The following is a 58,544-nucleotide window of genomic DNA, read 5'->3' as shown; positions in this document are numbered from 1 at the left end:
AAAGAAAGAGAAAAGAAAGAAAAGAGGAAAATGCATTTCTAGTCAAGTTTATGCTTGCTTTATATGATGCTTCTTACATATATATTGCAACAGTTTTCAAACTCATCTTTCTTGAAATAATTTTAGACTCAATTAGTACTTTGGAAGATTTAGGTCTGTCATGACCAAAAATGTTTAGTTTCTAAGTGAATTATACATTTCTTAAATAATAATTTTTGGATCCCAAATTCATATATCTGCAGAAAAGAATTTGAGTGGTCTCAGCAAAAGGCCGTGGGCTACAAGAGTTGGGGAAAAAAATCTCAGTTTAAGAAGCAAATGGGACATCACCAGTGTGGAGTGCCCTGCCCAAGCCAGAGAGACCATACCCTGATGTTATCAAGCATCTGCAGAAGACCTCCTGTTTTATCTCTCCTTTTGTGTTACCTGTTCCCCCCATGTAATTCCCCTAAGATAAAGTGGGTTTTCCCTTATGGTGTAAGTGTTAAGATCCCAAAATTTGTAAACTGGGTTTTCCCCTTTACCTCATCTCTGTAAAACCCCCAATTGTAATAGGCCGATCCCCTGATGAATATGTAACCCCCCCACGAATATGTAGTACCCGAGACTCGTAAAATATCGGTTTTTGTATGAATAAACCATTCCAGTTTCTGGGATCGACTTAGCTTTTATTGACCTCCACAAATAATAATTATGCGTACTTAGGTGTGAAATGTTCTTTGACACATCTCAAAACACCTTACAAAGGAGCACAGACTGCAATTCATCATTTTACCCCACCATGTCAGATGACTCAGGTTGTTATTAAGTCATCAACAGATATTTAAAACCAAATTCCACAGAATTTCAACTGTTCACTGTGCTATCTCTGAACATCATTTTTACCTACTAGTATGTCAGCCAATATTGTATTAAGTTTCTTGCCTAATTTGGCAAGGCAATTACCTCAAATAAGGAACTCTCATCTTTTTGTGTAGTTAGCTTTAAACGCAAAGATACCTTGTGCAGTCTGAATACAGTTTCTAAAATCCAAAAACCTCCACATGCATTTTTGCTTGTCTTTGAGCTGAGCAACAGTTGATCTATTGAATTTTATTAAACTGTCGAAATAAACTATTATTCTTGTACTGGTGGTGTTGTGTGCCAAATAGTAGCCTGAAGCAGAGCTGCTTGGCCCTGTTAAACCCCTGAACTAATAGGCTCATAATGCAAACAACAATTCAAACCAAACTGTGAGAAGCATGGAAGGGCCTATGCACCCCTCATAAGAATAAACATGTTGTTTCATTACTGTTCTGTGGTAACAGGGGCCATACTTTGACTCACTCTCAAAAGCATGCACAATATTTGCACACGCAACCTCTCTATGAGGAGATTCCTCAGTGCGTTTAGGAAGTGCTGCCCAACCTCTTCTTGCACGTAAAGGTGAGGGACAGGAAACAAGGAACAGGATGTAAATCAGTACTTGACTTAAGAGTGAAGAAAAGATAAAGATCTCACTTTAGTTCTGTCTTGAAGGCTTAAATGGAAGAAAATTGCACAGGCCACCCTCTGCACCAGGGCAGATGCTGTTCTAAAATGTAGCACAATTTAGCATGCCCAACAGGAAACAGCAGTATGCTGCTTAAAGAATCTGTTTCTTTGTAGGTCAGATACAGATACATGTCTTGACTCACTGATGACTAACAAGAACTTCAAATTCAGTTCTCTTTTTGTTTTTGGTTTGTTGTTTTTTTTTTTTTCAGTATCCTGTTCCAGATTAATTAAAGAATTTCTTTCCACCCTGCTTTTTTACCAAATCATCTTATTTCCGAGATCATGATTTTCTGAACTCATATATACACCGAGATCTTTCCATCTAAATGTTTCCAACCACTCATCTCCCTCAAATTCATTTTAACACATATTTTCATAATGCTTCTGTACGATCTACAGAATATTTGTCCTAAAATGGAAAATTGAAGTACAGTCGACTGTTCCCTGTTCTCCTTGACTTTTGATACGGGTCAGTCCTTGATTTTAGATGAATAATGCTATATCAGAAATGTCTCATTAGTAAAAACAATGAGGTACTTGATGATTTTGTCCTGTCAGTGTAACATCCATATATAAAATTTGATGTTACTGTAAGCCCAAGAAAATGCATCATCACTGGACAATAATTTTGCCAGATGAAGGCCGTGACTTTGCCCTCTGAGAGTTGTCTGTAAGCAGATAATACTGTCGAACTAGACAGAAGGATTTACAATGAAACTCTTTTTAATTATCATTCATAACTCCAGGGAGCTTTTGAAAATGGTCCCTCTTCGAGTAATTTTAATATGTTTCCAAAAGACTTAAAGTGATATAGGTTTAGCAACAGAATAATATGTATGGCTATTTTTAAATGCTAGTGTAGAATCTCATCTGCAAAGCTATGTCCGCATTCATATTTTATTAACCAGTCCATTTTAATGTCCTCACTTCTCTCTCTCTCTCTCTCTCTCATTACCTTCCTCTAAGTCCCTGTCCAGCTGCTTCCTAGAGACCACTTGAAAATTAATTCTAATGATTTTAGGCACTTTTAATATGACTATCATCACAAGACTGTTCTCTTAGTGAATCAAGTTGTTAGCTGACAGTAGTAGTATTTGGGGACCTTTTTCAGAGAGGGAGAAAACTCATTCCCTGCAACCAGAAAACCCTGCTACCGTGGGGCATTTTCTCTGGCCTGTTGGGCATCTGGGGCAATTATTCCCCTGTGACTAATGATCAGTATGACTAATACCTTCAGATACTTCACTGAGCCTGAAAGAATTCTTGGCAGACCACTGATTTTAAGTGGGATCTAATGTTTATTTGGGTTAAACAATCTGGATGGCAGCCTTTAGCGCCTTTCAACACAACAGAGGGCTAGTCAGGATTTGTGTACTTGACTAGTTAAATAAGAGCAGGAATGTCTGATCTTATTGACAACCAGAAGAAATGAGCAATTATGCTTCAAATATGTGCTTACTTGAACTTTTTTTTACCATTGTTCTTCCGGATCTCTGTGTTGTCTATCAAGAGTCAGTAACTTCAGTTTTGGCAATTTGCCTAAAATTGGTGCCCTGTAACAAAAAATCCCTTAGTTGGCTTCTTTGCAGAAAGTCATGCTTGTCCCACTTCCTAAAAAAACCAGAAAGACAGTGTTCAAGCTTGTCATTTGCTCCTGAGCTCTGGTTCTTTTACGGTGCTTCTCCATCCCAGTTGTACCGGCAAAACTTAATACAGTGGGAGGTGCACATTGGACTGTCTTCTGTGGAATTCTCAAAAAAGGAGACTAGTGAAAAGTAAAAGTAATTATAAGAATCACAAACTATGTTAAATCCCCATCAGCTTCTTTTCAGAGTTTAATTTATGCAGGGGGGGGAGGGCAGTGGGGGGAAGTGCACATCTTCTTAGGATTTCAGTCTTGATCCTCTCTGATGTTCCACAACAAAGAGTAACAAGGGATGTCTGATAGCTGAGAAGAAAATCTTCATACATAGAACATCTACATATATGTTGCTACAGATCATGTAATTTCCCCTGTAATACCTGTTATTACACCATAACATATTTTTCTATAACATAACGCACCTGTTGTTACACCATAATGTAATTGTCTTGCAAGACAATTTCAGGGAAGACAAAAATTGGTTTTTTTTCAACACGTTGGCTGAAGAAAAACAATAACGATCTTATAGTAATAACTGCTTTTATGTAGCACTTTTCATCTTGTGAGCAAGATTTACCTTGAAAGTAAATTGCATATAGCTTCCCGTTTTATCTAGGTGCCTAAGCATGAGGTATCATTTAACCTATATATTTTGTTCTCTCAGTGTGTCTGTAGGTATTGTTAAAAGTGTCACTCAACAAAAGACTTAGACACACAGTTTACTTTAAAACCTTTAAAAGGCTAAGTTGAAGTCAATGTCAGTACTCTTGGGGTATAATATTGAGTAGATATGTAAACATATGCAGGATTAGGATCTTAGGTTGGTAGTTTCTTTGGGGTACATCATACTTCTGTTTCTATTAATGAAAAATACCATGAGAATGTATGGGAAAATATGCACATTCAGTAAATACACACAATATCCCAGTGAATTTGGATAACAGTTTTCTACATAACAATAATAGACACAATTTAAAAAATTCAACCTGAAATCAATCAATCAAGCTGATTATTCTAAAAGACTCAAGATAGCAGATCCTTGGTACCATGGGAATTCTTCCAGAGCAATCAAGTTTTATAAGTTATCATGTTATTCTACATAAGGTAAGAAATATCTTCAATATCTTCTGAACAATGTCTCAAATGTGCATGTCTCAGATGGCTGAAATGAATACCCGTTATGTTATTGTTAGTTGATGCTGGACTACTTTTTAAAAATCTTTTTTTTCTGTTTTAGGAAGATAATAAATCCTCCAAAGTTTTTAATTTTCTTCCCAGACACCCTGAAAACTGATTCTGTGATAGTGCTGGTTGTTTCTTAAATGTCCCATCATAAACAATGATTGTTTATGGAAACTTCTTTTTTCCTTCTGGCTATTAAAAATGACAGCAAAGATTATGCAATAGAGGATTTGCTTGGAAAACATCATTTACAGTCTGTCCATATACTAAAAGACACAAGCCCATTTCTTAAATAAAACTGTAGTTTAAGAGAAACCTGTGATAAATCTGAGACAAATATCTTGATGAGCTGAGGCTATAATGTGTCCTTTTCTCCTACCCTGCAGCAATAAAAATTATCCACTTTCTGTGATGATAAGCATTAAATGAAGCTATATCTCCTGTGATTTTGTAGGCTTCCAGATGCAAATGTGTGCTTGGGATCTGTAATACCATGGTGGTTCTGTTTGTTTATGAATATTTTGCAGTGTCACACTATTCATCACACTTATTAGTGATTAATACAACACTTATTTTATAAGTATATTCTTCAGCAGCATTAAGCTGTAGAGATGTCTATACTGGTATGATACATGTACATGATACATGTACATGTGTTTTCTATCTTGTTTCACCAGTCTGAGTGAAATCCATAACTCTCTGTGTAAGAGGTTAATAATAAGTTATCACTAATTATGTCAGTCTACACAGAAAAACAGTTAATTTATATTTATTCCGTAATGGTTTTCCTGGATGGAGCCACTTGTACCTTGCAACTACACCGAAACACAATGGTGTGTTTATAAATGTTTTGCCAGAGAAGGTATTAAATATCCAAGTTCTCAAGCAGGCATACTGAGCACCCTCATCTGTCATGAAGATTGAACACCTCATAGGTTAGGACTGGAAGTCTGCAGAAACCTGCTTTGAATAGGGCTTTTCCATGACTAAGCTGTCTTTCTCTCTGGTAGTTCTGGCAGGAAGGGACTACTGATGGCAGAAGCTGGGAGGCTAGTTCTCTTCTACTAAAGGCAAGTACCTCTGAGAAGTTCTTCTGACGCATGCAAGACAAAGAACTGCAAGAAATTGGCAATATTTTGTGCAGGCATATTTTTAAATTTTGGTGGGAGATGCTTGGTTTTTGAATTCTCAGTGAGTTTGTCTCTCTCTGACCAGTGGTACTGGAGACTATTTGGTGCTCGTGACTCATGGTGTAACCATGTGCATTTCTGGGAGCCCTTGAAAAGTAGAGGCTGTTGTTATGTACAAGTTTTATATTTCCTCACAAATTTAAGGCCAAGAGAGATCATCAGAACATCTAGTCTGTTCTGCACATAGGTGGCTATTAAATTTTGTACGTGTACATCAAGGCTGAGACTCCTTTCATTAGCCCATAGTATTTTAGTCCTTAAAAAAACCAAACTGTTGTCTAAAGAAGTACCTGAGCACCTCCCATACTTAAGAGGTATGGCATACTTACCCATACTTACTAGGCATGACATGCACAGACAATCACAGAAAAAATCCATGCAAAATAATGGCATCCTTGCTAATCTGAGCTATTAAAATCTCTACTGTTCATGGCCTGGGCTTAATTTAAACTCAAGCATCAGATGTCTAAGATAATGTTTTGTGTTGCTTTGCTCTCTTCCTGGCTACAGCAAGATAAATAATAGGTTCAAGGGAAGAGAAAAAGTTCTGCTGCAGAATATATGAGGTCAAATATCTCTTAGGGGAGTGGAGAAGAGATTCTTCCTCTCTGCTGTAGGCAGCCAACTGGAGCTCTCAAGGATGGGATTTGATTATACTTATTACCCTAATGCCAACCTGAAAATGTCTGAGTGTACAAGGTGCAATTCAAACCATCCTGTTTCAGCCATAATGGAAGAAGTTGTACGGTCGCATTGTTCTAATGGATGCAGGGCTAGAGGGATCACCAGGGGATCTAGCCTGATGTGACCCTCCTTCTCTCCCTGAGTCTGCTCTGTACATTAGAAGTTCTCCCAGAAGCTGAAGTAAAGCTGTATCTAGGAAAGACAGCCATTTTTTAGGACAAGATAGAGCAATGGTAAGTGCACCATCTCCCTTCATAAGCTCTTCCAGAGTTTAATTACCTTTACTGCTAGGAAATTGCATATGATTTCAAGGTTGATTACATCTAACCTTAAACTTCCAGTCACTGGATTTAGTTATGCTTTTGTCAGCAAAAGTGGAAAAGCTCACCGCTGTTAACTATTCCGTGTGTCCAGCTATTTAAGCCTCCCATCTCAAGACTTGTACTTGTCATGCAAAATATTTGGATTTTCTCCAATATTTTCTCATCTTCTTTAAAGCGCAGGCACCAGAACTGTGCTTGATATTTTGGAAACACGCAAGGACTGTGCTGAATCCTTTCCATAGCAATGTACTGAGACCTCATGTTAGGGATGATTAGGGTAATGACTTTTTATCATTCCACAAGTCTCTGCTCTCTGACACAGTGTGCATTCCTACCATTTTGGACTGTAGTAAAATGGATTTAGTGTGCTGCTTATTGGACAGTGATCATTCAGGCAAATCAAATCACTGCAGAAGTAATATATCTTCTTTATTTACCATGCTAAAATTGCACCATATGTAAGCCTTTAAAGCAAAGATTTTATCTCATGGCCCGGATTGCTGAAAATAATATAAAACAGTATTAGGTGAAGACTGTTTCTGATTCTGCTGGAAAAACTCCCCATATTGAATGAAATCTCTCCATTAAAAGGCTACATTTTGAAATTTGTCAGTGAGACACTTCTTAATCCTCGCAATAGGCGACCTGTTAATTCCATGTAATGCAAGACTTGAAATCAAAATGTCATGTGGTATTAAGTTAACTGCTTTGTAGAAATCCAAGTACGTTCTATCAATGCATCTGCTTTTCTCATGCAGACCTGTAATCTTTTACATAAATCTTCGAAATAACCAAAAATTCCACAACAAGTATATCTTACAAGACCTAACTTCCACCAACCAGTTTTGACCAGGATTAAATATATTTATTCTCTGGTTCTTTTTCCAATAGTTAAGTATCCCAGAAATGCATGCTATTCTGTGAGAAGACTAAAACACCAGGACCTTCTGTTATTTAAAACAGAAATTCTCCTCTATAATTCAGTTCATCTCTTTGCTACGTAGAAAAGGGACTATGTGCAAGATCAGACAGAGCTTTCAAAGTGACAGAATCTGCCAAATACAGGAACACAGAAACTAGTGGCGCTTCTTGAAGAGAGTGTTTAATGTCCAGTCCTTAAAGCCTTGTGAGAGTAGCAGTGTTCATAAATCAAGATGGTCTGTGCATTGCCAGCACAGGGCTTAAGCAAGATTAGGAGACACAAAGGATTTGTACTGGCCCTCCCCAAAGATGACTCTTTTATTTATTATTAATCTTCTCAGGGCAAAATCTCATCACCTCTACATGCAGTAGCAGTACCTATGGGCTGAGAGGAGCATAAAGACTGCTGGCACCATCCAGGCTAGAGAGAGAGCAGAATCAGGTATCCAATTTAGGAATGTGGCTGTAGTGTGAACACTGTGGTTTGTGCTGCTTTTAGTATCCCCAGGATGAAAAATGTAGTGCTTTTGCTTTTCTTGTGGCTCAACACAGACTACTGCTCTGAGACCTGCATGTGTCCTTCCTTGGAGTATGGAGTAATCCCAAGAAGAATGCACTGCTGACATGCCTTTGCACTGTTCTCTACATAAAAATCACACTCTGGCCCGTGAATACAATATTCCCTCTAAACTCCTAAGCACGTGCCGCTAGAAGTAAGACCGTTGTGAGATTTAGTTTTTTAATGTACCTACATCTAGAATATTAATTTCATACCATTGTTGGCTATGAAGAGAATTGATCGTCTAGTAAAACGAATATTAGTCAATGGATAAAGAGGAGGTCACTCAGTTTATCTCAGCAGTGAAAGTGGCATTCTTTGCTGATTTTTGTACAAAGCTATTAATATCTGGGAAGACTAAAGGAATAGAGAGTACCAGATGATTCTTTAATCAATTGAAATATTTTGTTAATGTTTATAAATTTTAAGGATCTAAACCTGCAAAGTCTTATTAGTATGAATAATCCTTACTCACAAACTCACTGAATTATGTAGAGTTTTTTGCATTAGGAAAAAAATATTAGTGTAAAGGTTGGTACTACTGGGTCCTAAATATTTATAAACACTTATCAAAATTATTTTATGAGAGAAACTGAAGAACCATCTGGTATCCCCTGTTATTTTATGCTCCCTAATTTTAATAACTATGTGTAGAAGTCAGCAAGTATTAGCATTTTTTTTGTTATCTGGGGGCAATCAAATTACCTTCTCCTTATCCTTTAAACTCATACTCCTTCCTAATAGAGGACTAATCCTTTCACTTCTACTTATGTAAAAGGGACATGAGATGCCAGTAAGCTAGTCAGCGAATCTGCTAGTGGGTTTGTTCTAGGACCTAAGATTCTTCCACCTGGAATAATAATATAGTGTTTCTACTGCACACAACAATCATGACATCAGCAGTATTTCAATTCTTAAAAATCTGTGACATTTTTAACAGCAAGTAGCTGTGCATCCCTTTACAGTGATTTTCCTCCAGAAAAAGTACTTTCTGTCTGTTTCAGAGATATACTGAACACCCATTAATTTCAACTGAACCTGGAGACGTTTAGCTGCTCTCAGGAGCGAGTCTTTGAATACAAGCCTGCAAACCAGCTACTCGTGCAGCTGGTCTAAAAACACAAAATAAGGTGCAATTTCAACAACAAAAATAAGTATTTCTATCTTTTTGTGAGGTTCTTTTTCCCTTGACACAAACAATCACACTCAAATCAATACGATGAATAACATCATTGGCTAATGCAGTAAATTAAGTCATGCAAGCTAAGATCAGTTGTCTCTTATTGCTATAATAGTTAACTATGTTAACTGTGTTCACTCCACAAACTACAACTAGAGGTTCAATTTTAAAGGGAAATTACCACATTTTTATTTAATCTCTTTTTTGTTTGTTTGGTTGTTGTTATTGTTGTTCTGTTTGTTTGGTTGTTTGGGTTTTTTTACTGTTGAGTCAAATGAAAAGCAGATCTGCTAATTTTTTTTCATTAAAAAATACTTAAGTGTAGTAAGTTGTTCCAAGGAGGTTTGCAATGCTTGTCATATGGTATATTGCAGGGATGAGCAACCAAGTGCATCCATTCTGGGTGCTATACCCAGTTCTCAGATACCTATATACTGAACAGTACAAATATGAGCACAAACTGAATTTTAAGAAAGGGCTCCTGCACATTAGATTTTGGATTTGAGATTTCAGCAATGATTAATACTTTTCTTTGTATTAAAATGAATCTGAGTCAGTTTCAGCTAAAGGAGTAAAGCTCACAAAGTCTGAAAACTGTTTCCCATTGCAAATAATACAAGGCTGGTAGTTCAGTCATGGCTTCTTCTGTCTGTCTTCACTGGCTGTGTGACACAATCCAACACACTGCACGTAGAAATGCATGCTCATGTACTATGCTTTTGTTTTTTAACTGATTATGTCTTCAAAGCTGGGTTGAGTCAGTCAGTGAGAGAAACGTGTAAGGAACTGATGAAAGTGATTTTTATCAAGTTTCTTTGCATTTTTTATTTCCTCTTACACTAATAAGAATGTAAAACGACAGGCATAGATGAAAGTGTTCATAAATCAATTTGCAATAATTCTTAGGAGCAAAAAGAGCAGGTTTTGACATAACACAAAGGCCTGTTCCTACATTATCTTGCTAATATCATTCAGACATATTACTCAGGAAGGTAAATATTTACTTGTGTAGAGACTCACAGATGGAAAATGGTATTTAGCAATGTATTAGTTTCAAGTTTTCCTCCCCCCCCCTCCAAAGACCACCTGTATGTGGCCATAGTACAGGTCCTTCTGACTTAGGAGTTTCTTTTTAACAACAGCCTATATGGAGATAAACCACTTTGTATAGTTAGAGGCAAAAAAACCCCAAACAAACAACGCCCCCAAAAACCAAACCAAAAACCAACCAACCAAAAAAATAACAACAAAAAAGCCCAAACAGAGGAAATCCAAGCCAATTAATTTTCTATTCCATGCAGCACCTTAGGCAGCTTTAACCTTAAAGCAAACCAGCTACCAAGCAAAAATGGATCTTTCTAAAACCCATCTACCCGGTGATCTCACCTGGAGACAGGCAACAAAATTCTTTACTGCATGAGATGCATAGAAAGTTTACTTTGCAGAGCCAGAATAGAAAAATGCACAACGGAGAATGCACGTTTGAGTGAGAGAGGGAACCAGCTGGTGATGTTCCTTCAAATCTGTGTTTTGACAGTCCACGCAATTGCTGCAACACAGCACATTTCACAGAAGCACCTCTCAGAAAATTGAGTCGCTCCGGCAAGAACCGTGGTAAACCCAAAGCAGGGTCTGAATAACTGGATCAAAGCAAAAAGTTGGTGAGGTTCGGCGCAGAGTAAGTTCAGCTATTGTAGGTGAACTGTGCTACAATACACAAGTCTGCCGAATAAAGTATTATACATTGGCAATGACAGCTGTTCATTCAGATTGGCAAAACAATTAACCTTATTCGTATTTTGCTGGGGAACCTGGTGGGCACTTGGGGGAGCAGAAGCACCCTCTTAAGGCACCCCGCGCCCGCTGCGGTGCTCCCGGTAGGCAGGGCTCTCTGCCCCTCGGCACCCCGCGGGAGAGAGCGCTTGTGCCCGCGCACTGGCCTCCACCGGGCGGCCCTGACTCTGCCCGCGGAGCTGGAGGGTGAGAGCCCTCCGTCAGCCCCAGTGAAGGACGGGCAGCATCACCCGCCCCGGCCAGCACCTCCCCGCTGTGCCGTGGGAGCGAGAGGGAGGTCTCTTCCTTCGCTCCCTCCCCGCCCCGCTCTCTCCTCCCTCCCTGCCCGCCTGCCTCCGTACCCGCAGCCGCAGCGGAGGGGCAGGAGGGAGCGGCGGCGCGGCAGCACAGCCGCCCGGCGGAGGCAGCAGGGCAGGGCGGGCGGTGGCCGTGCCCGGGCCCCGCCGCCCCGGCCGCGCCGCCCGCAGGCTCCGCCCGTCGCTCCCATGGCGCGGCGGCCCCGCGCCAGGTGAGGCTGCGCTGCCTGTTGCGCCGAGCGGAGCGGAGCCGGGCGGAGCAGCCGGGGGCAACAGCCGGGAAGTTTTGCGGGAAGGCGCCGCGCCGCGATGTGAGTTGCGGGGCCCCGCGGCCGCGCTGGGGGGACGGCAGCGCCGGGAGGAAACTCCACGGGAAGGGAGCGAGGGGGAGGCGAGCAGCGGTGCTGCCGCCGAGGGGCTACTGCCGTGCCATGCCGTGCCGTGCCGTGCCGCCTTGCCTGGCACTGATCGGCGAGGGCCAGAGGAGATACTCTCTCCCCCTGCCCGTGCTGGCCAACCTCGGGTGCCTGTGAGTGCTGGGGGCTGACGGGGTCGGAGCTCCGCCGAGGCAGCGGGGGATGGGGAGGGAATCAAGAGGCGGAGGCTGCGGGAAGGGGGCTGACACCCCCTCGCTTGGGAGCAAACGAGGGATTTGAGACCCGTGGCCCCCGGTCCCGTACCGGAGCGGCATCAGAAAGGCGAGAGGAAAATAAAGCGCCCCCCATATATCTGCGCTCCCAGGGCGCCTGGCCGCTGCCCCCCGGCCGTGTGCGGGGCGCGCTGCCGGAGGTCGGTCGCGCCGATCAGTGTGCGGGCGGCGGCCGGAGCGCGAAGTGGAGCTGGCGGGGAAGGGGGCGGTGGAGGTGGGGAGGGGTGGGAAGACGCCGTGTGTGTTGCCGTAGGATTTTTCCACTTTGAGATCTACCAAGACCAGTTGCTACGGATCAGGCGGCTGTGGCTGCGATGGGGAGGAGGGGGCATCTCCCTCTGAACGCAAGCAACAAATGGCAGCAGCGGGGGCAGCCGCGCTGCGGGGGCAGCGGCTGTGCCTGCTGCGCCCAGGTGAGCTGCGTCGCCCCCGCTGCACGGCGAGGCACCGGGCGGGACCGTAGCGGGTGGCGCTGGGGCTTCCCCGGGGGTCAAATGCCGCCCTCCGGGGCGCAGCCGTGGCGGGGGATGTGTTGTCCCCCGGCCCCGCGCGGGGACCGGCGGTCGGGGGTCCCGCTGCCGTCCCGGCGCCCCGAGCGGTGCACGGCAGCGACCTTAAAGCCCGGACAGAAATGTCAGGATCGCTTGTAACAACCGGGTGCTGAGTACTCGGTGTCTGTGGGAACCGCGGACTCTTCTCTCGGCTTTCTGGCGAGCTACACATCCAGAATTTCCCTCGCCAAAAATTTGGAAAATGCCTCAGATGTGCCAATGAGAATTCTTCTTTCCTTTTTGGCTTCTGCCTTCAAAAATTAGAAGATTTTAGAGTGCCTGATAGAAAATGTCAAAGTGATTCGGGCTGCAGGTTATCACCCAGTCTTTCTGATTGTCCCTAGATAGTAGAAATGGTGTGATTACAGAATAAAAACAGCCAAATAACTTGAAAAGCATAAATAAACCTTCTACTTAAAGACTCAGAATGAAAACCAAGCAAACAACATTTAGTGCTCTTCTCAAAGAAGTAATCCCAGAGGTATTTACATGTATATGAAAATAACAAAATAAGGCAATGCTTATGAGATTATTGTAATTATTTAAAAAAAAATAATCACCATGAGAAAATGTTACAGATTTGGAAAGGAAAGGAAAATTACCTCTTTCCGAGCTGAAAACTCCGATGTGATAGCCTTTTCTGAATGCTGAAAATGAACGGGAAAAAATTTCTTCTTGTAGTAATCTGTCTAATAATTTGTACATTTAAATTGCAAGGTGTGCGTCATGCCCTACTGAATGTGGTAGCTTGAAGGCTTTGATATAGAACACCACAGTGTTCATATGGCTTACCCATTGATATTGTTCTTAGTAATTTAATTAAAAAGGACAGGCACACAGTGGGCTTCTAGTTTGATTTAGAGGGAAAGAAAGTAAGCTGTAGAATGAACTAATTTGCAAAACCTTTGTTATGTTCAGATTCTAATTTTCTAGTTTAGTTTCTAAATAGTAAAAATGCTTGGAATTAATTATAACAGTGTGATTGCTGCAGCCCTTACTTGTGCAAGTTGCTGTGGGTTTCTGTGGGATCACTTCTACAGGTAATACCATGACGACTCAAGATAGCAGGACCAAGCCCACTGTCAGAGAGTTCCAGCGTACGACACTATGTAGGAATGTGCTCATTGGTGCTAATGAGATGTCTTGGATTTTAGTAAGAGAAGAATGTGAGGTTAAGTCCAGATCTCTTACATTTATTCAGCTATTGCTGGTTGGGTCACTGAACCCTGATCTTGCCTTCCCTGAGGTCCGCTGTAAAATTTGCACTGACTTCAGTCCAACTAAAATGAGCTTCTGGGTGTGATTGTAGTTTTCAATTGCCTTAGGGAGAGTTGAAGCTGCTCAGTATCTTGGAGATCAGGGCCTGAGTGAATGAGGAGGAGGATTGTACCTGCAACTATCAAAAATGAATGTGGTTTGCCTCAAATGAGAGACTAATCAAAAAAGAAGTATAATTTAATAGGCATATAAGTCTGTGGTCTGGATCCAGTGCTGAGCTAATACAGTCCGTGAGAGCTCTGCCATATATAAACTGAATAGCAAGACTTAAGGATACATTTGTGATTTGTCTCTTCCATGTGCTTTATGGGCTCTATTTCAAATCTTTTAGGAGGTAGGAAACTCTTCCTCTTCACACTGAAACACAGAGTAAGTAGAGTAACAGAGCAAGTGCATGATATGTCAGCTCAAGAAATATCCTCTTGGCAGGAGAACTGAAATTTATAAAATTCCGCTGTATTCAGAAGTGCTAACTCAGGTGTCTAAAGCTAGAGAAAATGTACTGCTTCATTACAAAAGCACCTTTAGATGTTCAGTTAAATAATAAGGTACTTCTGGGTCTTGCTTTTAAGGATATTTCCTATCACTTCACTAGGAATATTTATGGAAGTAACACAAGGATACATGGCTCACTGGCAGGAAGGTTTTAAACTTTTTTATGAAGTGGATGATTTCAGCACGAAGGAATATGTGTAGAAATATTTGTTGTTGCCATTTCAGTTAATCAGAAGATGAACTAAGGAAGGTACTTATTCTCAGAGTGGAATATTGCTTCCTGATGATTTACAGGATTTGCACATAACTACTGTCCTTGTCATCTGCATGAATGGTCTTTGGATCAGCCCTCATTAGAGAATGTAGATTAAATTAGTGTTCTGTGGCTAGCAAAAATGTGTAAATTTGTTTGTAAGCTTAGAGAAAACTCTTATGGAACAATTTAGAAACTTACAATAATGTTAAACAGAATCTTTTTTTAAAATGACAGTATTTTGAGCCAGGAATAAATTATTTGAGTTCATGGAATATGTAGCATTTACTTTGGCTTGTTTGGCCAAGCATTTTAAATTATATTTTACTTATTAGTAAAACTAACCTCCAGAAAGTGCAATTTTAGTAGAGCACTTTGGTCTTGTATGAATCAAATGTCAGTATGTCTACAGAAAGTACAAGCAAAAAGGATATAGGAATTTCTCGGCACATTCAGTAAGTATTTTAATAGGGATTACAGTCTGCAAATACATGCATGAAAAAGGTGTACCTTCTGCTCTTAGATCCAATGTCCTGTGGGTGAAGTAGCATCAAATTTAGGGTTGTTCTGGTGAATTTAATCTCTGCTTCTAGTTTCAGTCCAGCTCTTTTCATAAGTAGTTTCTGTGCGTCCGTCTTTCTGGTGAGTTTGGTAGTCTGGATGTACAGCAGATTTGTGGGTGCATCCCAGAGGAAAAAAAGAGTATGATGTGGTACCAGTTTTACTTGGTGCTTCATCAAAGCTCATGGTTCAGATGTACAATTGCTGAACCCACTGTAGAGGAGGATCTCATTATTTCACAACAATTAAAGATGTATGATCGAGCTTCATGGGGATTTTTGTGGGTAACTGGTGGCTGTGTCTGTATTTGCCATTAATGACCTGCACTGTTTACCCATATAGACTTATCAGCATTTGTATCTAGCACTGGCTTGCTTTACGCACTTGGTTTGAACTTTGAAATATAAAAGCAATGCTTACCGTTACTGAACAAGAAAGTATCTTTTATCTCTCTCCACCTGGATATTTAAATGCTCCAATGAGTACCTTCAGCAAGCAGATCTTTTTCAAAAACTGGCTTATTTTTGACTGAATTTGGCAGTGGGCATGGGGAAAACCTTTTACCATAAGGATCAGCACAGCTCCTGGGTTCTGTTTTCCATCAGCAAGGAAAAGGCAATGGTTGCTGAATTAAAATGGTATTCTTTCTCTGGAGGGTATGAACTTTTGTAGGGATGAAAGAAAGAGAGGAACCAAATGAGAACAGATGAAAAAGGCCAGATGCTCTCAAAATAGGGGAGAAATAGAAGACAGCAAGGAGAAAGGTAGTGGCTGAACTATGTAGCTTGACTCTTGAAGGTTGGGGTGACTGGTGGGGTTGTACCATAGGCCTCTGGCTCAGCTCCATGATGTGCCATGGGTTTGCCATGGACCTTCAGAGAAGATGTTTTGGTCAATTTGAGTGAGACTAGAAGCCTTGTTGAGGAATTGAATTTGGCTTTTTCTATCTCAACTCCACAGACAGAAAGTAGATAAAAATGCCTCTCGAGGAAACAGGACTGGTAAAAGGCCTTTTCAGAGATATGTTGACCTGAATAATTGGTCTTTTTACTTAAACAGAGATGAATATTGGCACTGCAGATCTTGATGTACTTGATTAAGGCTTACCTTTGCTTTTCAGGGTCAATTCAGCTGCTTAGCATGTGTTTTAAAGAATTTGGCGCTTCATTAATGACAGTTTCATAAAGCTGGTAACTTACCCTTTGGGAAGAAGAAGAAAGTTAATCTGTGCTTGCCAAATAGCACTATAAAGATATGCTAACACGAGAAAATGAAAGGTGATAGAAGTGAGTGATAGCACATAAGTGGGATGCTACTCTGGCTTGGAAGCAGGAAAGCAAATGGAGTCTATTTAATTATTTAAGGAACAATAAATGAAAAGTCCAGTTATAAAGTGACAGTAAAAGGAGAGACAAACAGAATTTTAAAAAGTTAGAAAAGGGAAACAACGCATAAAGAAAGTAGAAGGTGGACAGGAAGGGATCAAAGGTCAGGGGATGGACTTAAATTTCCATGGAGTTTTCAATTGGAAAATATTATCTGTATGAATCTGTATATTGCGGCGCTTACATAACAACCAGTAGTTTACTCAAATTGTGGAAGTCTGACACAGAGTGTTCTCCTGGCGGGTCACTTCACGTTTCTGCTTCATCCTTCTGATGCACAACCTCAGTTAATAGGGCATGTGCTTTTAAAGATGGCATGTCTAAGGTGGCAGTCTGTCTTAAGAGGTATAATTTGTGGATGTTATTTTTAATGGTGTTATCATTTACCTCTGTTAAAATTGCTTTCTCCACCAAATCATGGCATTGCTTTTAAAGGGAGTATTTTTTTGCAGTTTACCAAAACTGGGTTGCATACTTTTGCAACTGTTCTAAGTAAAGTTACTTCATATGTAAAGATCATGAGTATTCAGCATTTCATTACAATGGTTGAATGACTGGGTGTTTAATATGCCTGCACTGGGAGTTAGTGGGGCTTGTGAACAGCGTGTGAGGGCTGTTTCCCTCACCTGGATTACAAATGTGTATTGCTTTAGCAGAATTTGCTTCATGCAAAGTTTTCTTGTAATACTTACAAAGTATACATTTTTAAGTGCATGTGAATAATTTGCAGCAAAAGGGTGAAGCCTTTGGACATTCAAATGAATCCATGGTGTTTGGCATTGTAAAAGCATTATAGTTAGAAGAGAAGAAAAGCACTGGGTGAATAGTGTTGAGTTCAGACAAGTACTCCCTCTCCTTTAAGAGCACAGGCCAATACTTCTTTCTCTTGAAAGAGGAACTGCAACAAAAATTGTATATGAAGTTGCTTGCTAGATCATATGTGGTTAAGCAAGAAAGGTTGGTTATATATCTTATTGATGAAACTTCAGCTTATCAACATTAAAACTAAAATAAATTTAAGCTATTGGCGTTTTAATTCTTGACTTTTTAACCCATTTTTATTCTGTGTTTGGCAATGAAAATTGTCACAATCTCTTTAGATTTCCATTTCAATTAATTTTATTTTTAATTCTTTTAGCGGTGTTTGGGTATTGTTTTCGATACAATTTTACCTTAAAAAAAAGAAAAAGGCAAAAACTCCAAAAAACCTTTTCTCACACTTTTAAAAACAGATTCTGTAGTGCTTTTTTTACTCCGAAGATTAATTTTGAAATGGCAAAAAATGGTATTTGCCAAGAACAAAAATCTTAAAATTAGTATGTGCAAATGTAGGAGCTTCAGAAGAGGGAAGATACTCAAAGGCAAAAGACTGTTCACAAGACTGGGAATCAGTAAATCCAGGGGTCATTCCTTATAGTAAGTTTAGCTAGAGTTGGGTTTGGTTTTGGGTTAGGGTTTTTTTCCTAGACATACTGCAAATGGTCTTTAAAATTTAGCTTGATTCCTATGTTTTATTAAACATAATTTATTGCTAGTAGTGTCAAAAGAGAGAATGACTCTTAGTTCTTTTCTTCTGAAATGAACTTAACAGAGTACAACTGCCATTGCAACCTTCAGATAGCGTGAGTGTTTCTAAATGTCCTTTTTGCAGTTGTTTTCACCTTTGTTGGCACCAAGTCATTGAGATAGGAATTGGTGACTTTTGAATGGTCTATTTTTAAGAAGGTTTGTAATAGAGTATCACTGTTTCAATATGTGTAAGTCCCAATCTGCATAAGCACTAAAAAAGAAGGCATGTGTCAGAGGTCTGCTTCTCATTTTGAGGTTTTGCTGTTCTCTGGGTGTGCCTGGTCCTGTTCTGTAGGTGGGAGTACCAATTTTCACTCTACTGCTGCAAGGATATCCCCTATCTTTTAAAGCTGAGAGATCCCAAACTGGAATATTTTTTGAAAGAAATTATCTACATCAAGTTATAAAATGAGATACAAGTGGGAAATTGTTGTTTTGTAGGATCTTCTAACTTAGAGTGAAACAACTCCCCACATTTCAGATCACAGTATTTCTCAGACCTTTACTTGTCACTTCTTGCATACTGCATGTAACCAAAGCACACCAATCCAAATAGAATAAGAACATCTCAGCTGACTGAAAAGCAGCACATGGATGACAGCATGCAGTAAATAGGCAATCCTTTCCCTGTGAGTATGTATTGAGGCTGCAAAGCTGACATGTCATGTCTCTACAGACCAGATTGCTGATCCCATTCTTAGTTATAAGCGAACTGTTGTCATTGAAAGGTTAATAATTTCTGTTGAGAAAATGTGTTGGTCATTCTCTCTTTCCAGGGTATTTCACAGTTTTTGGCCTTTGACAGAAAACATTGTATACGTATTCTGCTCATCGTTTTCATCATTTACTTGGTATGCTTATTGGCAGCCCTGATGCACAGTGGATGTTAGGAATAATTTCTTTACTGAGAGGGTTATCAAGCATTTTTAACAACTGTTTGAGTCACCATCCCTGGAGGTATTTAGAAGATGTGTAGATATGGCACTTAGGGACATGGGTTAGTGGTGGACTTGGCAGTGCTGATTTAATGGTTGGACTTCATGATCTTTTCCAACCTAAACAATTCTGTGATTCTATAAACAGGTATTTTGCTAGAGTAGGACTTGACAGGATTTAGATATGCAAGAAACCTAAATGTTTGGCTCAGAAAACAATCCTGATGGATACAAATGGTATTTCAATAACTTTCCATCTAAAAATTTTTCCTGCAAAGCAACATGACTGTTCTTCTTGCCAGTCATGGCAGGTGCTCCATCTGTACAAATAACACCTAATTTGAAGGAGACAAGCTTAACACTTGTTTTTTTTTCCACTATCTGCCACATTTTCAACAATTTTTTTCTCAGTTCTTTAAACAAGTGTGAGGCAGCAGTGTGGAACAAAATTGACAGAGGCCAAGCAAGTCCTTAATTATAGTAGACTTTTCTTAACAAATTGAAAAACAACAGTCAACTGTGCAGTGTCAATAGCATTGCAACTTCCTCTGGTTGTGAGCAAAAAAGAAAAAAAAAAGTATGAATCTGTTAAAAATTGAATGCATACTGTTGTGTTGTCTAATACCATCTCAGCCCTTCTCATTGTCATGCTGCATGAACAGCTATGAACATATCAGCTGTGTGCTGTTCTTTCAGTTTGGTTTGTGCAGCAATAATTGATGTACCCTCTCTTATTCAGGCTTTGTTGTCTGAGAATAGCCCTTTCTCACAAGCTTGCCATAGGAATATTTGCTATTACACCTTTGTCACTGATTTCAGCTCACAAATGTATATTTATTTTTTCCATGCGAAAAGCTGTCATGCTGGGGATCTTTCTTGAGATGAAATCTGACCACAGATCAGATCCAATAAAATATATTTTACATTACTTTCAGGTATAAAAATACCATTCCAATTTGGACTTTCTGTGTGGCTGTATCACCACAAACATACTTCTACAGACCTTGTCCATTCTCCAGAGAACTTAGTCTTCCCTCAGAGAAACACTCTCCATGCACTGTCATCTGAGTATATTTTGCATTGTGGCATGCATGACTTGGCAAGCAATGCTTTGACGATATGTCAATTGCTTTAAAAAGTTTATGGACATTTGAGTTAGCTGGGAAGTCCTTAGAAAAACATGAGGTGAATGAGGACAGAATCTTTATTTTCCTCTTGCTGTGGAGTTGCAGAGCAGGTAAACTCTGGTGTTCTGTGGGGTCCCAAAAGGAGTCTTGTTGCCTGGAGTTAATGTGTCTTGGTTCTTTTTTCACCGAAGCACTTTTTAATCTGCAGGCTGAGCCTGCTAGTTTTAAATTCTGATTCTAGATGCTATGGAGTGCAGCTTTGACTACTGAGTAAATGTTGGGCATCTGCAAAGGGAGACTAAAATATTATCAGGCTTGCAGAGCAGTACTTCATTAATGTAAAACATTGGGGAACTAAAGGCTGATTCTATGACCACGTGTTTTTCCATTCGTTTAGCTGCTCCAAGTAGCCTCCTCCATTTCCTACGCATCCATAGTTTCCTTAATTTATTTTTTTAAAGAGTATTATTGCCTTTCTTCTAAAACTATTTAAAGCAAAGGGTTAAAAAAGACTGCTGAATTTAATAAATAGCTGTATTGTAGTAAAACTGACATTTTTGTAAATTCAGATGCGTGTATGAGGAATTAATGTGACTCTAAAAACATTTGGTCTCAGCCCTTCTGACGTTGTTTCTTCATTTTGCACCGGTCAGTTGCAGGTAAAGGGCACTGATAGAGTAGTGTTTTAGAGACCTTAAATACCACAGCTGACAGAGATTGAATTTTTAAAGATCAGATATCAGGAACTACCTTTCATTATTGCCATCTAGGAAAAAAAAAGGGCATGTTTGTTTTTAATTACAGGTACTGAGCTTGTGGTCAGTTGATCTAGAGGTAGGCTGACTGCAGAGGTGGAAGGTTTGTGGTAGTGAAAATTGGAGATTGGAGAGAGGTGAACTTCTTGCTAACACTAACGCTACTCAGGTTCGCTGTTTTCACCCATATCCCTGACTGTTCTTGGAGTTACCCAGCAGCATCTTGGATAGAAGAGTTGCTCCTGGAAACAGTTTCAATCTGAGAAGTTAGCTATTAACTTTGACCCTTCTCCGGTATAACTTAGACTAGATGATTTTATTTGACAACTTAATAGTTGTACCTAAGATGCTCTCTAAAAATATTTTGCACTTGGATTTTATTAGTCTTAAATATATTACTTTTTCAGAAGAATTTTTATATTTATTACTAAATAAAGAATGAACCTGGAAAAAGGAAATTAAAAGCGAGTAACCTGTGTCTTCGCTTCCAAAACAAATGCAGTACAAATACTTGCAGTATCTTTTCAACATTTTCACATGAGAACAGGGGAAAAAAAAGCCCATCTTTTGAAACCTGTTTCCTGTGCCAAAGCCCATATTTTTTCAGATTAGAGAGAAACACTGTATTCCTCAGGTGCCGTAAGGAGAATATTATGGCTGTGCTAACAAGCAAAGAAAACACTGGGCTGAACATCAGGTGCCCCACTGCCTGACAGCAGCAGTGTGGCTGCTGTCTCATTGTTAGTGTTGTAGAAGGATGTAGGTGTTTGCAGGTTTCCTGTGAGCCTCCTCACCGCAAGGACATGTTGTACCTACAACCACATCAGACTGCAGCTTTGGGGCACACCTCTTTTCTTCAGGGGCTCTGTGGGACATGGTGAAGTTCACCTTGCCTCCTTACGCTGTGTTGTAGTTCCCTGTAATGGTGAAAGCCTTTAATTTTTCATTAGGGGTTTGACCCTTGGTTCATTTGAAGGGTGAACTTCATTTCCTTGCCCATACAGAAAAAACCCCAAACAAACAGACCAAGCAAAACACCAGCCTCTGTCAGCACTAATTCATCAGATGTGGCAGAGGTTCGGAGTTGCGTGTCAGGCTTGGAGGATGGCACGAGAGGGAAGTGCTGTCTATAAAGAGCTGGCAGGGATGTACCGGATAAAATACCTGTGTAAGAAGGCTCATCTGAAGAGATGAAGGGCAGAAAGATAGAACATGCTGAAACATTTCCTGTAAGATTTGTGCTTCTGGTGAGAGGTAAAAGATAAAACATGCTGCTAATACTAAAGCATGTCCTTGCTAAGCCCACATCTACTTTCTTGGCATCCCTGATGGAGGCATTTTGCTGGGCCCTGAGAAAATGGGTTTCCTGGGTGTGCACAGGACATGAGAATTTGTCAAGGCTGAGGCATGGACACTGGTTCAAAGGGCAAGTCATGGAACTCCTAATGCATCCAGAGAAGCATCTTGGACAGGAGCTCAGTCTCTGGCCATCTGTGTGACGGGCTCACAGCTCTTAGCAGTAATAGGCTTCCCTTAAAAGTCTGTTCAAGAGCTGGGCTTTTATACAAAAGAGGAGTTTCTTTATAGGATGGGTGTCTGGTCCAGGGTGTAAAAAGAATGATGGCAAGTTTTCTGTACCTGCTGCTGCCAAATTTAGTTATGCTTACTGCACTCTAAAATACCACTGTTTGATTTTTTTTTAATATTGTTAATGTGAGTTGAGGGTTTTAATTGCTGTGGTTTTCATAAAGCCTTCAAGGTAGTGATTCAGGACTACTGTACTGAGAAAAAAATGCTCAATTCTTCTTCCTTAGTGAGTGGCGTGGCTTAGGGGAGGGTGAGTAGGTGAGATTTCAATGTTCTCAGCAATGGGGGAGTCCCATGTGGCATTTTGCAATGTGGGTTTAAAATGTTTTACTTGCCAGACATTTCTCCCTTTTTTTTTTTTGTTTTTCTTCCCCAGTACTTTTAAAACCTTGTTCTAATTTTCCTCTGAACCAAAGTGATGTTCCAACAACAAAGTCCACTAGAGATGTTCGTACAACAAAGAAAAAAATCTTTGAAGAAGCTTAGGAGGTCTGAAATGGGAGCTGCATAGGTTTTTCCTTTCTCAGGGGAAAATGTCCATTCTAAATAAGAAGGTAAAGTGTTCTCAGGTGATAGAAAAGTCTTTAAAAGGCTTAAACAAGTACAGCATTTCCCAATCAAGAGTGGAGAGATGTTTTATTATAGCATAGCCCTGTAATGAGTTAATAAAAAGTAAACTTTATGTTATTTTCCTTGCAAATATTTGGATACTAATGAGAATGTTTACAGTCCCTAAACTTTTTACTGTTTTCTTTTTCTCTTACTGTCCTTCTTCCTTTGTCATTGCTGCTGCTTTCAGGAAAAGTTGTTTCCCCCTCTCAGAGCTGCCAGCTGCAGAGGACTCTTCCATTGCACCAGCTTAACACTTTGTGTGGGCTGAGGGTTACATGGAACAGGGCACCAAAGGACTTTCAGTGCAGGTGCCTGGCACTGGCCCTCCTGTACCTGTGCTGGAGCTGGCCGAGAAGGAGCTTACAAGACAGATTCTTACAAGGAGGAGAAAGCATGGGAATGTGCATAGGTTCAGACCTGAGATCAGGGTTGTACTGAGGTTGTGATTAGGTTGGTATTTGTTTTGGAAACATCAGTATTGTGGATTTATTTTTCTTTTTTTGCTTGACAATCCTCATATTTAAAGACTTGATGTAAACCCATGTCTCAGCTTGGTGAATTTGCTGTGATTTATGTGGGTGTAAGCCATAGTAGATTTACGTCCACAGTGTGCATACTGTCTCAGTTCGTTATAGACTTATGCAAAATCGTAATGAAAACACCTTAAGAATGGGTGTTATTCATAGTGATTTGAACACAGCATATTTCCAGATGAGAAGTGTGGTATTGTTCCTACCTTGCAATACAAAAATACTTGAAATAACTGTTTCTGGGACTTCAGTATTATCTGTTGAATTCATATCTACCCTTACCATCTGACAGGCTACTAAAACAAGATTCTGCTCAAAATGATAGAAGTGACAGTCATACAATGCATTTAATTCCTGCTGAGCCCTGTTATGTAGTTAATTCGGGGAGATTGGGATCTTGCTTCAGTCATTCGAAGGACAGTCCTTTGGAAAGGATTTGCAGAATTTGTAATTGTGCCCATAAATCTCCTGGTTCCCCCCTGAAAATAGGGTAGAATTTCTGTTGCAACCTACTGTGTTGGGGAAGCAGTATTTTTTTATTATTATTTTTTTCCTTTGCTTGCTCCCTCTTTTTCAAATCCCAGCAGTTGTGGTGAATTCCCTTGGGCACTCCCATAGGTCGTGCTTTCCTTCCTCTGCAGTGTTGTTGTGGAGAATTGCTTCTGTGTTCTGTCAGTGTTTGACCCCTGCCAGCTGGCAGTGAATTGAAGAAATCATATGTATGGAGACCCAAACTCTGCCCTTAGCTACACTTGTGAAAACCTGTGGCATTATACAGTTGGCTTGGCAAGGCTTAAGAAATCCTATGAGATCCACTCCGCTGAAAGTTGCTCTGTAAATGTTAGAGAAGACTGTTGCTTTGCGTTCGTACGTTTTACTTTGAAGCTGTACCTGAGCTGCAGTTGATGATACTGTTTCATAACATTGAAATAAAGGGACAGATCTGGAGTATGAGATGTGCTGTGTTGTCAGTGGAGTTTGTCAGTAAGCTGTCTCAGCTAGGCGCCCCGGCAGTGTCTGTGCTGTGAGAAAGATGTGCTTGGTAACATTCTGGTTCCTGGCAGCGTTTAAGCTGCTGGTCACCATGTGACCATCCTCCTCAGTAGCCTCATCTCTTTTTGGAAGGAGCCTGGGCCATCTGCTAGCAGGGTTGGGCAGCTGTAATACCCGGCATCCTGGGTGCATCTTGGTGGACACTAGCCTTGTGGCACAATGAGTCCTAGGCAGCAGCGGATGTTCTCCTTCCTGGACCAAAAAAACTGTGTTTAGGTCTGCAGTGTTGCTACAACCACCAATAGTGCAAGCACAGGGCTGAGGCTTGCTCTGGGGCTTCAGGCTCTGGGGAAGCTCTGGGGTCTGGCCCGTGGTGGCGTAGCTGACTGTCCTGAGACTGTCAAACATAGTGTACATACATCTCCATTTCTGCTGGTGTATGGACAGGCCCATGTGATCTTTTTGCTTCAAGTTTAGTGCAGAACCACAGGAAATAATGTTCAGCCTGTAGACAGACACTGTACTGACCACAGCATCTTTGACTCATACTGATCTCTGCGAGTGTGGAGGATACTGCATGAAGAGGGTCCACAAATAACCAAAGAGCTGAATAGTTGTATAATTCTTCTTTTAAAAAGTGTTGCAGTGATAGACCTTAGCAGATTGAAGTTGCAGTCAAAAAAGCCCTACCCTGAGTCATTTACTGTAATTCTTGGTTTCTGTGTCTTGTGATCCTATGGAGACAAGAAAACAAATTATGAGACGTGAGGAAGTGAATCAGAAGATACGATGAGAGGTATTATACACACCTCTAGTACTATATTTGGGTATTTTTATCAATTTTTAATTTTTGGAAAATTTTCAAACCTAAGAGGTTTGTGTATTTTTTCCCAACTGAATGGAAATTTTTTCAGTGGTTAATGTAGAAAGGAAGTTGGAAATATCAGAATTACATGTGACTTATTTATGTGTCCAATTTGCTGTGGTGAACAGGGGAACAAGGATTTAAATGCTGTGGATTTTATTGCACCAACTATGGTTGTACTTGCAGGCCATACAGCCTCCAGAGGGTGACCTAGTGTCATGCAGTCTAAGGACACTTCTGGAAGGGAGGAGGAAATGTGCCAAAACGCTCACTGCTGAGTAATGAGGTTGCATCTAGATATTTTGTCATGTTACTGAGGTAACAAGTCCTGAAGATGAACAGCCTTATTTATGTTTCTTCTGTCCGGAACAGAAAAAAGAATAGAACAAAAGTTACGATTCTGTAGTACTGCATCTTCACATTTTTATTCTGTGCTTCCTATGTTCAAGGGATTTCCTAGCAAGAATAGAAACATCTGCAGTAACAGCTCCTATTTATGTTAATCTTTTCCAATCAGCATGCAGTCTGAAATAATTACAATAAATGCACCGTCTGCTCCAAAGATTCACAACTTGCATTTATTTCAGGCTTCTTGGCTTCAGAAGTCTGAGGACATAGTCCCTCATTCTGCTCTGCTTCATCTCCTTTGCGTGAATTTATCCAACAGTACCTTTTGTGAGCTTCATTAACAATGGTCATGCCGTAATAAATTACATAAATTGAAAAGTTCTTAATTAAATACATTAACCAGAAAACCCCACAAAGCATAATAAACTTAATTAGGTAACATTTTCCTGTAATAAGTTTGCACACGAAGTGTGTAATGAAGTAGGCCAGAGTAAAATCTGTAATCTGAAGTTTTTTAAACTTCATAGCTGCAGAAATATTTGTATTTCTTTTTTTAAAAAATACATTAAAAGATCATGTGTTAAACATATCTTGTCGTGCAAAGGATTATGCAAACTTGGCAGAAAAACAGTAGTTACTGTCAAAGACATGAGTATGTTTGAAACAAAGAAGACACATCTTCCAGTCTTTCCTCGGTTTCTGCTAGAGCTGCTCACCCAAGTCAGGGTCATTTTCTCCAACTTAACAGTGATGCTTTAGCTCTGTTAATTTTTTTTGGTACTGGGCAGAATTAACAGGTGTTTTTGGTCAAACTGACCAACGTATGTGGTATAAAGAGCACATTCAGAGCTGAGTCTCCATGCCAGTGCTGTGTGCATTTAGCTTGGCTGCTTGCCCAGGTATATGGGAAGGAAAAGTAAGATCAGCCTTGGCCCGTGTGTGCAATGCCGTGGAGTGACTCCTCAGGTGTCCCTTGCAGCCAACAGCACCTGCCATTGCTTCCTCTTTCCTAAACCTGAATCCAGAAATATTAAAATTGTTATGCCCTTAATGTTAAGATTGTTATCCCCTGCCTGCTATTCTCTTAGGTAGCTCAGCCAGGCTGCTTTCTCTTGGGCAATGTACCCATCGGTGGAACTTGGTTCAAAACCAAGATGTCCAGGATATGCAGCTTTGTGACAGTAAATGGTGCTCTGATTTTTGATGGTGAGACCATGAAGGGATTGAGCAAAAAAATAGTGGCAGAGGACACAGAAAGGAAATCTTTAAAATTATGAATATTGGTTTATGTTTTTCCCTGTGACTCTGCAGAGTCACAGAGAGCAGTGCAAAGGGAGTACACTGGTACATCAAATTCACTGTTTTGCTTTGGTGATGCATACAGTCAGAGTAATGTTTTGTAATTGTCTTTCACAAGTGCAAATGACTGTGTATTGAAGGCTATGAAAAATAATTACCAGAATTTATTATCTCTGTGAAGCATCTTTCCTTTTGATATTTTAATTTATGGCTGATTTAGAGAGACAAGTTTGATGTCAGCAACACTAGTTTACAGTTTGGAGTGATTTTCTGGGTTTTGGGACCGACTCATGTTATTCTATGTATCATCGAACTCAAGGCAAGGAATAAAAATTTTGGACATTCTGTAAAAAAACACAGCATCAGGTCATTTGATTTGTGTGTGTGTACAGTTGGGTTTACAGGGCGAGAAAAATATGTACAATGAGGGAGATAAGGTAAAAACAGCTGGGTCAGATTGTGACAATACTGCCTGTAGTGGCATTGACAGTGCTGTGCCTCCACTCCCTCTCTAGTCACTGGTTCCTCATCTTAGGTCACTGTAGGGGTAGCTCAGTATTATAGGTAACAGAAAAAAAAGGTCTGTTGCATTTTAATACAGAGTCTGCCAATATGATTCTGCTTTCAGCAAGATTTATGAAATATTTAACCAGGTGAGGTCTGTTGGGCAGATGAAATGGCAGCTTATCTGAACTGGTGTATAACTTCTAAAATTCACCAGAAGGTCGCAAAGTTGTGAGCAGGTGGATTTCTTACAGTTCTCTGGCTCACAGACTACAGTTAATTGTCCACCAGAAGATATTATAAAGCATTTCAGTGTGTCCATATATCCTGTCTCTGTCCCTGCCTTTTTACAACTGAGAGAGAAGCAGCTGTAATTCTAGGGAAGGTAGGAGGGCATAAAATTTATGTAGCAGAAGCACATCTATTTTACAGAAAATATTCCACTTAAATTCTGGGGTTCTACCTGAACGAGTGCCAGACAGCACTCCTAGACTTCTAGAGTATTGCACAGAAGTCATGACTGTAGTTCTTTGCAGAATTCGAGATGACTTGTAGCACACATGATAGTCTGGTGGTAAAGAGGGACACATGGGTCTGGAAAGCAAAACCAAGGTGAAAGCAAAGAGTTAATGGGAATACAAGAGTAGGGGGAAAAACTAATGCACAGAAAAAGAGGGGAGAAATTAGTCAAGAAATGATATGAATTAGAATACTAAGTGTTGGCTGAGAAAAGCAGCTCACTAGCAGTCACTCGCTAGGATGAGAACATAGTATGTTCAAGAAGAGACTCAAGCAGACCTTCCTCAGAGGTTTGGGAATCTCCGATGTGAAGGACCTTGGGATGAGCAGGAAGACACTTTCCCTCTTGAAGTGTTACAAATTAGATAGCTGAGGCAGAGAAATTTTTTCATACTATCTGGAAAAGAAGATATTAGAAATTAAGGTCTTGATGACAGGAGTGTGTCAAATTAATGCATGATGTATTTTTGGAATTATACAATGTGTCATAAGCCAGTTTTGTTCCAGGGGAAATGTGGCATCTTCTCCCTTGTGAGTGAGGTTTCCAAAGGGCTGAAAAGCAAGAAAAACATGAAGTCACATGGAGAAGAAAGGTATTGACTGTGCTATTTAAACTGTGTAAATCGGTGGTGATGTCTCCTGACTCTCAACCCTTTCTGATAGCTCGGTGTATTTAGGGTGCTAGATATGTTTTCCATTTTCCATACATTTCAGGACAATAGGTTTTTACCTTGACCTGTAAAGGCAGTCATACCCTTTTACATAGCAGTGACTTCCCAGGAAGCAGAAACATAAATATACACTGTTGCCATGAGGTACATGCTGTGCCTCACAGCAGATTTGGTTTTTAACTCACAGAAACAGGATTTTTTGCTGGGCTGCTGAAAATATTTGAACTGCAATTTTACATACTGAATTCTTGTTTCTTCTGCTTCCAGAATCTGTACAGTTGAGAAAGGAAATGTGGAGTTAACATCTACAGTCTGACAGTTTTTAGAAAAATGCTGTTTCTGGCATTCGTTTTGGGAAAGGGGAGCCATCCTTTCCAAGACATTAGGTATAGTTATGAAAATGTTCAAAGAGCTGACAGTTAATAATTATTATTCACTGATGCTGCTTTGCTTCTAGTACAGTGAACATATTTTTGGAGTAGAATTAAATCCAAGTCTCTCCAGGGGCTATTGGTATTTTGCTAGTGCTAAATTAAAGTGTGCCATGTGCTGGGCACTAGAGGTGGTCAGTAGAGGCTTGACAGAACTTAATTGTGTGTGTTGCAGGGGTGCTCTGGGTCACTTCGTGGTAGGTGTGATGCAGCCACAATCTGGTGGGAAGACAATCTTTCACAGCCGCTTGTGTTTTCATGAGCAGGAAGGAGACATTCCCAGTCTGCTTTCCATCCTGACCGCAGGTGAGGTGGTCCGTCTCCTGGAGTGTTTATCCTGCACAGACAGGTTTTGTTCCTTCTGCTCATCACCTATCCCTTTACTTTTTCTATTCCCAAGCTGTAAATACTTAAAATAAGAAATAAGCTAATTAGAAGCCATGAAACAGAGATGGGAACTGAGCTACCTTAAAAAATCAGTCAGGGAAGAAGCAGCTCCAGATTAGAGAAGAGTTGTAGTCTTAATAATCTTCAAAATTATCTTCCTATTGAGTTGTTGAATCATGGGTTTGGAGGTATCAAAATAAAAATTTAGTAGTATTCCCTCTTTGGAATATGCTGGTATATGTTGCAAGTCCTTAAATGACATATCATCCTGTACTGCCCTGTTTTGAGCACTCATTCTCTTAATAAAATTCTCTTAATTTTTGGTATTATTTTTCTTGATGAGGTCCTCACCTTTCTCAGCCAGATACTTAGAGCATGTTCACTCTGCCCAGACTGATGCAGTCAGTGCACAGTATGTTGCAGCGTGGCTGGGGTAAAGTGTTAGTAGGAAGAGAACCACCAAAATTAAACCTGTGAATCTTGCACCTGAGCCAGCAGTCACCGTGTGGGAAAGTTTCCTGAAGAGCAGACCTGAAGGCCTTATTCCCAGGCTCTCCTCCTTCCTGCTTTCTTTTCTGTCTCTCACTGAGGGCTAAACTAGCTCAGCCAGTTGTGCACTGGCTGTGGATAGGGTTTACAAGAGAGTGGTAGGCATTACCTCTGTATCATGCAATAACCAAGGGGGTAATTAATTGGATGCAATGCTCAGTGAGGTATAGGTGCAGGTGAAGGTTTTGCGGGAAAATACCCCTGATGTGTACTGCACCCACAACGATCCTCAGTGCTGCCTTGGAGCAGGGAAGAAGGAACTGTGGTTGCAACACAGTGCAGGTGCTGTGGCTGGTTAGGTGGAGACAGAGCAGAAGAGTTCAGGAAGAGAGCAAAACATCTGAAGATTCATAGGGCTAACATGATGTTTGCGAATTACTATGTGGAATGGTGGCATTTTGTTAATTTATTTTGTAATCTGTGATGGCAATAGCTGAATATTGAACAGCTTAAATCTAAGCAACTGTCATTTCATGCTTTGGTGAAGAGAGAGTGGGTGAGATAGTAGGGGTAAATTGTGAATAGGAGTGAAACCAATATGTGCAGCTTTCTCTGAACCTGCCCACTTCTTTCTTTGTGTAATATCAAGCAGCTGGGGCTGTGCTATCTCAGCTTATCATCACTAATCAGGCTATAGATCTCTGGGGACATGTTTTGCTTTCAGTTGCTTTGGTAGAAATCTAAACTTATTACCTAGATTATTTGCATTTAGACCAGCAAAACTGCACAGATAGATTTTGAGCCTTTTTTTGCCAGTGTGGTTTGTGAGACATTCTCTCATTTTTTGAGATTGCTGTCTTTGTTTAGTCAAAGAAGAAACCACTTGAACACAAAATGAGAAAACATTTGCACTATTGTTTTTTTTCTTCTGTGAGGAAAACTGTACTGATCTTAGTAGGAGTAAAACTAATAGAGTTCACTATAAATTGTTTAGAATTACTTAATTTGTGTAAAAAATACATCTTCCTAGTCCATAATCTTTACGCCAACCTGCAAGAACATAGGATACAAGACTTGACTAGGTTAGTTACAGAGGTGTATGCTGCTGTAATTGAATTTCTTTAACTGCTTCAAACATTTCTCAGGGAGATTTTTCCTCTCCCTTGAATTCCATTGAGTTTTTCTCTGAAGCGTCCCACTGGATTCCCTATATGCTTTTTCATGCTGGGCTAGGCAGGTATGTTTATGAGTTGCTGTCCTAGGGTGCTTTCTCCAGAGGTGTGATTTAGAACCTGGTGTTTCATTCATTACTATTCCTACCTTGGTCTGAATCTATGATTCTGTCTGTTGTTTAACTTGCAGACTGATGACTCATTCATTTGCTTCATGGGATAGATGCATGTGATCTTATCCCACTCTGAAATGAGCTTTGGGAGTGAGCTAACAAGAAATGTTTACAGCATTCAGCGTAAATCACAATTCCACAGAGAAACTTATTTTACAAAAGAAAAAAAAAGAAAGGGGTTCTATAACTAGTAGGTGTTTCTATATCTAAGGGAGTTGGTCTGTTCTCCCGGGTAAAAAGTGACAGGACCAGAGGAAATGGCCGCAAGTTGTGTCAGGGGAGGTTTAGATTGGATATTAGGAAAAATTTCTTCACTGAAATGATGGTCAGGCTTTGGAATAGGCTGCCTAGGAAAGTGGTGGAATCATGATCCCTGCAAGTGTTCAAAAGGTGAGTGGATGTGACACTTGGAGTCATGGGTTAGTGTTGTAGGTGGTTGTGGACAGGTTAATGGTGGGACTCAATGATCTTAGAGATCTTTTCCAACTTTAATGAATCTGTGATTCTAAACCAATATTTTTAATCATTCCTCTGTTTAATTATGGCTCACAGTATATGCAAAGAATGTAAGAAGATGCCCTCTGCCCCTTTCTAACCTTCGTGAGAAAAGTCAGGGTGTGCAGAAGCAGATTGGTGCTTGCATTCAGGAACAGGGTATAGCAAAACCACCTGTGGGAATCCCCATAAAGAAAGATATCTTAGTGGGATGTCCATTACATTTGCAGGAGTTTTCTGTAGAAGAGCAGTTCCCTGCATGACATGTCCCCACATGACTTAGCAGCATCCTGTAGGTGTGAATGCCTGTCTCTGCAGAGCAGAATATGCAGAAGATGAAAAGATGAGTGGTGGAGGTAGACAGGGTGACTAACTCTTTATTCCTGGAAGTGCACCCTCCGCATGGCGGGCAGCATTAAGTTTGTCCCAGATAGGCTTCTCACACTGCGTCATTACTGTGCCATTTTCCCTGTGGATTCTGTACTTGGCAGAAAGCTCTGCAGGAAGTGGTAGTGTGCCTCCAGATTTAAACATATGCAAAAATCAGCACTTGCATAATAGGTTTATTCTTTATTTTTACCATTTTTGTCTGTTCTGTGGCACGGGTTTCAAATACCGCACATGTTGATTTTGCTCCTTCTGCCATGTGGTCCCAGCACGTGGTAAAGGAAGGACATTCAGACTTGAATTATTTCATCTTCCAGAATCTAGAAGTTTTACAGTGTCACTTCACTTTGTTTTCTTCGTGTATCTTTTCTGGTATTTTTATTTAATTTTTAAAATATCAAACATTGAGTTTAGATTGTTATCTCAAAAGTGGTTGTTCCTGTTCACTACTAAAGATGATTAGAGAACTGCAACTGAAAAAATTATCAGGTTTTAATTTGCCTTTTGGGCGGTGGCTGGGGAATTTGCTTGCATCAATCTTTCTTCTTCGCTAAGTCTGTGAAAACTGCAAAGTTTCATTACTCTAGGTAACTCTAACTTGTTCGTGCTGATTTTGAATGATAAGGGGGAATTTGCAATAAAGATTTGCTGTGAAATTATAGGAGTACCTTTATGCTCAAGTAAATAAATAATCTCTTTCCACATTTAGGTAAAAGTCACAGCCAGCCCTCTTGCTGATGGTATCCTGTAGAACTAACCTGGGTTATTGTATTGTGCAGAGTGCAACATTGAAGTGACACCAGGCAATATTTTAGTGGTCCTCTGCTTGTAAAGGATTCTCTTATGGTAGTTAAAGGCAGCATAGAGTTTATGCTGGACACGTTCAACCTGTCTTCCAAATGGCTGTGTTCATATCCTTTTGCTGTTAGCCACCGGGGACCTGTTTTCATCTAGTAAATGCTTCTCGTGGCCATTTGGAGGGTCTGCATGACCATAGTCCATAAAACCTTTCTTCAACCTGGCTGCCAGCTGGTAAGGGTCAAAACTGGAATTTCTCTAAAGCCTGTGAGTTAGGTTCTTTCAGAGCACAGGGAAAACAGCCTTGTATTCAACTGCATGGTCAAGCATAACTTACAAACACTTTGCTTTTCTGTTTAGTTTAATAACCTGGCTGTTGTTGAGCTTTTGCAGCTGTGAAGTCAGTTGAATTCTTCTATACCAGATTCTGCAGAAAAATTTTTGGCCAATGGTGACTGATATGAAAGAGAAGCATGGACTAATTCTGTTTAACAGCTTGTGCAAAATATATGTAGGAGTGTAAGGAGGAAACTGTCACTACTGAATCTCAGAAGAAGTAAATGTAAGAAAAATGTTTATAATTTAGGGAGGAAGGAGAAAGTGATGTGCACAGATTGAATGTGAAGCATCAAGTTCCTGTTCAAAAAGAGAAGCTATTCAAAGGCAGTTTGGGAAATTTGTGTGGTTTTCAGAGAGCATATTGTATTGTTATCTTGCTACCAATTAGCAACAGCTTGCTGACTAAGGCTAGTGAAATTTGTTTTTACTGAGGATGAGTATCCTCATAGGACATGCACGAAGAGGTTGGCTGATTGTATTCTTCACCATTTGAGAGGGCTAAAATGTTCATTGCAAACAACTTGTAAAAAAGCAAAGAGCATTTCATTGATAGTGTTAGATGAACATAAATTTCTTGTGTCATTTTGTATGAAGCAAACAAAAAATAAGCAGAGCAGTTTACGAGCAACGACTAAAGGAAGGCTTTGGGAAAAAAAAGACCCCACGTATTTGGCTTCTATCAATATAGCAAAACATTTGCTTAAATGAGTGTGACTTCCATTTGGTGTTGTAAGGGAAAATATGTTTATACTTCATTTCTTCTCTTTGCCATAGTGTTTAATCTTGCTTACTTTATGTAGCCATGCTTGAATATACTGTATTAAGTGGTACTTTTTTGAGTTATCTGGACATTTGAATTTCTTATGCATGGCCCTTTTCCACCATGAGAAGATCTGTAAGCAGTGTTTGCCAGTGCTCAGAGTTAACAACTGGGGCAATGTGATGGGCTGCCTTTTTTAGGCTTGGTGCCTAATTAGGGGAGCTTCTCTTCAACATAAAACAGAAGAAGGAATTAAACTTGTTGCCTTGAAATGGGAGACCAAATTGTTCAGGGCATTTAAAAGGAGTTTGTCTGCTATCAGTGCTATCAGTCCATGAATTTGAAAGGTATTTCTGTTACTGTGAACTTGAAAATTGAGATGGTGCTTTTTTTTTCAAGGCATAAACTACATGATCTCATGATGTAGTGCCTTTGCTTACATGTAGAGGTTATCTTCATGGTTGACTCCCTCCGTGGCTTTGGAAAGAAACTGGTAAGCAGAAGTGCTCCCCTTCTCACCGCAGATTGTCTGGACCTGTAGCAGTATTGAGTAGATGTAATATGCCTTGCTTCTTCAATGTCTCGCAATGCTCAAACTTTCCCTCAGAGGCGGGGCTCCTGGAAGCCCTTGGGATTTCTGGGTTAAGCAAATAGCCTGATAGAATGTTTGAATGATACTAGGAGATGAAAACAGTTGTACTGGCTCTGCTGGAAGATAGCAAAAGAAAGCCACAAAGAATCCGTGAGTGAATGAAATCACAAGATACCAAGTAGATCTAGGGACTCTTGGTTTGGCAAGCTGGGGACCAGCATAACAATAGCCTTAGTCCTTTCAAGGCTACAAAACCCAACAAGAGGCTTCAGGGAAAGCTTTGGTGGCTTATTCCTGCAGAGTTGTTTTTTTTTCCCTTGGCATATGTCACATCTGTGTAGAGGGATGTGAATTGACCTCAGATGTTCTAAGACAGGATTGTAAATGAAGGATGGAAAAATGTATTTTGTATTACAAACCATTTGACTGGCATTTTAAAATTAATAACAAAAAGTTGAATTGTAGGAAGCTTGCTCTATCGTGAGTTCAGCTCTTTCTGAAATCGCTGGAACAGTTTACAAGATACTTAAGTAGGGACAAAGTTCAGTGGGTTGGGTTTGCTTTGCTTTGAAGCCTTCTAGCTACACTTTGCAGGACTGTCTTCTGTAATTTGGGTGCAGAAAACAGAACAAAATTTTCCCCTTGTTTTCTTGCTGGCTTTTGCTGCCCAAAAGCATTTAAAAAAGGGTTATATGTTTTCTCTCTCTCTCTTTTTTTTTTTTTAATTCATTTAAGGGCAGTGCTTTTAAAACAGCTTGCATGAAAGTAGGAAACCAAGTTAGTGTTTGATGCATTGAATTCAGTTAATCACTTAATTGGTCCATTAGGTACTTAGGAATTTGTTTACCAAAATAAATTGACTGTGTGTGACTTGTTGTCATTTAAAAATCTTCTCCTTTCAAGAGTTTCCAAATAAGTTTATGCATATTTATTGAGGGTATTGTCATGCTATCAATTCGGTAGTTCAATTTGTTGACTTCAGTTACAAAAATGAATAAATATGTGAAATTTTGGTCCTTTGCTTTTGGATGTTCGTATGAATTTAAAAAGGGGAATACTATTTTGATTTAGTGTCACAGAACAATACAATAATTGTGTCTCTTCAGTGTTACTTTGCTAATATAACCATTTCTTAGTAAGTATTGTTCTTGTGGAAAGGAGCATAATTTCAATTAATGTTTTACACTGTGTCTTAGAATTATTTTTTTAAAAACAGAACGTCTGTAATTGGATCTGTTTACCTACTGTAGTCATAGTGGAAACTGCCCACCAGCAGCAGCATTAACCTCCTATTGACTAATAGGGTAGAGAGAGATGCACTGCTGTGGCCACCAAACCATACAGTGGTATAGCTTTCCCCATATTTACAGCCAAATTCTGTTTTGGGGTGTGTTTATAATTCCCTGTTGCAAGTGAAGAACCCCACGAAGTGCATCTACTCTTGACAGACAACACAGATTGTACAGCCATGTGTAACATGAACAGGAAATAAAAATGTACTTCGGTAGGATTTAAAAATTATGCTAAAAAGCCTAGATTTAAGTCTGTCTTAAGTTATGCTGCTTTCAAGTATTTTCTTCTTGAATTGTCGTTCTTTCAGCTATTTTGTTTAACCTGATTGGAAATAATCATGGAATGGCTGAGGCTGGAAGGCATCTCTTGAGGTTGCTTAGTCCACTCCTGTGCTCAAGCAGGGTCACCTGGAGCAAGTTGCTCAGAGCCTGCTGTCCAGCTGGCCTAGATGGAGATGCCACAACCTTTCTGGGTAGTCTGTTCCAGGTTTGACCACCCTCACAGTAGAGGATGACTCACAGTAGGAGGTGACTTGTTTCAGTCCATGTTTCTCATGGAACATCAAGCCCAGGACTAGCCCCAGCTCTGCAGAGCTGTCTTACCAAGGCTGAGTAAAGGGGGTGGATCACCATCCTTAGCCTGCTGGCAATGATCTCTCTAATGCAGCCCATGATGCATTACCTTGCCCCAAAGGTACCATTCTGGCTTATGTTCAACTTTGAGTCTGTCAGGACCTTATGTCCTTTTCTGCCAACCTGCTTTCCAGTTGGACAGGCCCCAGCATGCAGTAGTGCGTGGAGTTATCCGTACTCAGGTGCAGGACTTGGAATTCCTCTTTGTTGAACTTCATGAGGTTCCTGTCAGCATGTTTCTCCAGCCAGTTCAGGTCCTTCTGGATGGCAGCACACCCACCTGGTGTATCAACTGCTCCTCCCAGTTTTGTATTATCAGCCAGCTTGCTGGGGACTCTCTCCCATCCTCTAGGTGGATCGTGAAAATGTTAAATGCTGTTGGCTCCAGTACTGACCCCTGGAGTACTCCACTAATGAGTAGCCTCTAGCTGGACTTTGTGCTGCTGTGCACAGACTTTTGAGCCAAGCAGTTCAGCCAATTTTCTCTCCACCTCAGTATTTACTCATTTAGTCTGTACTTCATCAGTCTGTCAATGAGGATGTTATGGGAGACAGCATCAAGAGCTTTGCTGAAGTCAAGATAAATAACATCCGCTTCTCTCTCATCTCAGTGAGACGAGCCAGGCATCTCATTGCAGAAAACTATCAGGTTGGTCAGATGTGATTTCTACCTTCATAAATCCATGGTGACTACTCCCAATCATTTAATTTTACTCCATATGTTAAGGAAATTGTTCCCAGATTTATTTGCTTATCACCTTCCCAAGGTTGGAGGTGAAACTGACCTGCCTCTATTTTATGGGATCCTCTTTCCTGAAAATAGGACTGGCTTTCATGCAGTCCTCGAGAATTTCCTCTGACCCCCATGATCTTTCAAAGGCAGTTGAGAATAGCCTCCCGTTAACATCAGCCAACTCCCTTAGCAGTCATGGATGCATCCCTCTGGTTTGATGGGCTTGTGTATGTCCAGTTTGTTTAAATGTCCCTTAGCTGGATCCTCCTCTACTGATGGCAAGTCTTTATGACTCCAGACTTTATCACTGGTTGCAGGGGCCTGGGATTTCTGAGAATAGAATACTGAAGGAATAAATAGCTTTTAAATTGATAGCCTTTTTTCTGATAGTAGTCTGTCCTTCTAACTATCTAATGTGCTTTAAACACAAACCAGTTCTGTGCAGAATGTGTGTATTAAGTAAATTTAGACTCTATTGATAGACCTGTATTTAGAGCTAAACTATTAATGTCTTTCCATGGTTACACTGAAAAAGAAAAATTCTGTTGCACAAAGCAATATGAATTTACCAAAAAGGTGAAAGATTTTTCTGTGTGCTTCTCTTGTGTGTTGGCATGGCTGAGTACTGACTGCGCAGAGACCGTGTAACAGGAGTGACTACAGACAGTGCTGTGATTTCAGAGATGGTTTTCATGTGTCAGAACAACAAGGTGAATTAGTCTGCAGTCACATTCATGTTGCTATCGAGAGCTGTCGTCTGTGCCCGAGCAAGATTGCTTTAAGCTTTCAGGGCTGTAACAGTTCTAATCTTCAAGTGTTTATGTGCAGTTGTCAAATGGGGTAAAATAAAGAAAGGAAAAAAAGTGAAGATGGTGCCTCTCAGGTGCAGCCATCAGTGGGAAGCAGGATTCTGTCTCCTGGCTTCTTCTGAGCTCCAAGCCCAGCCACAGCTTAAGTATCTCACCGCTTATGGGGGTGCAAAGCACAGATCATCCCTTTCCTACTGAACCATCAGTAGGGAGCATAGATTAGTCATCCCTGCCCTCCAGAGAGTCACTGGACATCCCCACTGAATGAAGGCAGAGCTGAGGAGCCACCCATCTTTGTCAGTGTTCATCTACCCTTCTAGCATGGCTCAGCCAGTTTTAAGTAGATTATAACTTTTTAAAAGCCTTTCCATTTCTTAGGGTTCCTTGAAGAGCCAGTGACTCTCTGGGTGTTGCACAGCACTGAGGACTCAGCATAACATCACATGGGGGTCTGCCAGAGTTGATCCTCATCCTGCACGCAAGTGAGAATGGCTCTGCATGGGAACTTTGGTACTGCCTTAAAACTAGTTGGAGACTGCAGGGGTTGCAGTAATTATTCCCAAGAGTAGCTGTACCAACTTTTGGGCTGCTTTCTGCTGGCACTGTTACACAAAAAAGGTCATTTATTTTCCTCAGCATATCTTCTGTTGTCATCACATCCTGTTAAGTCAGAGTTGCAATGTGTGTGTCTGTTCACAGTAGACCATTCATAACATACCCCATATTAGGTGTCTTGTCTTAGGAGCATGTTGTCTGATCTCACCACAACCATCTGAGCTTCTGCTTCAGATCATTACTAAGATCTTGAGTGTGAGCCCAGCCAAGCTGCGTTCAGTGGGGCCACTTTTTTCACCTGTTCATAAAGGGCTGTAACCTTTAGTGCACCAAAGAAGCACCTTCTCTTAGTTTTGAAGAGAGCTGAGTGTGAAAGCTCCAAGTGATAGAACTGTTGAAGAAAAAATACGATCTTTTTAGAAAGACAGAAAAATGCCAACATTATTTAAATTTTGTATTTTTGATTGAAAATTTTCATATTGTATAATGGTTTATACAATGTTTAAAAAGTTTTTCAAGTTTTTGAAAAGTAATATTTTATAAAAATGGTTTTCATAGAATTCAAGAAGAAAATATGTATGTCCCAGTAACCTTAAAATATCCATTAAAGTTTTAGTAATGCATTTGATACAAATGCTGTGAAAAATGCAGCAGAAATAAGAAATTACTTAAAGAATGACACTGTTTAGGGAGCAATATTAAATTATTTTTACTCTTTTTTTCTTCATCCACCATCCAACTTTGAGTCATGCCCTATTTTAATGACTAAAGGTAGGAAATAGAATTTTGCCTGGGAAATACTTGATTGACTTTAAATAAAATAATTATTTGCAGGTTATAAAGAGAATCTTTTTTCTCTCATCTTACTGCTAACATTGATTCTAAGAGAAAGCTAGTATTTCTTTGGTTATTAATAAATGATTGCCTTTTAAGGCATATGCTAAAACCATGTATGGAGAATTAATTGCTCATTCTTAATGAAGTTTTTTATACAACTGTGAAAGCAACATCATAATACAAAATGATGATCTGATGGGTTAATATTGTAGTTGAAGTTGTAACTCACCTTTTGGGTTGATGATAGACTTGCTCATTTCTTCCTGTTCACAGAGGTGCTTGCCAAAGTACATTTTAGTGTGCAACTCAGAAGAATTCTAGAATGGTTGTTTGCGAGATGACAGTTTTTCAGTGGAAAGAGAAAGGAAAGGTTGTATATCTTAATGAAAAGGAAAGCAGGTGAAGTGACTTTTCAGGGCTGAAAGTCAGGAGCCTACCTCTATTTCTCTCTTCACACTCAATGTGGTGCATGTCACTCACTCTAGCCTTCCTTTCACGAGGTGCCTTGGACACTCTTTGGATGATCATGGGGAAAAGTGGTTTTAACCTCAGAGTTCATTACTGAGGAGTGTTCCCCCTAGAGCTGGGACTGTATGCTTTCATGCTAGAGAGACAGCTCCTTGTGCCCCGTCTCCATAACATCCAGTGGATAACATCCAGTGGTTTTTGCAAACATAGTTTCTTTTTCCTGTCTTTACTAACAGTCTTCTGATGTTTTGAAAGCAGCAATGAGGCCGGTAGCAAGAAGCTGAGGACTGAACAGGATGGCGCAGGCATGGGGCTGAGGTCTGCTGCAGTCCTGTTGATGAAGACACGTCCACTGTGGTGACAGTATGGGGGGACTACTGATGACATGGCTATGAGTTTCTCTCTCTTTTGTGCTCTGGTGAGACACTTTTGAGCACACAGCACCGTGAGAGCTCTGGTGGATCAGTAACATATGGCTATTGCCATGTAAACACCTACTGCTTACACAGCTCTCTCACCTATCATGGAGCAGCTTGAATATGGGTCAACAGCACCATGTTGACCGAGGTTTAACACTGGGCTGCTCCTCAGGCTAGCAAAGGATGCAAGGTTTGAAATGTAGGATTACAAGGATAGACTTCTCCTTACAGCTGGAAGAGGTGAAAAATCTGTTATTTTCAGGAAGCATCCTTCTGGGATGCAGGCAAACTGTCTTTGGACCAGAACAAGTGGCACTGAAACTGTATGGCAGCCCTTCATTACGAAAGTTTAATCTGTTTTGTTGTGCATGAACTAGTCTGTTATCCTCACTGTCCAGTGAGATGGGGCAGAATGGAACTGGAGAATACCTTTGCCTGACGGAGAGCAAGAAGGGAAGCAGGGAGTGCTCAGATGTGAACCAGCTTATGGAGGTGGCTGCTTGTTGCTGCAGCACTGTGGCACTGCATCTATGGCAACTAAGGAGAATGAGTAACATAATGCTTCCTGTGATGGGAAGCATGAGGAAAAGGATTTGAAAATTCTGCTCTCAAGTGATACAGTTTGTTTTACTCTTTGTTTTGCCATTCTTCATGGTATGTAGTCTGGGGCTTGGTAACAATATTGCATAGGCCATTTGGACTTCTTCGGGTGTCCTGGACTCTTGACTTGTATTCAGATGTGAGATTTAAGAGTGCATGAAAGAGGTAAAGGTGCCTTTGAAAGGAGGAGGGCAGTTAACAAGGTACTTTTCATTATTTTCTCTCTTGCTGTGAAGATGTGTAAGTATGGGGAAAGACTATACCACTGTATGGTTTGGTGGCCACAGCAGTCCGTCTCTTTCTACCTTATTAGTCAATAGGAGGTTGATGCTGCTGATGGTGGGCAGTTTCATGGTTTGTCACGTAACTCCCAGAAAGATGATATAATTTATAGAATTGGTTAAGGCTAGGCAATTTCACTGGGCTCCAGGTTGTAAGGAGCTCACCCATCAGCTTATGAGCCAATGTGGTCTCTCATGTGAAACTCCCGCATCTGGCTTCCTCCCTTCACAGTGAGAACACAGGTGTAATTTCTGATTCTCCTTCTTCTTTGCTCTTCCTGCAATTCCACTGGCTTTTCTGACAGCCTTGAACGTTCCTGTCTTCTAGTCCTTGAATTAGTAGTCTTGCCAGTGAGACAAAGACTTTCACTGTACCTGGGCCATCTCTATAAAAAGCCCCTAAATCCTAAGGTTTGTTTCTGATGGAGGAAAAAAGTGAGTGAGTGGCTTTGAATTCATATGCTTTTATTTGGGGCAGACAAAAAAGCAACCAAAGAAAAATACACCACCACCGCTTCGCCCTCCAAAAAAAAAAAAAAAAAAAAAGAAAAAAGAGGCAAGTGACAAATAAAACAAACAGGTAAAAATTTTTCTTAATTTCAGAACAATATCCATTATTTATTTACCCTACCATTATATTTCATTACTTCTCCCTTTTTTTTTTGAAACAATTGTTTTAGGAGAGGACATAGAAGTCGCATTTTACCCACCAATGCCCAGACCATTTTGGGGAAGCGTAGGACACAACTGACACTTACTGGCAGACATCGTAGTTGTGCTTAATAGACCTCTCTGAGAATAGCTGTTGCTCCAGGAACCGGAGGAGAAGAAGGGGAGAAGGAGAGTTCATGTGTGCCGTGCTCCAGGCACAGATTCCCTTTGCTCTGATTTGACTTTTATACGTTTTATTTGAAATGAGTGGGTTAGTGACTGGGCAGGGATTGCAGGTGACACAGTGAGGCTTGGCATACCAAAGAAAACCTGGGGCCACTTGGGGCCTTGTACTGAGTGAAAAAATTCAGCTTTATGGCTCTCCTGGAGTTAGACTGAAATGAGACTGGTAGTAAACAACTTCTGTGCTAATAGCAGGGTGCCTGAGCGTGCAGGTGGTTTGGAACAGAAGTGAGTGCCTTTAAGCGTTGTTTTATGGTGTTGTGCATTTCAGACTGAAAAATGGCCACAAGCTTTATTACTTTAATATTAACACTTTTTCATTACTCTCTCTCTCTCTCTCCCCCTTCTGCAAACTGCTGCCTTCATCCATTATAAAGTGGCTCTTTCTTTTTTCCCCTTCACCTCGTGTTTTTCATAGCATGAGAAACATGGGTGGCAGGAGGGACAGTTGAGGACATAATGGCACTGCATCTGTTGCCAAATGAAGCCAAAGCCCAGGCTGCCACGAGATAACCTGTTGAGGTAACTTGCGAAGTCCTCAAAGATGGCAGCATCCCTTCTGCCATTGCTGCCACTTTCTAGTGACCTGCAAGGGGGCTGTACCTCTTATTAGACCTTCTCCCATTAGGTTTTTCCATCCTCCCTCCTGCTTCTTGATGGCAGCGGCTTTGTAGTGCGGGTGTTGGTTTCTATCCCTTCCCAATCCTTGCGATCAGGTATTTCCACCGCGTTTGCCACTGAGGGCTGCGTGCCAGGGTGTTTTAAAATTGGGAAACAAACAGCAGTGATTCAGAGGACCGAATTTGCCCTACTTTCCTCTGCAATTTGGAAAAATGGTGTTAAATTTTTTAAAAAAAAAATCCTATTCTTGTATTCTCTTTCTCATTCCAAGTATGTCAAGTTAAGTTTATGCTAGTGCCAGTACCAACTGTGACCAGAGTTAAATTAGCCCTCCTGTTAGCACTGCTTGGTTTTCACTTTCCAACAAGCCTTAGTAAAATAAATCATGTCCCACATGTCTTTAAATTTCATTATCATGACCTAACTTAATTTGCTATAAATTATTTCTACCTGAGCTTCTTCGACTGTGAACTTGCAGCCTCCAGTGTCTTGCTTATTGGATCATTGCCCAGCTAATCAAGATTTTTTTTTCCTTCACAACTCCTGCTTTTTGTATCAGCTAGCTCTGCCAAAGTCAACTTGTCTGTGTAACCTCAGAGGGGACGCACAAAGAGCTGGTGTATTCTTCTCTTTAAAATAAGGGTTTTATTGAACCAAATTTTAGTCTCTTCCTGTCGTGCTCTAGTGCAGCTGATAAAGACCTCTTTTCCTTTAGAATAAATATGACCTCAACAATTTGTTCTCATCTTGGAGGCAGCCATTGCAATACTTTCTTTTGGCTCTTGCTTTCTTTTCTCCTTGGGTAGAATGACTGACTGACTGGAAAATCTCTGTGCACTCAGTATGAAGCAGCTGTGCCTTGGTTTTGGTTTTCTTGAGCAGCTAAATTTCATGTCTGATAAAGACTAGTGTTTATTTCCAATGAAAAATGCAGATTTTTTTTTTCTTTAGAGCTGTTCCTTTTATTTAGCAAGTCTTGATAAACAATTTCTATTTCAACTCCCTGAACGTTGAAGGCTTACCTCTCACCAAGCTGCTGAACTGCAAGCAGGCTAAAGATTTTTGCTGAGTAAGGGTTAGAGAACCCTTAAAGGATTTCAGTCTGCTACATCAAGCTGTAATAACAACTTGCTATCATCTTATGTCCTCAGAAGAGGAACTTACACAGCGAGTTTTTTTATGAGTTTGGAAAAGTACTCTGTGGTTAAAAGAAATAATAAATAAATTACCTGACTTCCTAGTAAGCCTTGGGGATGCTCCAGAGTAGTTATTTCAAAATGAAAATGTGCTGATTGTTGTTTAGATGTAACACATGTAATTTGCAAAGTCCTTTAATGGCAGTTGAGGGCCTGATGTAGCTCACCAGCACATTAAAAAATAGCCAGTTTTTCCTAACTTTCATTTGGAGACATGTAAGTGTTTATGATGAACTGTGTAACGTTATCTTTCAGTATAGCTTGTCTTTTGAAAACAGAGGCTCTTGCTTGTTGTCTAGATCCTGGTGGAGCAGGTACATCTGCTGGAATAGTTTAACTGTTATGGTGGATGAAGATACAGGATGGTGCAAGAACAGTGGGTACAGAAGGTACTGCCTTGGCACACAGCAGTCTCCTCAGTTCTGACATGCTTCAGTCTGACCTAAATTACTGGGCTCAATATGGGGTTTACCGGGTAAAATGATACGTCATGTAGTAGGCAGGGGGTCAGATTAGATGATCTAACGGCTCCATCTGGCCTTAAACTCTTAATTAGGGAAATGCTGCCAGCACAAGATGGCATTGAAGCTTTACGCTGCTAGATTTCACTTGCTTGGGGGATCCTCATCTGAAGCAGGGCTACAGAGTTTGGTTGGGCTAGTCTTTTCCTCAGTTTCTAATGACAGTAGCAGCCAGCAGAGCTAAAATCAGGTCCTGATGGGAACCTGGTAATGTTGCTGTCATGGTACAAGAGCCCTGTATCTGACTATTTCAGTCTCCCACATGTTGAGCTTTTAGAGCTATAATGATATCTAAATATAGAAAGAAACTCTATTATTAGCCCGGTATTATGGCATTCAGTGACAGAAAGAAAAGAAAAAAAAAAGGTAAGTTTTTTTGGCAAGCTGATGAAAAAGAAATTACAGTTATTTGGAGCTGCTCATGGATTAAAGTACTAAAAGTGAGGATGTGGTTTTAGTGGTGGGTGGTTTGGTACAGTAAACATTTATGATACCTTTGCTTGACACCTTTGGTGAGAAATGGGAAGTACATTGTGTGTTTGTGTGTTGTAGATGTGCTCTTTGCTCTCTCAGCTATGCAAGTGGCAGTGTGCAGGTCTGATAACCATTGACACGGCAAAACCAGCATCACTGATCAGCCAGTTTCTTTGGCAAACTCAAGTGGCTTGTAGTTAGCTCAGTGTGTCCAGATTCTGGAAGGTCACTTAAATGTCTTCTGAAGTTGCTTAATTGCTTATTGATCTCATAATTATTCCATACTTGCTCTCTCTTTTGCTATTTTCTGAAATACATTGATAAGTCACAATTTTAGTTTCTTTAATAGGAGATTGTGGTTTTGTGGTGTTTAAGTTTAGAGCTTTTAATTGGAAGTTTCAAACTTTTTTGGTTTCTTTTATATACGGTTACACGTCTTATTTTTCTTGCATTTTTCTAAATGAGTTACTCTACTTCTGCATGCCTCTTAAAGGTCCTGTTATTATACAGCTAGCATATTTCAAAGCACAAGGAGCTGAATTAATAACTGCTGAGGTACTCTAACTGCTGTCCCCTTTTGCTAATTTATCTTGTGGGGTTTTTTCAACCCCTTTAATATTTTTTCGTAAAGAGTAATTGCTCTGGAAGTATGTTCTTTTTCTTTGTAGTCTTATCTTGTGTATATTAATCAGATTGCTTCATTTTAGTAGTAGCTTCTACCAGCTTCTTTCCTTGAAAATTCCTTGTGCTGTGGATTATTGCTCTGTGTTTGTGTCACTGGGCATTTGTGCACGGAGAGAAACAGCCTTGGTTTCCTGGGGCTTAACACGATGGGTTAATCTAAATCCCACTTGAAAAGTAAGTTTGTGAGGCTGGATGCTAAACTGCCACTGGGGCACTTCCTGTGCTCACATCTATATTTCCTTTTAAGCTGTCTAACCCAAGAAATGTGTCTCATTGCAGTTCCTGGGAACCTGCTCTGTGTCAGAGGGTCAGCTGGAAAAAGCAGCTTTCAGTTATGCTCTGCTTCATTCTCCTCCTCCCTTGTCTTACTTTGGAGTCTGTAACACATCTCTTCTAGGACTCCCCAGTGCCCAGGTATCTGCTGCCAGCAGCTGTCTTGCTGGCTGCTTTGTGCAACGATTGTCAACTCTACGAAACCACTAGCATGCTCCTTGCTGAACGGTCCCTTCAGGTTTGCATGGTTATTTCTGCCTTGCTGACTTTATTATCAGCGCAGCTTCCCCAGCCTAATTACAACTTCTCTCTGCCTACTAAGTTGCAGGAACATTTGGATGAACCTCAAATGAGACTGAAGATCACAGTACACAGAAACAAATAAACACCCCTAAAAGTGGAAGAAAGGCATCTAGGTGATCTGAATCTTGTCTTTGCAAGGTGGTTCCTTAAAGGCCTATCAGCTTCTGATAAGCTTTTGTTACCACAGGTTAGATTTACACTTTGCAAAATAAGAATGAGATTTTTCAGTTGGACAAGGACACCATCTGCAGTCACCAGATGCAGTTATCAAGACTGAATTGCAAGACTTGACACTGATTATACTGGTAATCATTGAGGTGATCAGTGTAATTAACTTGAGATCAAGACGGCATTTTCTCTGTTCTGATACTGGAGAATGAAGTTGAAGGAACATCCATCATTAGCTACTGGATAAAGTCAGGGTATGGCTCCAACTGGGCGCTTGTCTGTTTCACTTCAATCATGGGTTTTTATAATATGGGAGAAAAATAGAGCAGCAAATATTGTGAAATTGCCATTTTGCATTGAAAACATTTTCCCTTGGATTATATCAGATTTATTGAAAACCTACTGCAATCATGAAGGGTGTCTAGGTATTCTGTTCATAACCAGTCCTCAGAAGACTTTAGTCTGGGTCTCTCTACCCAAAGAAGACAAAGTATTTCCAGTTCAGGTTATTTTAAGCTTTCAGAGTATATTTTTTTTCTAGTATAGATCATATGGAGGATTGACTCAGCTGCTACTGGAAAGAGTTTTCTTGCTAAACAGAATGCTTGTTGATGTTGCCTCAGAAAATGTGACTGAGACTTGATAGAATATAATCCCAAACTCTTAAAAATGTTTTTTGCTTTAATGCACACTAATAATTAATCTAGAAACAAATTATGTGACTTTGGAGAACTCTTCACAAGTAGTCATTTGCATGTGTTGGAGCATTTTCCTTAGCATCTGTAATGTGGTTCTTCATGTTCTTATATAGTGATAAAAAAATCATTTTGCAGATACGTTTGCTGAGAAGTAACTGGCATATTTTGAGCCACTTTGAGTGCATTCTTCTATGGGTTGCCAAGACAATTTCTCCCAAATATAGTGATAAATGATGTTGAAGATTATGACATCTCTTACATCTTATGCCTTTCATTTTTAACTTAATGTTGCCGCTACATACTCACCATAAGTGTATGTAATGTTTTCTTTACTTTTTCAAGTGGCATAGATTTGCATACAAAATATTGTTTATATTTCCCATCAGATTGTATTGCTCAGGGAAGGGACTGGAGCGTTTTGTAGTCTACATCATATGAAGAGGGTGCAGGAGATAAGTGGGAAAAGTAGGCGTCACTTTTTAAAAGCAAGTGATTCAATCTTTGTTAGGCCTAAGAGCATCCCCCTACAGCTGTTTCTTTCACTTCCAGCAAGTATATAAAATTTCATTCCAAGAAACCTGTTGCCACAGAAGACTTCCAAGAGCAAAACATCATAAGAAAGTTAGGAGATGATTGGTAATACTTTCCTGTCATTGATCTGTTATTATATCTGCTAAGCTTCACACAAGTATTTATCAGCTGAGAGTTATGAAATAATTCCTGACTTGATGTGAAAAGGGAGAAAAGTCAAATACATTCTTTAGCATGAACTCAACACATCAGTCTTAAAGTGCTGATTCATTTGCCCACACAGTATAATTAAGCTGTTAATCTATAATAAGGAATGATAAATTCAGTGATCTCACAATCAGAAAGTAATTATAGCTTAAAATGTTCATTTGGCTCTCCTCAACCATTTTATTACTCTGTGACTGTTAAGAGAGGGCATTCATAGCTTAGGATCTATAAAATTTTACCTATACAGTTTTCTTCTGCAGCTGGAAGTGTCTTGCCTGAACAGTTATACATACATAGATGTCTATACTGGAAGTTTTTTGGGAACAAAATGTCAACTGGCATTCTGAGTTCTATCTTTGGGGAGAATATTATAGTTTGAGTACATTTGGTGTTTCATTAGATAATGAATCCATTATGCAATTGAAGTTCAGGCTTACACTGATTAATCATGACATTTCAATTATTCATAGAATTGGTGATCTTTTGCACTCCTTTTTCCCCCCCACCTCATTTGCTGTTGGCTTCTATTAATTTCTCTTCTTACTTCTTTAGGATTTCATTTTGCCATATTGTGCAATCGTGAGAATCTTTCACTGCTAGAGACTTTCTTCTGGGAATTTAAATCACCTGGCACCTTGCAAGCAACTCGTGGCATCTCTCTGGTGTGGTGCTTTATAGCATTTTAACTGCCTACCTTCAAGGTAGCTGAGCTTTGAAGCTGCCAACACATTTGAGGAGTGACATGGAGAGAGGCATGAAAGACAGAGGTTGTCCTGAGACTTGAAACGAGATTCTTGTTTCATCTGCTAAATTAAATTTCCTCATGTAGTCCTGGAGCCATGGAGAAGGTTGAGTTGCCTGACTCAGTGTCTGTCTGTGCAGCTAGTGAGATTACCCTTAGCTGTGGTGTGCTGACAGTACCCAGGTGGTATTGTTTTGAAAAATTGTGTTGTTTGTTTGAAGGAATTTACTTGGTACCATGAAATTTGTTGTTCTGTAGTGCACAGACAGCACAGAGATCAGAACGGGCTTCTGCATTCTCCTTCGGGTCCTGCTGCTCCTGCGCAGCTCCAGCTTGTAAGTATCATCATTTTCCAGCTCAATACCCACTCAGTCTGTCACGTTGCCATGGTGTAGTCTTATCATATGTCCATAGGGAAGTAGAAAAAAAAACAAAGCAAAACTTTTTTTTTTTAATATTTTAATTTTTATTATTTTGATTCTGTCACTTTTGAGCCATCATCTAAATCTTGAAACAGAATTTAGAGTAAGATATGAAAGGAGGAGGCTCAGTATTTTTACATCAATCCTCTCAGTTTTTTTAAAAAGTTTGGGCCAATTCAACCTGCAGATGTTAGTGGAGCCAGGCAGGATTTCATGGAGGTTTTTTCCCAATGTGCACAGATTCTGTTAGCCTCCAGAGGTTCTGCTGTTCTCAAGTATGGCACACAAGTGCACAGGAAAGCCCCACGTGTAGCTTACTAGGTCTGTATTTACCAATAGTGTAAGATTGATTAAGGGTAGGATGTATATAAATAGTTATTTCTATAGATATGTTCTCTGTCATAAATATACCATTAGTAATTGTTAGGGAGTAGTGGTGGCAAATCTCTTTCTTTGGTTTCAGGTAAAATTGTCCTGTCCTTAGTCCTCTAGCAAACTGGACTTTTCAGGTAGGATAATCACCCATTAACTTTAGCCTATAGTCTCCAGCTTATGGCTGTCTTGTCAATACTAATTGCAAGGGACTTTTTTTAGAGATAAAGTAGTAGATGGCATTTTATCACAATGGGAAAAAAAAGAAAAAATATTGCTCTTTGTGGATGTGGATAACAAGGCAGGTACTTGTGTGCATTTTGTAACAAGCAGACTGGCATTAAAAGAAGCAGAACTCAAGGAAAACAATGTATTAAAAAAGGGAGTATTTTCTACTTCAGTGGGTACTTTGTTAAACCTGATGTAAACCAAAAATATTCAATATGGCAAAGTTAAGGCCTGTTTTAATAGAGAATAGGATACTAGATTTATCAGTGAGCATCTTTTCTATAAACCAACATAGTAAATGTCTTAAAGAGGGGGAAAAAAGTTATGATAATGTCAGGTCTTTCAAAACTATAAAACATCTCAGTAATTTTCTAGAAGTCAGATAAAACAATGATCTTTTTACAGTGTTCCCTTTTAATGGATTTTTAGTTATAAAATTTTAATATTTATTCAAAGTACAAGTTTGCTGTAAAGGATGTCTAAAAAAAGAACCCTGTAACAGTCTTATTTCCTGGACTTTTCTAATTCTGTATCAAACTTCCAGTGCTGGCACACAAGAAAGTTGTTACTCTGAAGGGCAGGACTTTACTTAGACCAGGTTTGAAAAGCTGAGCTATTTTTTTCAAGGATCTCTTGAAGGCTTACTGAGAGCTGAGTGTTTCCTTTGAAGGCAGTATTGCTGCCCACAGAAATGGGAGCAGTCTATAGATTCATATGTGAGTTGTATGGGCTATATGTGAGTTGTATGGGAGGCACCTCGCCATGTGCAGTGCATGCCTGGTGTGGAGGGTCAGCAGTTGTTCCCAGGGATTCCTTTGGTATTGACTGAGGAAACCGATGTTTGTTGTGGACTCTTGTGATTCCAAGGAGTGCGAAGCTCTGTGGTGCCATTTGGCATCCATTTCCAAATGAGGACTTCTCTGGGTACTGTGCCTTAAGTTAGTAACAGGTCATTTAAGTTTTGTAGCTGTGCATCATCAGAAGCATGGTGAGCCTAGGCAGGTGAATTGTGCATCATCCCCTACGATCTCTGTCCTTGGGAAGCTGAGTTGTACATATTTTTTTCCAATTTTTCTGGTGGTTGAAAAGTGACAGACCAGACAGATTGAGTACAGTCATGATGCAGCCAACAGCCCACCCCCTGTGGTTGATCTGTTGGCTTCTTCCTTTTACCTCTTCTGATCTTGCCTGCTCCTTTGAGCACATAAGCTACAGTAACAAGAAATTCCTCTCTAATCATGGTGCCTTCAAGTAACTTTAAGTACAAACTGCGTGTGCAGATGCTGAGCATCAGTAGTTAGCTGTGACCCCTTCGACATTGCTGGAGTAACAGATGCAATCTTTTTCATCAGGGGATGCAGCTTTTAAGAGGAGACGTTATTCTAGTACCTTACATTATTGATACAAAAAATGGAGTTGCTATCCCTTCATTTCCTTCACAGTGAGACATGTGCAGCTCTTTTTTTTTTGCACATGCAAGAGGATGGTGTAGTTGCTCAATTGCCAGTGAAGGCATAATTTACCTTATGGGATCTGCACCAGTGATCGTGCATGAGATGGAAATACCACTCGACATAAGAGATCAACTGTGAAAACCCTTTGTAGCCAGACCTTCTGACCCTAGAAGCCAAATAAAATTCTATAAGTAGCTACCAGCTATGCTCTCACTTTCATACCGTTGCCCCAGACTTGACTCCATAAGCTTGCCTTGTTCTTGTGCCCTCACTGCTTCCCTCAGGATCCCAGTGTTACATTGGTGTGTACATGTGTGATCCTGTTTTACAGACTTAATTTGTGGCCCTCATTCTGTGATTTACAACAGGAATCAACCCATAAAGGTATTTAAATTCATTGGATCATGGTTTTGTCTTTAACATTTTGATGAACAGCTGTCAGGAAAAGGGTGGTGTTCATGATCTTTCCTCAACAGAAATGTTTGGGAATTCACCTGAAACTGTCTGAGAATTCAGGTGAAATTCTAAGTGGAAGTGTTGTCCTGTTGGAGTGACTTGAACAAAGATATTTGGTTGTCACAGGTAATTTTTGTAGTGCTAGAAAGGAATCTTTGAAGGACCCTACTGAAATGTAGATACACAATATCTGGAGAGGGCATCTCATGAACAAGTAGGGAGTAAATCCCTCTCTCGCATCTGGAAGATAAAAATTTCCAGGAAGAGTGTCATCAAGAAGTGGCTCTGCTGATTTCACCTGATGACTGAAGGGGTTGTGTGTGTGTATTCAAAATACTATAGGCAGAATACCTCTTAAAGTTGATTTTAGTCTATGCTTTTGAATCCTCTGACAGCAATGGCTGGCCCTTAAGTGCAAGGGTCGGCAGCTCCTCTACTCTCACTTTTTATGGAGGCATGGGATGTGTGGAGGGAGGACCAATAAGGAACTACTCATACATGTGTGAGTACTTGGGTAATGACTAAAGCTGCCATGTGGACTCTGAAAGTCTCTACACCATAGTAGAAACCTCTTTCCCTGGTCAGACATCTTTAACTATATATATATATATATGTTTGATTCTTTTTATATGCATCTTTTGCTGTCTTAGTATTGTCCTAAACAACAAAAAGTCTCAGTCTGTGTCATTTTTAGGCTGTTCTGTGTGATAGTTGTCGGATTTCCTTTCCTCCTATATCTTGCCCTGAAGACAAAATATAAATTAATATTGCAGGCAGTCTTGTTCCTGGACCGTCTGTGTGACTTGGCTAAGTCTGTGGGCCCTTTTTCCATGTTGGTAGTTGGAGGCACTAATGTTTCTTTATTCTTTACATCATTAGTTTCTTGTGGGGAGAAGTTATTAATCAAACAGATAATTTAGCAATATTGCATTCGGGTGCTAAGATACAGTCTCTGCACCTTTTTTGCCATAAAGTGCCTGACACCTGAAGCTCAGTAGAAATCTCACTATGTATTAAAAGCAATGTGCTTTCCCTGAGGATTTCAGGATTTGTGCATTCTACGCTTTTGGATGTTTGTATTGAGTGAACGGTCTTGGGGGAGCATGAGAAGAGTAAAGCTCGAAAACCCATTTAAATTGCAAGACTGCAAAGAACTCTTTTGTGCAATCGTCTGTCTCCAGTTTTATTGCCCTGCAATATTTGACTTGTATGTTAGGTTTTCTATGTTTGTATTTGTATTTTAGAAATGTACACAAAAAACCTTTTTATAACATGCTGCTACCAGTGCTCATTGGATTGCTGTCACTTCCCTGTGCCGTTGTTTACTTTTTAATTTAGTTTTAATTTTGTTCTTTATTTGCAGATTTATAATTAATTCATGTATTTATTTTAATTCTGTGTCTTTCATCCCTTTCTCTGTAGTCCTTAGTGTTTCTGTCTCTTGTGTTAGTTCCGACTTTGCTACCTTCTTTATTTTTTTGTATTCCAAGCAGATGAAATTAGATGGATGTTCAAGAACCCATAAATATTCCTATTGGCATTAGAAATGTGTAGATCCTAGTTTTCTTTTCTCTTCTTGCAATGATAAGGAGTAAAGAAAGTTCTTGCAGTAAGTTTATTGTTGAAACCCAGACCTCAGATATCCCTTTGATCAGATATTCTGATTATGGAAGCAAACAAAGCTCTGTTTACCCTCACTGATGCTCAGTCCTATTGTATTTCTTCCAGTTAATTTACTGAGAATTTGCTGATCTTTCTTCTTGTTCAACTAAGTTTTGTTGACTGTGTTGTTCATTATGGGTTTAAACTTGTATTTTCTCTTTCTAACAACTTAAAACATTGGGAGCTTTTCGCCTCTCTGTATCCATTTACTTGGTTATGTCTTTTGAAGAGGCATTGCTTCATTAAACATTTTCCTGCTTAGTCTGTAATGATCCTACTACTTCCACTCTAAACCCATTATTACATTAAATAGTTTCATTTGTCTTCAGTGGGATGAAGATGTTCCACGTTGTCTTTGGTTCTTGGGGCCTCTTTGATACATGATCTTTGGTGGTGTAACTGCACTGCGGAAGACTCAGCAGGGTCTATGCCCTAATTCCAGGTTGGCAGGATTTTTTAGCCTGTAATGGAACAAATATGTTATTCAATTGTCACACTCTAGTGACAACAGTATGATTATGCTTCTACAAAATTAAGCATCTGAGACTGCTTCAGGTCTTGTCTCTTTCACCCCTGTCTGTTCCAGCAGTAGGACTCCGGTGTTGGTAGTGGGAAGCCACTCTGTACAAGTAGTAGGTGATGAGATGATGCTCGTTCTGTGGCGAAGAGCTGGACCACTTACGTACTCTTTTGGTGCAGCCCAGTAGTGAGACATGTAAACATGAAGGGAGAAGACAGTAGGTGTCTGTATCTCCAGGGGATGGGCCATTTTGCTGCAACACCCAGGGCTGCTGGAGGGAGAAGCAGAACGCCAGCTCGGAATGCCGGGGGGAGCAGCTGCCAGCTCCAACTTGGCCTCCAAACGGGCTTCACATTTTAGCAAGTACTTAGCGCTTTTGGGCAGGCTGGGAAAAAACAACTTCTGGAACTTGTCTCCTTCTATAGCAGATTTCTGTCTGGTCTGAAGACCAGGCACTGCAGCGACCAAAGAGCCAAAGGGAGAAATGGAAAGGATGAACCCACTGCAGTGGGGTTCTTTCACATTAACCCCGTTTCTTCCACAGAGGTCATGAAGGACTCTATCGACTGGGGAGGTGCTACCTCACCTCTCTGTCCTCAAAAGGAGCTTTTCATGCTCTGCTTACTTCCCTTCTTAATGGTTTCACATTTCCAGGGTTAACTTCACAACTTCTCATTGCTACAATCTTTTTAGTTTTAAAGTAGAAGTTTTATGGAGTCCAAATGTAACTTTCTGTTTAGGTTCTTGGGCAATCTCTGACTTGAACAATAGGTAAGTTGAGGATTAATAGTATTACACTACTCTCTGCAGTAGTTGCAGTGAGTGTGTGCTGAGCTTTTGCCATTCCTAAGCAATGAAGTAACCACGCATAATGTACATGCTATTAAGATGGGTTTGAGTTGTTTTTTGTTTTTTCCTGTGGGGTTACTGAATACTGTGCCTCAGCAAAAAGAATTAAATAAAACTTGAGCTATGGGTTTGAAATTCTGCATGAAACATCTGATCCATATTACTGCAATGTGCCAGAAACTGCAGTTGGTATGTCAATTCTGCAAGCAAAAAATGATTGCAATGCAATTTCTTCTTTTTCTTGTAAAATCATACATATCTTCCCTGCAGGGATTTTCTTGTTTAGTGGACTACAATGTGGATTTGGAAAAAAACATAATTCATTTGTATGTAAATACAACCTGAAGGCTGCAAATATCTGAGCTTCTACAAAGACAGAGGGCATGTACATGAAAACAAATGGACCTGTTGTTGTTAGAAATTCATAGTTTACCATAATAGGGGTGGGGGAAAAGGTTGTGTTTGAAACCATATAGGTCAGCATTTCAGACTTCTGTGTTTGTGTTCCAATTAAAGGAGAAAATGGAAAAGCTTCTGGATGTTTACTATTTTTAGGCTAACTTGAGAGGAGAGGAACAGAAATAATATTTTTCATATGTTCCATTAGCAAAATATATGCCACAAATAAGATATTTTTGTGTTTGGCTCATACATAGATTTGTGTGAGTTTTATTTGGTTTGGAAGTGGGGTATGTGAATTTTTGGCAGTTGTTCCATTTCTTTTTCTCTATGTTAAATGCAAATAAATTTTTCAAGATAACTGGAAGTAGAAATTATGTCTACGGGTCTCACAAAATGCTGGAAAGTACAGGAAGTCCAGCATTCGAAAGCAGAAGCAAAGGAGGGGGGAGAGAAACAAGGAGATGGTGGATGTTTGTGGTGTCTTGCAGCAGCATTTGGTTTGCCTAATTTTTGTTCCTTGATATAGTAAAAATATTTTGTTGCTAAAGTATTTTGATTTGGATTTACAATAGCATAAATTATTTTGAGATAAGTTCACATTAACCACCACAAATTCCTCACTTACCTGTCACTGTTGCTGGGGATACGACTTCTGGCTCCTATTAATGCATCTTCTACTTCAGCAAGGGAAAATGCAATTTAGTTTTATACCTGTTTTAGAAAAATCTATGATAAAAATGAACCAGCACCTTCTCTAATAAGTATTAAAGACCAAACCTGTGCAATTTGTAGTAAGTGCAGTCTGTCTCTTAAAAATATCCAGGGGATATATGCACTAAACTCAGATTAATGCTAATAGGAGTTACCTAAGATAATAACTCATTTATTTAGTGTTGCATTTCACTTTTATTTCTGTTTTCTTTTTATGAAAACAAAGTTAGGGTTGCAGTTTATGGTATAAAGAACTTTTTTTCCTTCCTCTCTGTAGGCATGCTTCTAAGAAGAGCACTGACCATGAGGAAACCCATGTGTTAGTTGTTTTTTACTAAACCCACGGAAGAAAATGGAGCCACGTTTCAGCTTTGCCGAACCTTTTTCCACCATAGTTGGCTGAATGAGAAATGGTCATGTGATTATGCTGACACCCCAGCATGCATTTGGTAGACCTGTGGTTAACTCGTTCCCTCTCCATGTGTCTGCTCTTACAAAGCTTTGTCTTCATGATGCTGTGCTTTCATTCTACCAGTATGTGCCCAAAAGTCTGCTTCTGTTCCCACTCTGGAGGTCTGTATGTCAACTGTAGCAATGCAAACCTCAAGGAAATACCCAGAGATCTTCCTCCAGAAACAGTCTTACTTTATTTGGACTCCAATCAGATAACATCTATCCCCAATGAAATTTTTAAGGACCTGTACCAACTGAGAGTCCTCAATTTATCAAAAAATGGGATTGAGTTTATAGATGAACACGCCTTTAAAGGGGTGGCAGAAACCTTGCAGACTCTGGATTTGTCTGACAACCGGATTAAAAGCGTGCACAAAAACGCTTTCAACAACTTAAAGGCCAGAGCCAGGATTGCAAACAATCCCTGGCACTGTGACTGCACACTGCAGCAGGTATTGCGGAGCATGGCCTCCAACCATGAGACAGCCAACAACGTCATCTGCAAGACTTCTGTGCTGGATGAACACGCAGGGAGACCATTCCTCAACGCTGCCAATGATGCTGACCTCTGCAACCTTCCTAAAAAGACTACTGATTACGCCATGCTGGTCACCATGTTTGGCTGGTTCACCATGGTGATCTCCTATGTAGTTTATTACGTCCGACAGAATCAGGAGGATGCAAGGAGGCACCTTGAGTACTTGAAATCCCTGCCAAGCAGGCAAAAGAAACCAGATGAAGCTGATGACATTAGCACTGTGGTATAGTATTCTGAATACAATGACTGCCTTTGTGATGAGAACTAGAATTGGATGACGCTAAAACCAGAGGTTTACTTCTAATGTTCATTGTAAACATTAAGACTTTTGGGGTTGTTTTTTTTTCCTGTTTAACTGAATTACGCCCCTGTTGAGCTTTCTAACAGGAAGTTTTGTCTGGGTGGTATACTTCAATTATTTCTCTGGTGGTATCCTAAAACAAGTGAATTAATATGTAAACATTAGTTTAGACCCATTCCACTATTTAATAACGAAATTTATTTTTTTAATTTAAAAACCAAATAAAAGCTTAAATTTGAACCATGTAAAGCAGAGTAATTTATTGATCAGAAACCTGTGCAGTGCCAGAGCACACTTGGTTTCTTCAGAGGAATGATGATGAAGAGGTCCAGGAGTGGAGGGTCCCTGAAGGGCACTTCTCACTCATGGGTGCAAAGTGAAAAGCTGGTGAATGGTAGCCTGTCCGGGGGTCTGCCCACCAAGATGGGAGAGGGGCACAGTGTGAGGAGAGCAGAATGCTCTGACTCTGAGTGTAAGGGACTGATGCTTGGTTAAGACCTCAGAGGGCATTTAGGCAGTGCTGGGGAGGAGAAAACATAAAGGAGCTGCATTTCAGGATGTCAAAGAGAGGTAAGTTGGGGGAATGTGGTGGATTTTCATCTTACACCTGCTTACTGCCTTGTGTGAGCTTCATGAGACTGTCCTCAGTGCTGGGGAGTACAGCAAGAAGACGAGCAAACTTAGTATACTGTTCAAACTGGAGTACCACTAGTGATGATTAAAATAAAACCTAATAAACCTGGGTTTTTTTAATCTGTATATAATCTGTTCATAACTAAAAGTGACTTTATTTTTTAGGGTATAACCTTTTTTTAAAAAATGAAGGAAATAAATTAATATATAGGCTAGACATATTCTGTTGTGTGATAGGAAATATGTGTTTTTGTATGATTCCGTGACTAAACATTTGGGAAGATATAAAGCCCACATGCAGTTAAACTCAGTGTTGCATATGAAATGGATATTTTAAATCTCTGCTGTCTTTAAAAATATGATTTTTTTTTTCATAGATAAAGTTTTCAAAGGGAACAAATTCTCAAGAATGTATTTGTCTTGTTCTTTATTACCATAATAAAATGATGTTTGTCTCTGGGTCCCTGTAGGTCCCGTCTAACTGACATTGGAATGTGTATTACGGAAGGGTGGATAAAAAAATATATAAAATGCTGCTTTGCTAGAACAAGTATTAAAAGACAGCCTTAAAAATTAAGAAAAAACTCTGGAATCATTTCTCCAATTAGGTTATCTGTTATTTCTGTTAGTTATACTCTTTTATATTTTAGAGGGCACAAGCTTGTTTATCTTATTTCTTTCAGAACATTGTTAAAAGAATAGCTAAAATCTGTTTCAAAACAAGTCAGAGAGCAGGAAAAAGAAGACTTTTTTTTTCAATATGCATAGAGTCAACCTTTTATGTAATC

General features: G+C 40.1%; 1 protein-coding gene across 2 annotated transcripts; it reads left to right on the top strand.

Moving 5' to 3' along the window:
- Positions 1-11,395: 11,395 nt before the first annotated feature.
- Positions 11,396-58,237, top strand: LRRC3B (leucine rich repeat containing 3B). Of its 2 annotated transcripts, none has more exons than XM_027750711.2 (2): positions 11,396-11,618; positions 56,109-58,237. In XM_027750711.2, the coding sequence occupies exon 2, from the start codon at positions 56,272-56,274 to the stop codon at positions 57,049-57,051; it is 780 nt and encodes a 259-aa protein (XP_027606512.1). In that variant the 5' UTR covers positions 11,396-11,618; positions 56,109-56,271; the 3' UTR covers positions 57,052-58,237. The 2 variants fall into 2 exon arrangements, with proteins under 2 accessions (XP_027606512.1, XP_027606510.1); XM_027750709.2 differs by lacking the exon at positions 11,396-11,618 and adding an exon at positions 12,351-12,369.
- Positions 58,238-58,544: the final 307 nt, after the last annotated feature.

This window comes from Pipra filicauda, unplaced genomic scaffold (assembly GCF_003945595.2).
Source record: "Pipra filicauda isolate LSUMZ 115617 unplaced genomic scaffold, ASM394559v2 scaffold545_size329813_pilon, whole genome shotgun sequence".
Taxonomy (NCBI): Eukaryota; Metazoa; Chordata; class Aves; order Passeriformes; family Pipridae; genus Pipra; species Pipra filicauda.
This window is presented reverse-complemented; position numbering and strand designations above follow the sequence as displayed.

What these genes read in the sequence shown, in the direction of transcription:
- LRRC3B (XM_027750711.2), top strand. Translation starts at nt 56,272, where the DNA reads ATGCATTTGGTAGACCTGTGGTTAACTCGTTCCCTCTCCATGTGTCTG.